The sequence below is a fragment of the Gigantopelta aegis genome, chromosome 3, assembly GCF_016097555.1.
Source record: "Gigantopelta aegis isolate Gae_Host chromosome 3, Gae_host_genome, whole genome shotgun sequence".
NCBI classification, from domain to species: domain Eukaryota; kingdom Metazoa; phylum Mollusca; class Gastropoda; order Neomphalida; family Peltospiridae; genus Gigantopelta; species Gigantopelta aegis.
Genome location: NC_054701.1, coordinates 29,977,458 through 30,049,546, shown reverse-complemented (window position 1 = coordinate 30,049,546; position 72,089 = coordinate 29,977,458). Strand labels below are relative to the sequence as shown.

Genomic DNA, 72,089 nt, shown 5'->3' with positions numbered 1-72,089 from the left:
GGTGGAGTGGAGATAGAGGGCACTGCTTTTACACATTTTATGGGGTGACATGCATTATAACAGTTTGTATTGTGAAAAAAGTGGTCCTCTTGTGCCCAATCCCTGGCTACCCGAATATGCCAGTGCATATATGTACAATTTAAAGTATATTAATCAATAGATTTTGGTGTCAACACAGGTACCTTTAGTAGTATTACTTGCATGGACAGTAGAATTGTGGTAATTATTTGCTTATGTCATATTATTTTAGTAAGTTTTAATCACATATAACTTTGTTTTAGTAACATGTGACCCATGTTGCATGCACAAACCTACGAAAATGCGCATTCTGCTAGGAATCATTACACGTTGATTGTAAATATATTTGTAATTTTATTCTCTCTAAATTGCTGTTTAAATCATTAAGTTGAAGAACATAATTTTGTTTTAGAACATGTCAAAACGTAGACACTTTAGAACGAGTGAAAACCTTTAAAGAAAAATGCCGAATATAGTTACTGGCCCTGTATTCATTTTGTTTCGTTAAATTACTGTGTATTAAAAATCATTAAACGTATTAACTTATCTTAACGGTTGATTATTAATTCAGTCAGTAGCTCAACACTATAGGTAGTGCAGTTTACTCTGATAGCTTACATTTCGTGTTTAATTAGTGTAATAAATATATCTGTTATAACTGGTTTTAAGGCTTTGCTTTGTTTGACAAATTGTTTTTCTAAAGTTGTTAAGAGCTTCTAACAACCTGCTACAATACCAGGGAGCACAATTTACCATCTCAGTGTAGGATAAGTTACTGTGCACACAGCTGGAAACACCCATGACCCTTTCCAGTGTCTGCCATCCAAAGATAATTTGTTATTGTTTACAATTACTTCCTGCCGCCAGTACATTTTCAAAGTATTAACAACACAGACCCAATTAGGTGTCTCAGAAGCTGCTGCGAAATTAAACGTTTACTGTATGCCACGTGGACTCACTGCAAGATAACATTATTCTTGACTTGAGATTTACACAATTTGTCACATATGCTGGACTGTAAGAAAAACTGTTTATAAAATAGCTTGCTCTGGCATGCTGGTTGGAGCTGTTTGTTTTCAAGTTCCAGGAGCCAGAATAAATTAAATAGTTCTTCATCTAATTACATCATGATTTATTATTATTAGCAGACAAAACTTTTAAGGTTTATACTAAAACAAATAACTGCTAACATCTAAAAGCAAACTATTTAGCAAAAGTTAAGTTTCCGATTTTTAAGTGCATTCCAAAGTTTTCAGTGCAGTTTTCTCAGATTGAAGTGGAAAGGAGATAAGTGGTTCTGGCACTAACCCCTCGATATATATATATATATATATATATATATATATATATATATATATATATATATATATATATATATATATATATATACATATGTATGTGTATATATATATGCATATATATATGTATATATATATATATATATATATATATACTTATACATTCACATTCATATGAATGGTTTGTTTATGTTTAACGACACCACTATAGCACATTGATTTATTAATTATCGGCTATTGGATGTCACACATTTGGCAATTTTGACGTCTAGTCTTAGAGAGGAAACCCGCTACATGTTTCCATTAGTAGCAAGGGATCTTGTATATGCACCATCCCAGACAGGATAGCACATACCACGATCTTTGATATACCAGTCGTAGTGCACTCGATGGAGCGAGAAATAACCGAATGGGCACACAGACGTGGATCGATCCCAGACCGACCGCGCATCAAGCGGGTGCACAGAAAGTCACCCTTCTTAAAAACATCATAGTTATGTGCCTAAAAAATATGGCACCATTTTACAGGCACGACGTAGCAGAGGAGCTGGGTCCTTTAGCCACACACCAAATATTTTAAATCAAAAACGTATTAATGGCATTTTTATTTGGCATAATGAATGTATCTTCAAGCATATAATTAAAAGAAATTCCCACGGTAGTCAATGGTCCCCTAAAATGTACGTAAACACGCTACCAAAATAGTCAAACCAGTTCAGTTCAATGTTTTACACATTGCAAAATGATATATTTTTGCTATTATAATTTGCACTCCCCTGGATTTGCACTCCCCAGTCAGGATTATACATAGAATAAGCACTCCCCAGTGCATATTATACGTGTAATATACACTCCCCCAGTCTATATTATATGTATAATATGCACTCCCTCTGAATAATATGCACTCCCTTAGTCTATATTACACGTAGGCTATGATAGTGTTTTAATCGCTCACATAATGATATTGTTTTAGTGGTTTTTTATGTTTGTATGGCCAGTGAACTTTGTAAAAGTTGATATAAATCTCAGTGGCAAATCTAGATGGGTATGTAAATCAGGGGCGGACCCACGGAGGTCAAAACGTTCCTGGATTCGCCGTTGTAAATTTGCAGAATAAAAATAATAACTCATTATGTGTGGTGATCAGATGGATCCCATAATCTCTTCACCCACCCTTTGCTTCGCTTACTTCCGATTAATATAACAGCAATTATGTGGAGATAACATTTCAAAGCTTGGTCTTAAACGGGTTCATATTTTAAAACCAAAACACATTACTTCAGACCCATCCTGCCCCAGTTAAGTGCCACATTATATACCCATTAACATTCCTGCATTCTTTGTTAATATCAGGAATCCGATATTGACAACCATTGTTTGTTTTAAAACATGTATAACTTTTTAAGTAAAGGAAGTTGTAGACGATCTGAAAGACAAAGGAAAAGCTAATTTTAGACGACCTAGCAAACGATTTTCCGTTCAAAATGGAAATTTATTATACTTAACAAAACAGAATAATAATAAAAAAGAAAGAAAGAAATATTTTATTTAACGACGCACTCAACACATTTTATCTACGGTTATATGGCGTCAGACATATGGTTAAGGACCACGCAGATTTTGAAATGAAACCCGCTGTCGCCACTACATGGGCTACTCTTTCCGATTAGCAGCAAGGGATCTTTTATTTGCGCTTCCCACAGGCAGGATATCACAAACCATGGCCTTTGTTGAACCAGTTATGGATCAATGGTCGGTGCAAGTGGTTTACACCTACCCACTGAGCCTTGCGGAGCACTCACTTAAGATTTGGAGTCGGTATCTGGATTAAAAATCCCATGCCTCGACTGGGATCCGAACCCAGTACCTACCAGCCTGCTGACCGATGGCCTAACCACGACGCCACCGAGGCCGGTCAGAATAATAATAATCAAATATCGGTAACTTAATTTTGGTGCATGTTAGTAACATATATGAATATCGGCGTATAAAACAGTAATATACACATGTCATAGTTGTAAGTAACGATACTAATCATGTATACAATTTACATTTATAACGTATACATTCATGATTATCTCGATGCACAAGGGGTTGAGCGTTCGTCTGATGCGCGGTCGGTCTAGGATCGATCCTCGTCGGTGGGCCCAATCGGCTATTTTTCGTTATAGCCAGTGCACCATAAAAATCTACTAATGGAAAAATGTAGCGGGTTTGCTAAATCTAAGACTTTCAAAATTACCAAATGTTCGACATCCTATATTCGATAATTAATACATCAGTGTGCTCTAGTGGTGTGGTGTCGTTAAACACTGTTTTTAAAAATTGCACAAGTCTAGGAACAGTGAGTGGATGCTACATGATTTATTAAGTTCAGTGCGTGATAATAAATATATCATATTATACACATAACCTGGAATTCACATTAATTGTTACACATCTATTAGTATAAAGTCATTATTTATGTTCAGTATTATACATATAATCTACATTACCCATTCATTATTATACACGTAATCTAAACCCCATATTCATTATTATACATGTAACCTACTCTCAACATTCATTATTATACATATAATCTGCACTTACCATTCATTATTATACACATAACCTACACTGTTCGTGCATTGCTATACACATCATCTGCACTCCCTATTCATTATTATACACATAATATCCACTTCACATTCATTATTATACAGATAACCTACACTACTCATTCATTGCTATACACATCATCTGCACTCCACATTCATTATTATAGTGTAATCCACTGTTATACACATAATCTACACTCTACATTCATTAATATAGATATATTCTACATCTATTATTATTATACATATTAATAATGTAATATACACTTCGCGTTCTTTATTATACATATAATCTCCACTCACCGCTCATTATTATAGATATAATCTATACTACCCATCCATTATAATATATATAATATCCACACCCCGTTCATTATTATAAATATAATCTATACTACCCATCCATTATAATAGATATAATATACACTCAGCATTCATTATTATACATATAATCTACACTACTTATTCACTGCTATACACGCCATACTATCCATTAATTATTATACGTATAATATACACACACCATTCAAATGCCTTACATATTTGGTTAGCGTAGATGCCATAAAAAAGTTAGATAGATGCCGGATTGTTTGCACTGAAACTCCGTCTGTTATTATCTTGTATAACCTTGAACTGAACGTTTTATGTTTTAATATTTGGTAACTGTTCGTATAGTGTCAAAGCAATGTGTTAGGAAGTTTTCGGTGATGCTTGTATTAGGGTTAAAATTGGTTCCATCACATGTGTATCTCTAAAAGCAATACTATTTATCAGCCCCAGTTCCTTTATATCTCGGTTGATATATCATCTCTAGATGTAAACAGTGTGAAAAAAATGGTATGATCGCACATATGACTTGGAACATAAATACAAATTGTGTTGCTAAAAATGTCAGGAGTGTAACGTGTGTGACATAGCAACCGAAAGTATATTTTCTAGTAATTACCATGTGAAAATAAGTTACAATACAATTTGGGGTTTTTTATTGATTTTTTTGTTTGTTTTTTGTTGTTTGTTTTTTGTTTGTTTTTTTGTGACAGTTTCTCTTCACACCTCTTACAAATTAAATGGATATATTGAATTTGGAAGATCGACAAACAGGTACTGAAAAACCTTTCTATTTACAATACAATACGGTATTGCATTAAAAAGGAAATTTGTCTTAAATCGATAGAGCATACGATACACACTGGGAAATTATACGAAACAGACAATACACTCACAACATACAAACAAAATAGGTGAAAATAACTATTAAACGCGCTCTGTCACGGATGGTTGACCTAATTATTGACCCAACTAAGTATTATATGACAATATATACATTTGATTTGTACCTAAAAGTACTTTATTGAACCATCTACATAACCACCATATCACACTTATTATTGATATTTTATCAAAATAATTGAATTATGGGTACGGTCCATAATTCTGAGAAAAATAACAGCTATTTGGGGAGCAGAGGTGTGACGTATTATTTTGAGTCACGTGACGGGCATTCCCCGAATAACCGCAGTGCCAAAACGATTTACCAAGCTCGTGTAACGAGAACGCTTTACCGTCCTCTGCGACGTAGGGTAAATAGAAAAAAATAAAAAAAAATAAAAATTAGTTATTAAAAATTAATAAAAACATATACTGAATGATATTAAGCTTATACATTAATTTATTTTAGTAACAGAAGCATGTTAAACGTCGACAATCCCGACTAGTTAGGCCTTTGCATCTATAGGTAAGTTTACCGGCATCGGTGGCGTCGTGGTAGGCCATCGGTCTACAGGCTGGTAGGTACTGGGTTCGGATCCCAGTCGAGGCATGGGATTTTTAATCCAGATAACGACTCAAAACCCTGAGTGAGTGCTTCGCAAGGCTCAATGGGTAGGTGTAAACTGGTTCAACAAAGGCCATGGTTTGTGCTATCCTGTCTGTGGGAAGCATTTTCACCCATTAAGTTTATGTGACCATGTGTCTACAATATACCGACGTAGAAGACTGACTTGACTGTATTTTACAGACAGCAAATAAAGTTAGGTTGGGTTTTTATTTTAGGGGGTTATTATTATTTTTATTTTTTATTTTTTTTTGTATTATTTTAATATTATACAAAGTTTGAATGTTCTCTTGCTCTACGTAACCAATATTTTAGCATACAGTCATTATTTGAGAGTACAAAATATAGTTACCACTTAGGGCCTAAAAATGTGTTTTCAAAATGTTACTGAAGCAACTGTAAATTTTGAATTAATGAATGTGGATACAGGTTTTCAGATAGATATCGATAGCATGTTTACTGATTTAATAAAAAATATTTCATGATACAACGGATTTTTTGTTTTAATGTAGACATGTAATTGTGTTCCCAATGTGAACAATATAAAAGCTAGAGCAACCGATATGGTTCAGTAATGAATGAGGGTTGTCTATACAACACATGCTTGGAGGTATCACGTGTTTTTAACTCTCAGAAATCTCTTGAGAATAGTAATAACTTGCACTTTTGTAAAAATGCTTATAAAAATTAGAAAAGGAATTCAGTTCGAATATTTGAGAATACATAATCCTAAAGAATGTTATCGTAATTTCTCCAAATCAAAAGCCTGATGTACATATGTGTAAAGATTTTTAAAATAAATTTTAAAGAAGTAGTTGAAAGCAGGCTAATCCAGATGAGGACTTTATAACTTATGAAAGCTTGTATGAACAATTTGATTGCAAAATAAATTATTATTAAATAACTGACCACCTAGTGTTGAAGCAAAGGACAAAAATGATAGAGATATTCGGGTAAAGTGTGCTAACCCGAGACCTTTTTACCATGTATTTCCATCATTCTACTTGAAAATTTAGTTGTAATCCATGTAAAAATATGCGTAGTGATTCCTTTAGTAGTAATGCTAATGTGAATAAATGCTGTCATCGTTTAATACGGTAAAAAAAAAAATATTAAAAGTCTAACCCCCTACAAAAATGGGAGCACGTACGCCTATGTTAACTGTTAGTTTGGTCTGATGAGTTTGGTGTTTTAAGTGACCCTCCAGTTTGGCTTTCGTTGAGGAATGAGGACAACATTCGTTTATTGTTTCGAGAACGCTTGCTGGTAAGGATAGGCTCTGAATGGTTGTTTCATTGACTATATAAAGACATTTGATTCTGTAAATAAATAAAACGTGTGGGTTAAGCTTTCTAAGATTGGTATTAGATGAAACCTTGTCAGTCATTAAAAGTATAGAAGTCTGTAATATCATGTTACCGTAAATGGATTTTCATTAAAAAAAAAAAATTATAACGATATCGATGCAGGGAGAAATTTTGTCCCCCATATTGTATTCTATTGTATTTATATGTTAATGATCTAGAAAATGAATTTATTTGTAGCTCGTGTTCTGATTATGAGCTAAACAATTTAATATATTTCCTATTATTATAGAGTATGTGCTGATCATGATGATATGGTTATTTTTGCTAAAAGTGTTAAAGTTTTCCGAAACATGTTAAATACTTTGCACGAATATAACACCAAATGGAGCCTCTATATCAGTATTGCAAAACATTATATATTGTAGTGTTCTGAAACGGTGGTATTATAAAATATTATGAGAGGTGGTATTACAGTGGTGTTTTTGCTTGATAGTGTAGACCAGTTCGCTAATTTAGGTTTAACTTTTAATTATAATTGTAAATTTACTCTTATTAAAATCATTACAGACCTAGAACCTTAAAAGAAATATAAAACATTTAATGTTGAATATAAGGATTTTGTATCTCGAGATCTTGATTTATGCCGAGCACTGGAATTCTGCATCAGGACTGTGTGGCCAAAAATACTTGATAATGACAGTTAATATGCTGAGCCTTCGACATAATAAATGGAGACCACATGATAACACATTCTGAGCACCGTTAAAATAAGGCATGTTCTCTACTGGGCCCAACATATTTTCGTATCTCCTAGGTTCAAGGGCCATAACTCTGCAAAAATGGGAATATCGCCATAAAATTCATATTTGATCTGCAATAGTACTTAATAACGCTATACAAAAAAGTCAGCTCAATTTTTCTTCTTCTTCTTCTTCTTCTTCTTCTTCTTCTTCTTCTTCTGCTTTCAATCTATAGTTGATCATGATTTAGATTTGGAGTCCGGTTGTAGTGATAAAAAAACGCTGTCTCTGTCAGGTCTTCTTTGGAACCCCAAAGCTTGACAGCCAGTGTTGCTCCATTCCGCCAGTGCTTTATCCTGAATTCATTGTAGAGGGAGCTGAATTGCAGGATGGGACTGTGGTCCTGTTTGACATGGACATTCATCAGTGTCTGCCAGTTTCAGGCGGTACATATGGGATCTGAGATGGCAGTGACCGGTTCTTAGTCTGAAAATGGTTGTCTCTTGGTATCTCTCCAGATGATGGATTGAATACTTGGTTGTAGCGTGGGGGCATCGGAACTTTCTCTTAAAGTTACATTCTCTGGTTACCATAGTATAACATCATGTACAAATGTGAAATACAAGCTCAAATGCACTTTTTAAAAAAGTTGTGTGTGTTCGCTATGAACGGATATCGTCAAACGTATAAGCTTGATTCGTCGCCTGTGCCGCCATAGTTCGGCAAAGCACAAACGACAGCCTGTTGTCAGTTTCAGTTAGCACGTGCGTTTGCCGATTTCAAATTGTAGGGTTCGTCTGAAAAAATTAAAAGAGAAATCTTGCGCTGTACGAAGAACGTTCGGTTGAGGATACGGTACTAGTCTTTAGTTAAAATCGGTTTGACCGTGACAACGTATTATCGACAGTCGTACCTTCCTATTTCAGAATTGATATTTTATAAAGTGTTAGTAGAACTTTCAAAGTTTAGTAACACATTAATCATGTATATATTTTTAAAATAAAATATACTAAAGTAGACAATGAACGTTTTCTTAATTTTACGTGTTAAAATCGACAAATTCAAATAAATATTATTTCGATTGGAAAGGGTATAGTTCAGGGAGATGGGGGGGGGGGGGGGGGGGGGTAACGACATCAAAGATAAAGCATATTGATTTAATAATCATCCGACCCCATACAACCGTAAATAAAATGTGTTGAGTGCGTCGTTAAATAAAACATCCTATCCTTATTTCCATCTGTTGTTGGATGTCTAACATTTGGTAATTTTGACATATAATCTTAGAGAGGAATCAGGTGCATGTTCAGGGTAAGGGTATTGGAGGTCGAAACCCTTACTTGCCCAAGCTTAAAAAAAAATTTGAAATGTATTTTATTGGGGAGCATAGCCCCATATAAACTTCGCTTAACAGTCTATAACCCCAACTCCGCTGAAATCCCTGCATACGCGCCTTGGAAACCCGCTACATTTTTTTTAACAAGGGATCGTTTATATGTACCATCCCACAGACAGGATATCACATACCATGGTCTTTTTGTATACCCGCCGATGGGGATCGATCCTAGACTGACCGCGCATTTCCAAAAAAAAATACCTTTTTAGGTCTAAGTACTGAATACAAATAACATATAGTCTTGAAAAATGTTACGTAAATCGAACACAGTACCCTCTTCCTCTACCCAGAGCGTTATTACGTAATCAGTACACCCCGTACTCACCGACCCCTGGAAAGGCGTTGTACCATACCTCTATGGATATAAATATGTTTTGGAGATATGAGACGACCCCTCAATCAAGACAGTTAAATTTGTTCAAAATTTGCGAAATCTCACGTGATCTCTTGTTGGGGAATTCTATACTTGTGATAAGCCAATGAAAACCGAGATCAGTACGAGCCCGTCAAAAGTGTTCCACTTTCAAAATCATGGCTGTTTTTGACCTGGATAAGCCAGCGTAGTGAAACCAATGCGGAGTGCGGCGTCATATATGCACCAAACGTAATTGGATTTTCTGTTCTATATGCTTAAATAATAAAAATATTCGAGGGAATGTAGTTTTAATTATGTTTTTTGTTTCTCTGAAGGAGATTGGATGATTTGGCTGTTCCATTGTGCTTCCCTCCTTTTTGCCAGCCTGTCAGCATGTTCATTCCCTGCAATACCACAATGTGCTGGAACCCACTGGACTACAACTTGCATGTGTAGAGAAAGGTCAGCCAGTCCCTGTTGAACTGTTATTACTAGGTTTTCTTCAGGTAAACTGTATGCTCTGAGTGAAGGATTTACAATCTGTCAGGAACACAACATGTTATGGAAGTGGATTCTCCAAATTGATGATTCTGGTGGCTTGAAGAAGGGCATTTGTTTCTGCTCTGAAGTTTGTTAACTGTTTTCCTGATGCGTATGATCTGGAAGTTACTCGTCCATCAGTAAATCTTTCGTGAACACCACTACCAGCTTTCTTCACTGCCTCTTCAGCTGACCAATCTGTGTAGACATGGGTCCACTGTGAGGTGTTTGTACTTGTCTTGAAGCATTTCCCTTGGTACGATATCAGAGTGTGTCTAAGCTATCTGGCAAGATGGTTTATGTTGCTTCGTTTTAAACGTTTTTTGTTCGCTCTTGGGAATTGCTGATGTGCTGGGCGAGATGAAAGCCTCTTTAGTTTCTCGGCTATGATTAAAGAGTTTCTCCTCTCTTCGTGTGTCTAGTGGCAGCAGTCCTGTTGTTTGTTCCAGTGCACTGATTGGAGTGGTTTTCATGCCACCTGTTATAAGGCACATTCCTGTGTTCTGTATCTTTGTCAGTCTGTTGGAGTTTGTCTTTGCAGCAGTTGCCCAGGCTGATGATCCGTACTCCATAGCAGGTCTTACAGCTCCTGTGTACACTTGTAGGATCTTGCCGTTTGCTCCCCATTTGGTGCCTGCCAACTTTTTCATGAGAGAGACTTTTCTTGTGGTTCTGTTCTCAACCTCTTTTATGTATGGGTTCCACGTTAACCGTTTGTCTAGCCTGATTCCGAGATAAGTCGGGGCATTCTCCTGGGGTAACTCTTTTCCACCGATAGTCAACTTGAAGGTTTCCTTTGTAGTAGAGAGAGAGAAACAGGTGGCTACAGTCTTTTGCTGTTTATAGTGACACACCAGTCTGATGCCCATTTGCGGATAGAATTCAAAGCATCTTGCATGCGGATTGTGGCAGTGTTGGCGTTTTCTGCTGCATTCCAGATTGCGAGATCATCAGCATGAAGTGCCCTAGAGACATGCTTGGACAGATTTTCAGTGATGTCATTGATGAAGACTGAAGAGAGTTGGAGATACGACACTACCTTGTGGTACACCTTGCTTGATCTTATGAGGTGGCTCAGACATCCATTCAGTTTTACTTTGGCTGTTCGGTGTTGCAGGCAACTCTTGATCCAGCTGTACATTTTGCTTACTATTCCTGCATTCAGCAGCTTCAGCAGGAGTGCATTCTTCCAGACCTTGTCAAAGGCCTTTGAGAGATCCATGAAGACTGCCATGACTTTTGTCAGCTCAATATCTTGAGGCATTCCGAAAAAAAAGTGTGTGGAAAAACAAATAAGGTGATAACTCGAGATAATACAAAGTTAATACAATTTTTGTTTAGGTTGTATTGAAACAAAATAAAACAAAACAAAAACAGTACTGACAGGTTATCAGACATTTCGGGGGGGGGGGGGGGGGGGGGGAGGGGGGGGGGGGGGGGGGGGGGGGGGGGGGGTGTGTGGGAGAGTGTTTCAGCAAAATGCTGGGGTTTGCTGGGGGGGGTTTTAAAAGTGGAATTCCTTTATTAATACATGCTTTCTATATAAAAATCATCATACTTTACAACACATTTCTTGTTCATACAAGTAGTTTACATCAAAGTTTGATGTGTCGGTCTGTTGATTTTTGCAGAATTATAAAAGTGATGTAGAATAAAATTGTTTAAATGTCATAGTCAAAACATCAACACTCAAAATGTTGGCAGAAAAAATGTCAATAGTCAAAATGTCAACTATTAAAGTGGTACCCAGGTAAAAATGTCAACTTTCAAATGAATAACATAAAACGTCTTTTTGTCTTTTTTTTTCCACTCATAAAAAGATGCAGTTTGGGACTTGGTGACAAACTAACTTCCACATACTTGCCAACAATGACAATAATGGCTAAAGATACTCTTTTTTTTTTTAACGACACCACTAGACCACATTGATTTATTAATCATTGCCTATTGGATGTCAAACAATTGGTAATCTTTACATATAGTGTTAGAGAGGAAACCTGCTACATTTTCCCATTAGTAGCAAGGTATCTTTTGTATGCACCATCCCATAGACAGGATAGCACATACCATGGCCTTTGATATACTAGTACTGGTGCACTGGCTGGAACGAGAATTAGCCCAATGGCCCCACAGACGGGGTGGCTAAATATACAGTAACCGTATCATTTTGGCTAAATATACAGTAACTGTATTATAGGAACCGAGGATTATCCTGTCATCATGTACCTATGTATCAGAAACATTCTACAGTTGCAGCAAACTTAGGACCATATCTTTAATGATTGTTGCAATTTGTAAGTACCCTCTACCTGTACATGTTAAAATACAAAAATATATATGTAAATTATATAAAATTTAATATATACAAGCTTGGTGTGGCAAATCAAGTTTATTACATGGCAATACATTTTTAACAACAGTGGTATAAAAAAATATACAATATATAATACAAACATTTTTATACAAATAATTTAACAAAATATAATTTACAGTGATCATGGCAACTGGACTATCCTTGAATTAAAAAGAGTATATTGGAAATATTTTATTTAACGACACACTCAACACATTTTATTTATGATTATATCGCGTCGGTAAAAGAATATATTGTGCAAATTTATTAAAGAAATTTGGTCACCATAGCAACTGGTAAATCTTTGAACTAAACTGCTATTACTTCAATGGGATATGAATTAAGAGGAGCTGAGCCATTGAAGAACATGGTTGGAAATTTAAAAAGGTCTGGATGTCCAAAACGAGGGAACTCTTCGACAGGGAAGTCTGTTTTACTCCACTGGAATGGCACCTGTTGGTCATAGGTTGGACTTAAAATAGCAATGAAAGACATCCCATTGTTGAACAGTTCGAAAGATGTTAACTGAAAAACAAAAATTAAATTGATTCAGCTTCACAGACATTTCATACCTTCAGCTGGTAAATCAATGAAGATTATGGTGTGTGTGTGTGTGTGTGTGTGTGTGTGTGTGCGTGCGTGTGCATGTGCACATGATGAATTGAAAGAAATTGTCCTTGAGTATTTGACCAAGCCAAATGTACTTTTCTTTCATTTCAATTTTGAGATGGAAATTTCATAGCTGAATGAAAAATATTCCAGATTTTATTTTTAGTGCTTTAGTATTGTATTATTTTATTTTAAATTTCTTTATAAACTTAAATAAGAATTTTAATATAAAATATACAAATACTAGTATTCATAAACATGAAACCTGCTGGATGTATCACAAATCAATTCTGCTGATTAAATAATTTCTCAGTTCCAAACTGAAAATCTTAACCACCTAAAATGGGAAGCAGTGGAGAATAAACCAAACTTCATCTAATTTGTTTGGTGCTTTTCATGTTGAAATGAAAAAATTCACGATTACATATTTTATAGTAGTTGACAATGAAAATAAGATTTCTGATAACACCATTGTCTTCATTATATTAATAAACAATAGTGGAGATTATCTTACAATGAGCTCCTGTCCTGGACAGAGGAGCCGGCGTAAGTCGACACATGTACCCAGGACAGGCGTGTGCTACAACAGCTCGCCCTGAATGAGCACGTTAAGCCCTATGACCTCACATGACCTGATCTACAATGAGTTGTTTTAAAACATATCTAACAAGCAAAAGCAAGTTAGATACATTTTTAAAGGAGTTGTAAGATAAATGGTATCTTAACAGACACATAATTATGTAGTACAAATCCTCAAAAAACAGGTTTAAAATAAATTTAAACGTCTTTTCGAACTCAAACTCATTTACGGCACTTGCACTTACATGTATGTGTCACAATGTAATCACTTTCAGGTTCCCTTATAAAGCTATCAATTTCTATCATGCCTATTTCACAGTACCTGTATTTGAATGGATGGTATGGCTGTAGTGACTGGATCATCACCTACGTGCAGCCAGTCTTTAAATCAGTAATACAATGAATGATGTTCTCACCAACGGGAGTGTAAGAAAAAATATTCTTGCCCACTGGACAGGGTTATCCAGCTTTTGCATGGTGCTAGAAAAATATGCCTGACTCTAGGGCTAGATAAATCTGTCCGACCCGAGGGCTAGACGATTTCTACATACGCGTGACATCATAACTCATGTTTTACGACGATTGATGTCATAACTCATGGTTTTCAAAATTCTGTTTCACGTTGTATCATTGTTTTAAAAATATTTAAACAAATTAATATTTTCAACTTTACATTTATTCATTATTGCATTTATTACAAGTTGTTGCATTTTTATGTTGTTGCATAAGATGGACTTTATTTTTCAGCGTATGATTAAATGAGTTTCATTGTTTGTAGGTGAAATCTTTACGAATTGTTAATCAATAAACAAACCGTACGTAGCTTACAAAATTAATATTTTGTTACTGTAATTAAACTTCGGCCCTCACAAAAAACATTTTGTCCTTCGGGTTGGAATTGCCATATCTATACCTCACAATGGTGATAGATTCTATTATTAACTAAAGTAGAAAGACAAGAGAAAATGTGTTGCCACGATACCTTCATGTCGGTCCCTCCATGTGCCCGATGTCCTAGAGCACCAAACGGGTACGTCCCACTGGCCGGGTTCAGATCACACCTAGCTGAGATTCCGTTCTCGCCACTGTAGGGTGGAGTACAGTTACACCGGGCAAGTGGATCATGCTGGAAGTCATTGTACCTGTTAATAAATAAAACAAGATGAAATTATTTAAAACACTGACAGTCAGTAGGGGACGTTACGTCTACAGACACCTGATGTTATAGTCAGTGGCCTACAGACTAGATGTAATGATAGTATGAGTGTGTGTGTCCGTGTGTGTGTGTGTGAGAGAGTGTGTGCATGTGCATGCGTGTGTGTGTGTGTGTGTGTGTGTATGTGCGTGCAGGTGTGCGTGCGTGCATGCATACCTATGTATGTATGTGGAGAGGCATTTACATAGGCCTACAGCTTGTTTGCCGATCCATTTCATTTATTTTAAATGAATAAATATTGTTTAAAAAAAAATAAACCATATGTATGTGTGTACATGTGTACACTTTAATGTTAAACACCTCAAGATGAAGGCTCCTTTTCTGTAGTCATTTTGATGATCTTTATTGGCAGGTTTAACTATAATCCTATTTTAAGCCAATTTATTCAATTTAGTTCAGATACATATCAGTAGGTTCAAAACATTTTAGAAAAAAAACCCCTCAACTTGCTTGAAGTAATTACTACCTCATTAGTTTCTGCATTGATTTGAGGTCCCCCACTTTGACATGGTCTCGTTTGAAGATCTTGGCACGTGGTGTTCCATCATACGAGAACCAGTCTCCATACTTCTTTACACTCTCAGGTCCTCCGCTGGCATTGAACACTTCAGGGAAATACCTGGTACAAAGAAATCACACTCAGAAATACATAAAACAAAATACACATCCATCATTATTAAGTTAGGGTGGAGTGATATCCTCTCAAGTCATTGCTAAGGTAGATTAATATTCAGGCCCATAGGAACAATGTCTGGAGTAGGGGCCACAGCCTCTAATGGAGGGGTGGGGGAGGGGGCACAAGACCTATTTTAATTTTGATTAATGTAGAGTAGGACCAAAAAACATCTATTTTTCGTTGTCAAAAGAGTAGGCCTGTGCCCCTATCCCCTCCCCCTGTTCCTACAGGCCTGATATTAAGGTGTGAGATTTTCAACAAAAACAACCAATTATGCACGGTTTCTAGAATGTTTATCAAATCCACTAGCCATGGGATCAGTGATTTTCAAAATGTACCAGCCACGATTAAAAATTCACTAATCATACTTTACTTTAAGTTAATACAATTTTACTAAATAATAGTAAAAATCGAATATGTCACCTAAAGAGAGAGATACATGTATATAGCAAAAAACACTAACTTTGGGAGGAGGGCTAGAGGTTGGGGGCAGGCATTCATATTTACAAAATAGACTTAACTGCAACATTTGACCAAAATATTTCACTAGCCATCGGGCATGGTAATGTTACTTATTTACAAGCCCAACATTGAATATTATTAGCCATGGGAGTGGGGCTACCATAATCTAGAAGCCCTGAATTATGGCTCAGTAAGCCTTCTCATAATATTTTATGTCTGTCCTAAACATATTGGTCTAAATAGTACAATCACACGGGTTGCTATTTAAACCATATAACCAGAACAGTTCTATGGGTTTGCACAAACCATCTTTTTTAGCATGTTATATTAAAATTTAAAATGAGTTCTTTGAATTACTGTTGTATTCACACATTATTCAACACTGAAACTGATAAGCAACTTGATTAATATGGAGATCTTTTAATATGAATATATTTTCTCAGGAAACAAGCATGCCTTTCAAAAATGCAACCCCCCCCCCCCCCTCAAAAAAAAAAAAAAAAAGTACACCAGGCAAAAACAATAATCCATGTAGCAAGTTATTTTCTATAAATAAAATTATTACTGTTTCAATAAACATAACAAATAAATAAACTTTCATTGCTGGGATTCGAACCAAAGACCCTCTGTATAAGAGTTCAGTGTTGAGCTAATGAGTTAATACAGAAACTTCCACTAGCTACTGCCAGTTAGAACACTTTATACAAACACTAAGTACCGGTACTACATTTATATTCAATTGCTTTGACCACAGTTTGAAAAAGAATATGATCTTACGCTACATTATAACTTGGAAAGTAGCCCTGCTGTACCAGCACAGATGTGGTATCCCTGAATACAATCAGCCCACTGAAAAATAAATCACACAATATTGTAAAATTATCTGTAAGATAAATTCAACTCTACATGTCTCACATTTCTTTTTAAAAGTTCTATAATAACAATTTAAAACTAAAGTACAATACTGAGTTTCTAGTCTATAATATACATGCAGAAAAGAAACAATTAAGTTTTGAATTTTTGTCAAAAGGTTAACTTCAAAACAAAAAAATCTGCAAAACATTTTGGTTATGGTGCCATACCCGTTTTACCCTGTGGCAGAAACCCTGAGCAGGGGTCTAAATTGGCTGAAATTCTTGCCGGACATTTGGTCCAAAAAGCAACAAATTCTGCCGGACTGAACGAAAGCCTGCTGGACTAAACATGATAATAAAGTATAAACATAAAATAATTAATTGATGGTCCAATGGGACAGCAGAAAAAATCCATTTCCTGGCCCATGGTGATGTTCACCAGCAAAAACCAGTCGGGCCGGCAATATTTCGACCACTGTATAGTATACTCTCATATATAAAATCAGCTATTTCGACCACTGTATAGTATACTCTCATATATAAAATTAGCTATTTCGACCACTGTATAGTATACTCTCATATATAAAATCAGCTATTTCGACCACTGTATAGTATACTCTCAAATATAAAATCAGCTATTTCGACCACTGTATAGTATATTCTCAAATATAAAATCAGCTATTTCGACCACTGTATAGTATACTCTCAAATATAAAATCAGCGTATATTTAATTTTAAGTCATTGAAGATGGGTGGATGGATGGATGGATGGTCCCATTGCATGGGTGTGTGTGGTGGGAGGGGTGATTATCATGCAATGAAAATTTAGTACAAATAATAAAGTAAACACACAATGATAAAAATGCTGGTGCAGAACATTTTTGTCACAGATTTTGTGGTGATAATTCTGAGTGTGTTGCTGCAAATTTCAAGGGATGTGAATGGATAAATTTTGCACAGAAAGAAATGTTTTATTTAACGACGCACTCAACACATTTTATTTACGGTTATATGGCGTCAGACATATGGTTAAGGACCACACAGATTTTGAGAGGAAACCCGCTGTCGCCATTACATGGGCTACTCTTCCAATTGGCAGCAAGGGATCTTTTATTTGTGCTTCCCACAGGCAGGATAGCACAAACCATGGCCTTTGTTGAACCAGTTATGGATCACTGGTCGATGCAAGTGGTTTACACCTACCCATTGAGCCTTGCGGAGCACTCACTCAGGGTCTGGTGTCGGTATCTGGATTAAAAATCCCATGCCTTGACTGGGATCCGAACCCAGTACCTACCAGCCTGTAGACCGATGGCCTGCCACGACGCCACCGATGTCGGTAATTTTGCACAGATGAAGGAAGGAACTGTTTTATTTAACAATGCACTCAACATATTTTATTTTCAGTTATATGGTATTGGACATATGGTTAAGGACCACACAGGTATTGAGAGAGGAGACCCACTGTCGCCACTGCATGGACTACTCTTTTCGATTAGCAGCAAGGGATCTTTTATATGCATCATCCCACAGACAAAATAGCACATACCACGACCTTTGATATACCAGTCGTGGTGCATTGGCTGGAATGAGAAATATCCCAATGGGCCCATCGACGGGGATTGATCCCAAACCGACTGCACATCAAGCGAACATTTTAGCACTGGGCTACATCCCGCCCTTGGACAGATGAATGGATGGATGAGTAGACGGATGGATAAGTGAATGAATGGATTCATGGATCGATGAATGCTTAGGTGGGTGTGTGTTGTGTTAGTAATAAATGTTCCACAACAACATACGGTATTTGTTCGAGCACTGTGAGTGTTCCTGGTTTCAGACTGTTCATGCCACGTTCAAACAGTTTGTAATCCACTATCAGCCACTCATTGTTGTAGCTGAAAGAAATCAAGTCAAATATTATTTACATAAAATACTGCAAAAAGGAAAGAGTGTCTAAATTTTGTTCAGTATCACATCAAGATTTGCTATGCAAGTTTCAGAGATCGCTACACAGTTTTAAGACATTGAACAGTAGCTGCAAATTAATTTTCAATTGCCTAGAAATATTGCTAATCAAGATTTTGAAAACAAAAATGTTCATTAGATTAATGTGCAACAAAGTCAATAAAATTTAAGCACAATTCAATATGATCAGTGTGAACTTGTCAAATGGAAATTCATCCAATCATTTCAACTCCATAGCAACATTACAACTTGTGCTGTGCAACAAAGCCACAAAATGTTTCAACAGAAGGAAGGAAGGAAGGAAATGTTTTATTTAATGACTCACTCAACACATTTTAATTACGGTTATATGGCGTCGGATATATGGTTAAGGACTACACAGATATTGAGGGAGGAAACCCGCTGTCATCACTTCATGACTATTCTTTTTGATTAGCAGCAAGGAATCTTTTATATGCACCATCCCACAGACAAGACAGCACATACCACTGCCTTTGATGTACCAGTCGTGGTGCACTGGCTGGAGCGAGTGTTTCAACAGTTTCACAATACAACTTTATCATACATGTAAGTTATCACATGTTACTGCAAGTTGTATTGTATGAATGTACCTTAAGCAGCACACTTACGTTCCACTGTTGAAGTTGGAGAATGTCGAGGCCCACTGTTCGCCTGTCACTGCCAGTCTGTTAGCCACCTGAGACCGAATTCCTTCAAGCACTGATTGAAACTGTACATACTTCCAACGGTCTGCATTACTGTTTCCTATTGTAGTTTCCAAGGAAACCTAAGGTGAATAAAAGATGAAATTTAAAGTAGTAGCAAAGTGTGTGTGAGAGAGAGAGAAAGAGACAGACAGAGACACACACACACACACACACAGCGAGAGAGAGATAGAGAGAGATGGAGACAGTGTAAATCAGTGAAAAAAGCTGATATATTATATTATATTATATTATATTATATTATATTATATTATTATTCTGATTATGTACACAACCCATTTTTACTCTTGGCATTTGCTGTAAATAAGGGACTTAGTAAAACAAAACAAAAAATTGCATTTTGTGTATTAAAATACATGTAGTTTAATTGTGACACCCTAAAAACATGAAAAACATAGACTAATCTCTATTGTTGCAACTGCTTACCAAGCCTGAGTCAATTTGATAAAAATCATCACCCGACATGAGTGTCCCAGGGTAAGATGAAAATGTCATCGTTGTACCTGGAACACGATCTAGAATGAATAATAAATAGGAGTTGAAATTATTGCTTCTATAGTGGCCAACACATAACTTTTTCTAAATGGCACTTTTAAAACATATGAGTTCCCTTCAATCCCTTGTTATACAATACAATACAATACAATACAATACAATACAATACAATAAAAATACAATACAAATACAAATACAATACAATCTTTAATGCAACCATTGTATGTTTACACTGGTTAAGGGGACAGATTCCCATTAAAAAAGGAAAAGCAAAAATATGAACTAAGGAAGGAAGGAAATGTTTTATTTAACGATGCACTCAACACATTTTATTTACGGTTATATGGCGTCAGACATATGGTTAAGGACCACAGGTATTGAAGGAGGAAACCCACTGTCGCCCCTTCATGGGCTACTCTTTTCGATTGGCAGCAAGGGATCTTTTATATGCACCATCCCATAGGCAGGATAGCACATACCACGGCCTTTGATGTACCAGTCGTGATGCACTGGCTGGAGTGAGAAATAGCCCAATGGGATCGATCCCAAACCGACCGTGCATCATGTGTGCACTTTACCACTGGGCTACGTCTCGCCCCAAAATATGAACTAGATATAATAACAACAGGATGTGGGATTTAGCTCAGTCGGTTGAGTACTCCCTTGAGGCACTTGCATTGCAGGATCGAACCACCTCGGTGCATCCATTCAACTGAATGGGGGTTTTCTCATCTTAACCAGTGCACCACAACTGCTCAAAGGTCAGGGTATGTGCTTTCCACTCTGTAGGAAAGTGCATATAAAAGATCCCTGGCTGCTAATGGAAATTGTAGCTGGTTTCCTCTGATGACTAAGTGTCAGAATTACCAAATGTTTGACATCCATTATCCGATGGTTAATTAATCAATGTGCTCTAGTTGTTTCATTAAACAATTACAAACTCTAACTTTGTTCAGACAGAAATAACATTAATATCTAACAATGAAGAACAAGAATACTGGATACCCTGTTACCAGCTGCCTTACAAGTTTTCTTTATAATCACTAAAAATACTAAATTTAAAACATGGTCCAGACACTTTGTTATTAACAAAATTCTAAGACTTTTTACAAGCATTTTTCAATACCGGACAAAGGCTTCACTAATAATTTGACAGGTTTCAATCCTATCCTATCCAATTATATTTATGTATAGTTAGGCACAAAAACCAGTCTAGCAAGCCACCGCGAGCACTCAGGCCTCCTGAACTTGCCTCTGGTGTAATATCAATACTGGATAGAGAACAGAGGAAAGAAATGTTTTATTTAATGACACACTCAACACATTTTATTTATGTTTATATGGCATCGGACATATGGTCATGGACCACACAGATATTGAGAGAGGAAACCTGCTGTCGCCACTTCATGGACTCCTCTTTTCGATTAGTAGCAAGGGATCTTTTATATGCACAATCCCACAGACAGGACAGCACATACCACAGCCTTTGATATACTGGTTGTGGTACACTGGCTGGAACGAGGATAGAGAACAGAGTAACCGAAAGCCAGACTGACTTAGTCTAATATTAAAAAACAAACAAGACAAATTGTCAAACAAAGACCTCTGGGACATACCTGAATTCTTGCCGTTAACTGTGTAAGGAAAGGTATATTTCTTGAGAATTCTTAACATAGAATTGTATGTGTCCCATGTGTCCTGTGAAACATACAAGTCCTTGTTGCCTGGCAACAGTTTAATGAGGGCTGAGCACGATCCTGAACCTCTGACACGTGTCGATGTTGGTTTATTCAGAGCTGGTTCCAAATCTTCCATGTCTCCGCCAATTTGAAAAACACTGAAATTCACAAAAGTAATATTTCAAGTGGTGTAAATGTCAATAAATACATTAGACATAAGTAACAACATGAAATAGAATAAATAGTATCTAGTATTATTCTTAGATCCATAGACTTGTACCCTCCCTTCCATTTCACGATCATAAATTTTTTAATCTTTTTTTGTTGTTCTATTATAATATTATATAAAAACAAAAATATCCTAAAAATAGGTGATAATTTTAATTAAAAAACATTGCTCTTTTCTTCTCCAGATGTTATCAAACTGTGATTCAGGATGTCCAGAGATAAAAAAAAAAATTAGACAGGGGGTTGGGTTGAGTGTGTGTGCCACAAACCCCACTTTAAATTTCATTCCTAAGCCCCTAATTTTTAAAACTAAATGTTTTAAATAATTAAACTAAAACTAATTTTCACTTATCATCTTTTGAAGAAAATGTAAATATATAATCTTATTTTTAAAGTGTATTTCTAGAGTGCAATTATTATTTGTAGCATTTTCAATTTGTTGTACACACACCCATTGTTATAAATTATCTCCTGTAAGTGTTTCATTGGTGCTTGGGTAAATGAATCTCAACAGATAAAACTTACTACAGTCCAAATATGTCAATGTCCATGTGCGGTGCCTTGGGGTTATTAAAATATCCATCTTGAAGTCCAGCCGTCTGCATGTAGAAAAGCTTCACCTGAAAAACAAACAGATCTTGCTAGAACATTTAATAAAATAATTAAAGTACTTATAATCAGATGATTCAAGTATTTTTTCAATTCAACAATAGAACCATATATCACAAATCACAAATTGGGTTTCTGCAATTCTGAAAGTTTAATAGATAATCTTGTAAAATGTTGTGCTCACCCACAGCATGTGTGTGACATCATTTGAACTTGAGTCTGTATGTGTGTGACATCATTTGAACTTGAGTCTGTATGTGTGTGACGTCATTTGAACTTGAGTCTGTATGTGTGTGACGTCATTTGAACAGAGTCTGTATGTGTGTGACGTCATTTGAACTTGAGTCTGTATGTGTGTGACGTCATTTGAACTTGAGTCTGGACTCTTAACAAGTTTTATAAGCACAGGCCCTGTACCGTATATCTTTATCAGTAAACAACAATGATACTGAATAAGATATCTGTTTTGTACAACAATGGTACTTAATGTGCACTAACATTTTAATACAACAATGGCACTAAATACCATACATTTTTTGTATAAAACAGTGCTATTATGTACCATAATGCAACAGGCCATAATAAAAAAAAATATATATGCTGATCCTAACCTGCTATATTTTTGTTTGTTTTTATTGGCCAAAACCCCCCCCAAATTTTGTCCTTTTGTCAAATATGGATAAAAAAAGAATAAAGACTCTACCTGTTCCCAATACTGGTCATTTTGATGTGCATCAATCTGTGATTTGACCCAGTTGAGGTTCTGTGTGAGAAAGTTGCGGAGTCTCTGACAGAACGGTGTGTAGGGTTCTGGACATGTGTACGCCGTGTTTCTCCAGTGTAGAGATATCAGCTCCTGGGTGAGCTGACCCTCGGCCAGACCCGCAGCATACGCCTGAACATCGTTATCCAGGGCAGGATTTGTCTCAATGTCAAGGTACGCCCAGCTAAAACAACAGCAAAATATTACACCGCAATAAATTACTTTAGTTTTCAAATATTTAAAATTTTGCTTAGGTGATTGTAATAGGCTGGAACAGAGCTGAGAAGGAGAACTCTATTAATGTGCCCATATACCACGAAGGTTTCAGGAACGTCCACCATCGGCCCAACCTCTGGGTATGCCAGTGACTGAATCCAGGGCACAAGAGGGGGAGGCGAAGTTTGAGGTGGGCGGAATTTGGAATACCAAGTTAGAAGTTAGGTCTACAACCTAAAACCAAAATAGAAACTGCATTCTACTCATCTGGAAAAATTAGGGCCCAAAATAAACTGATTGCTAGGCCGAAAACACTTCAAGTGATTGTGACAAACTAAAGTACCTCGGACTGTTTACAAAAAATAAACATAATTTCGATCGCAAGCCAAAAATTTAAAGTCCAACTAAGATGTTGTCTTGAAGTTGAAGAGGTTCCTCGATAAGTCTGAAAAAAGAGTTCACAAAGTGATGGTATTCATCCTCTCCAAGCATAATCCTTAGCATCCGGTGGAGTGTATGGTTTGACATGGTGTTGAGAGTTGAGAGCTACAAGTTTGCAACTTTTAGTGACAGTGTGAATATGTAGGGGTGGAGTGTTCTCGCTGGTCCATTTATGTGTATTGGAACCCATGCTTATGAGACTTTGGAATCTAAGAGTGTGAGAAAAATCATCTACAAAAGGATAAGTGCCCAAAGTATTTTATAGTTCACTCAGTTTTATCATTTTAGTACAATCATTTTAAAAATACAATTCACTGCATTTTATTTTTGTACCAACACGTCACTCCTATCAACTGATATATATTAAGTCACAAGAAGGAATGCATGCAGTGTTTTACATATTATTTCACACCAGTGTAAGATATTGCTCATGTCATAACAATCACTCAATATCTAACAAGTGTAATATTGGCGTGACGTAGATCACTTGCTGACCCAATTTATAGAAAAATAAATGTAGTAGGTATCGACATCTGCTTACTTCTGCATTGCAGCTTGTTTGCAGTTGGTTTGTAATAAATAAAATACTAAACTAGCTTGCCTGTCATACCATTTTTATGAAACTCATGAACAGTGTTGGTATCTGACGAGCGAAAGCGAGTCAGATACGAAACCTGTTCACTCATTTCAGAAAAATGGTACGACAGGCAAGCTTGTTTTGTATTCTATATTTATGTGATGGCAAAAATTACAGAATGACATAATGAACAGGTAGGGGCAGGATCAAGCTTAGTCAGTAGAGTGCTCGCCGGAGGTGCTCGAGTTGTTACAGGATCAAACCACCTCAGTGGACCCATTCTCTGATTGGTTTTTTTCCCATCCCAACCAGTGTCCTATGACTTGTATATCAAAGGCTAGACTAAATGTTTTATAAGTGCAGGGTCTGATAAGCTGTTATCTTGTGAGACCTCAATATTTCCAGCCTACAAATTATCCTATGATGAGGGAGGGATACAATGTTTCAGAAATGGTGCCCACAAAAAGTACATTAATTAACATTAACAATATGGCAATCTTTCCCTGAAATAACTAGACTGAATCTTTCTGTCTCTGTAAAGCTACATTTCATATTTTATATTGATTTTTTAATTATTTGTCTATTTTATATTTATATCTTATGTTACACTATTAGAGCAGTTTTTAATAAATGAAATCATACGTTACTTAGATTTTCTTGTTTAGATTATACAATTACGTACATCCAAAGTATTTCTGGTCATCCTGGTGTTTTTGATATCACAAAATGCAATTGTCCTATGAATTTTTAAAAACACATGTGTGTCTGAGAAGTAACAGTTATGGAGTAGAGTTTTAGTCTATTTTTAAGGTTATTTCACCGTTTTTCAACATCACAGACTCTTATTTCACTTTATTATAAGATTATCCAGATGTGTTACAGCTAGGTTTGTAGATTAACTAAACTTTGTGTCCATTTTTACTGATTGATACTAGAGTCTGACTCTGTAAAGCTACAAATCGTATATATATATTATTTGTCTATTTTATATCAATTTTTATTACCCACATAGTTCAGGATATTCAGGGAAATATAACCAGTGTCATAAGGATTTCATGTGCACAACGACTAACATAATTTTTGGAAGCGATGTCATAACTTAATGTGGCCTCCCCTGTCTTAGCTCTGTGTAAACACTTACTAAAATGCCGTCATTTCGGAAAATGCTGTCGTTTCATCATCTTTTTCTAGTTACGTTTGAAACGTTATGACATGGTCCTAGCTTGTTATTCATAAAAATAATATTATGGATAATATGGATAATAAAGAAATTAATACACTTGTATGAATCGTACTGATTTTACAAAACTTGTATCAGGATTAATGTATTACCCTCACTCTCGCTCGGGTAATACAAGAATCCTAAGTAGTAACACTTCAAGTCACTTGTTTTATAAAATCAGTATGATACACAAGCTTGTATAATAATCTCTGTATATCATATTTAACTTTATAAAATAAAATATAAATATAAAATAGGCAAATAAAAAAAAAAAAAAAAAATTTAATCAAGTTTATTTGTTTATTTTATATATTATGTTAAAAAAAAAAAAATGTTACAATATAAATATAAAATAGACAAATAATTTAAAAAATAAAGTTACAGACAGAAATATTTTATCTATGAAACGCCAAGCCAATAAAGTTCAACTGACAAAATCTATTCCTATGAATGATAAATAATGGATTTCTGCATCGATGTAAAGGTATTTGATGTCAAACATAGGATTGTTGTGGTATTAGAGCGGACATCTTTGCCAACATTTTGGTTGTCGGGAATTGTTAAAAAAATACATAGCTTGGTTTCTGACTGTAATGAGAGCGTAGGCAATTTATGTCCAAATGTCCGTCTAGCTCTCTTACAGTCAAGAGTACTCGGGCTAGTGTAAAGAAAGAAAAAGGGAAAAGAAAGAAACAAAACTAAAGCGGAACTACATGTATAAAAACTGTAGTGTAGTGTAGTGTAACCTTACGTGATACTTTAAAGTTTAAAATTAAAGCTGGCTTGAAACTATTTTTATAATATCGTCATAGCCGCGCCAGAAGCTTGAAAACATACCCAGTCTGGTTGATGTTATTGTTGAACGCCGCTTTTGCTGCCCAGTTCGAAACTGGATGATTAGTTAACTGAAATATCTGACGTTGTTCATCATATGCGACGGTAATTGTTTTCTCATTTGGCAAAGACACGACATAAGAAAATAAAAAGAACAGAACAATGATGACCGTCATTTTGAAATCATGTGACAATGTACGTATCACGTGTTAAACATTTTTTGACACTTACTAGACTTAGCTTTACACAAATACGAACTCGAGCATGTGTCAGTATTTTGGTAAATGAAACACGGACGATGTATTTAAAACTGCAGTAGACTGATAAAGTGATAAGACTTCATGTTCTGTCAAACATTAGCCACACTTAGGCCTATATAGAGGATAATAAACGAGTTACCAGTTATTATGAAATTTATTTCACGAGGGACATAAATTTCATAATAACTGGTACTGAGTTTGTTATTCTATTTATTACCCCATCTATTTGGGGTTTTTTTTTGGTTTTTTTAAAACCTTTATTTTCGATATAGCCTACATCGGCTACACGTCCATGTATATAGGCCTAGAAACAACGTAAACTACTTCACTGTTCTGGGTATTGCTTTAACTTTGTATTTTATTCACAGTTCACAGATAATTTTCAAAAGCCAAAGTTCTATATATTCTGTAAACAAAAAATATATAATGAATTGCATTAAACTACCATTTTATTACAAGTTTAACACTGGAACCAGAAAGACGCAAACGCTTTAAACTACCATTTTATTACAAGTTTAACACTAGAACCAGAAAGACGCAAACGCTTTAAACTACGTGACGTCATTGTGTGTGCTTTGCCAAATCGTGATGACGTCATATTTAGTACCGGCAAGGTGATTGGTTTGTTGTCGTCAAATCGTCCAATAGTAGTGTACGTTAAACCAATGCATGATAATTTCTTTTTTCCCCCCGTTATGAGTGCCTGCTTGGATAATAAATTAACTATTATATACCAACTGACTGGTGTTTATTATTTTGTTTATTTAAGGTAAACAGTGGCGGTTCTACGGGGCCCTGGGAACGTTCATACCTTTGGCGGCCCCTAAATATATTTTCTGGTTCCGTCACTGGTTAGGATTTACTTTGGGTGGGGTGGATCCGCCAATGGCGACGTCAAGAGGTTGAACCCGCCAGGATGGGCGTGCCTGAACCTTAAGTGGATAGGGGTACGTTAAGATTCCCACCACCACCACCATAAAATACATTTGTTAGTCACACGATCATTCTACCGAATATAGCATCTTTAAAACAAAACAAAATAACTACAAACACAGTTTTAACATATATGTTTATTTTTATTAATAATAATATACACATATTTTTTTACAATCCAATATACACAAAACAAAAACACTTGAAACATAAGAAGATTATAAGCACAGGATAGCTGCCATATATAACATATGGAGGTTAATACAATTAACAATGTTTGTCTACCCCAGTCCATTCCTTTAATGGAGTCTTCTAAGTTTCACTTTGATCTCACTAAATTATTTTCCCCCAACCTGATTGAAATCTGATCTTACTATCCACTTTTCATGTCTCTGTTGGTAGATCTGAAATAAACCCATGTATCAAGATGACATTCAGTAGTGAACAGTCATTTCAAATGTTTTAAGTTCATATCAGCAATGTTTTGATTGGTCAAATGAAAGGTCAACTGATAATAAGGTAACACTGTTTTTTCTTGGATCTAGTGCAGATAAGCACTATTTAAATAATACATCTGCCTTAAGATTGTCTAGTTTTGATATGTATACAAAATCTCATTTGTAAATAAGATATTGGAAAGTCTTCCTTGATGATCTATCATGCTTCTTTTAACATATTCAGAATTTTAGTTGGGTTGATTTTGGTAAACAATTAGTTTAAAAAGAAAATTACACATGATTAAGTCCAATTACTAACTTTTACCGTGTGAGGTTAAGTGAACTCAGGGATTTTGAATTCTAAACAAATACATTATCAAGTGGTCCATCAATGTTATGCTGCTGGAAAATGGTCCATTTCTAATCACCGGTACCATATATAGACAATACTACAAGAGTGGCCATTAGTCTTAGATACTAATAAGTTGCAGTGGTGGATCAAAAAAATCCATTTACAGGGGAAGGGGTGGGGGAAGGGGTGGGGGGAGGGAGTGACATGAGGTGGAAACTGTGGAATGCCAAGGGAACTTTGGGGGAGGTTTGGAGGGGGATCATAAAAATAAAAAAAAAATAATATATAATAAAATTATAACTATCAAAAAATTTAGGAGGGGATCCCCCCCCCCCCCCCCCCCCGATCTGCCTCTGAGTTGTTTTAAAACACATCTAAAGAGCAAAAGCAAGTTGGATACATTTTTAAATGAGTTGTAAGATAAATGATATCCAACAGTTATACCAGTTGTGAGACACTGGTTAGAACTGGAAATAATCCAGTGGGTTATATCCTATGAACCACAACATCTTGAAAGCTCAAGAAAGAGATATGTATTTCCTAATATCAGTGATGTAAAAATACATTTATTAATAAACAGTACAATAGTATTCCATATCCCCATGCTAAATATTTCCTTTTATAAACTTGGATCTTTGAGAAACTGCTAGAATGGTTTTAAATCCATTAGATGGATTATCAAAGTAACAATACCACTGATATGATAATCCACACACATACACACATGTAACAATCTGTATTTTTGGTCAACAGCTAGACTGGATTAATAAGACCACTTTTTTAAATTTTCTTTTCAAAATAATTTCTATACATAAAAATCCCAACACACATGGATTATTAAATTAATATTTTGCGACTGCTATAATACATTATGTACATATACACAACAACAGCTGGACTCCAAGTAAAGTGGGTAATTAAGGAAGCTTAAAATTAAAGATGCAATCTCTTTTCATATTTCAAAAAGAATGTCTCCATTTAAAATGTAAAATACAATCAAAACTAGTAGTAAAAGTTAGTTGTTTTTTTGCTCTCGGTGCAGGCTTTCTGTCAGAAACTAATTTTAGGGTAGGTAACAAAAACATAACAGATCATAAGTGCCCCTTACAGGTGGTTATGGAAATTTCAAAAAAAAAAATTCGACACTGCTTTTCATGTACTTTGACAGTTTTCTTACTATAATTAATACTTTAATTATAAAAATATATCCATTAATTTCCAAGATTTTACATACGCAATTTGACCCTTTGTACTTTGTCAGAAACCCTGTAATGTATATCGTATGGTGAAAGTCTTGACATGAAAAAGATGTCTTCCACCATGTTTTAATACACTGAAACATTTTGAGTGTTATGTGAGTTAAATAATTACATCTATAAGATGTATATTAAAAAAGGAGGCATTTCAAGGGAAGAAAAAAATTATGATCTATTTTTGATAGTTATTATAATAAACTACTGTAAACCATGACATATTTTGTGTTGTTAGCACTCAACATAAAGTTGCAAAATTTATGTGCACAAAAATTGATTAGCAACTACTGTTTAGTTTTAAAATTGTGTAGCGATCTCTGAAGCTTGCGTAGTGAATCGTGGCAATATATTGAACAAAATGTATCTCTAGTCAATTAAAAACGGACTAGCAACTACATTATGTTTTAAAATTGTGTAGTAATCTCTGAAGCTTGCGTAGTGAATCGTGGCAATATATTGAACAAAATGTATCTCTAGTCAATTAAAAACTGACTAGCAATTACATTATGTTTTAAAATTGTGTAGTAATCTCTGAAGCTTGCGTAAAGAATTGCGATGCAACACTGAACAAAATGTTGCCTGTTAACCATGCTTTAATAAAATAACATTTTGCAAGTGTATCCAAAATATTTACATCATATACCAGAATGATGTCTCTACACACGGGGACCAAAACATAAGTGGAAATGTGGTCATGGTATGCACTTTCAGATAACTTTAACCAAATTTTGACATCCGAAAATCATCATTCTAAAAACTAATTGTACACAATATTTTAATATGGTTATAAAAAGAACTAACTAAATAATGCATTTGTAGCTTCACTTTGTGGCTTGTGAAAATCCCATGATTTTAAAGTATGTATCATATAATATGGTAATGATTTGTTTACATATACAACCTGTCTTAACTAGATCATCTTGGGATCTCAACATTTATCTGGTTTAGAGAGAGATCTGGTATTCCAGTCACCATTTTAGACCATATTCATGTCGGGGGGGGAAAAAAGTCGGAAATTAGAACTGGTTGAATCATTCCGTTATATCCCAAAACAAGAACTTGTATTACACTAATAAACATATGCAAAATTTAAAGTCACTACATGTGTTGTTTGTATTGCATGTGTGTATATGTGCAATTTTGTGTTAGAATAATCAACTGTATATGATTACCTTATGGGGAGAAGGTGTGTGTGTGATAAATTATAAATTCATCTGGTTGTAAAAGTAATAAAACTGTTTTAATAAATTTTTATGGTGGCTTATTGAAAGTTAACTCTTTTTTTATAACTATCACACCACTATGAGAATACAATTGATAACAATGAAGCAATGCAAAATGTATTTTTAATTAATCTGTTGTTGTAAAGTGTGAGTCTTGATCACCAAAATTGCATCTATTCTCATGGTTCAATACCCAGTCATCATTATGACATGTTTATTCAGCTGAAGTTCACTTTTATTTATAGTAGTTCAGTTTTTTCCATGTTAGCTTATCAAGCATCTAACGTTCTCATCCAAAAAGTCCATCCGGTTTCTGGAATGGACATTTTCCAGTTTATTCAGAGTTTTACTACTAAATTGGGGCTTATTTTAACACAAATCCGGTTTATACTGCTTCCACAGTACATGTATTCATATATCCAAGCAGATAAATGTAATATTACTGCATACACCATACGCTCCATATCCTGCCTTTATACATAATGCAAAATAATCCATATACACATCAAATCGGTTTGAGTAATCTGTACAATCAAAACTTAGTTAACACAAAGACAATACTGTCAACAACAAAACAAACTATAACAAAAAACAACAAAATAATTTTTTTTTTTTAAAAACCCCGACTTCTTAAATTACTTCCAAACAAAAATCAGGTAATAGGTAACAACAATATTAGAAAATAATACAAACCCCTCACTTCCAAAATGAAATACACCCTCCCTCACCTCCCACCCCTACCCCACCCCAGTAAATGTACCTTGAGGAAGAAATGGTTAATGACACATCAATCTACTACAGCAAAATAGTCGAACCCTTGATAACGAATATGCATAAATAATATTTGTTACAATCCCAACATTCTGACATAATCTCTTTTCAATTTTTTTTATCCTACCGGTATTTGATTTAAAACATCAGTCTAAAAACACTCAAACATGGCAAATGTTTCTCTTTGATTCAGTTTTTATTTCAGAAGGGTTGAAGTTTAATATCAAGCAAAAGCTATAAATTTGACCAAACAATGGCAAAAATACGAGGTAGCACTATAGTAAATATCAGTGGGTACATGCAAAGCAAGCTTTGAAAATAGAGATTCAAATATGCAATGCCAAAAAACTGTTGGAATTCAATTTAACTACTGTAAAAAAGTTGGTTCACAAACATAAACATTAAATTTCAAACTGACAAAAACATTCAATTATTCAGGCACAAGATTAACATAAGTAAAATTAAAAAGAAATGATAGAGTGCACTATTATGTACACATATAATTAGTGTTCAAATGGAATTAATCTTTAAAAGAATGGTTTACAATATCAGACATTTGACAGAGATTTTAAATCTGGACAGGACACTCTTTGAATACAATCTGCTAATACATATGGCACAAAAATAATACATTAAATTTCATCTTTAAAAAATACATGTTGGCTGCACTTTTAGTTTTAAAACATATTTTGAAAGAGAATTTGAAAAATTAATTTCTTGGATTATTTCAACACTAATGTTTGCTCTTATCTATCTGGCTAACAAATATCTGTATAAAATAAACTGGTATTGTATAAAATATTCTGAGACATTGGAAAAGACACTATCAAAATAGCACAATAACACTGATTAAGCAACCAGCCACATTTATACAGCTGGTTGAAAATTAAAACCTGTCAAATCATTTCAAATTCATATTGCAATAAATACTGCTACTAAGGGGAAATTGTCTGAAATGTCTGAATTGTCTGAAATGTCCATAAAATCTGAAGTAGTTTGACTAGAAGCATTGAAAAAAACAGAAGAAGAAAAATTTGACACGGATGAACATTGTTTAACAAATACTAAATATTACTACAGTACATTGAAAAAGTTGGGTAGCATTAATTTTTAACAAATCAATAAAACAAAATGAGTAACAGGGTAACAACAATTTTTTTTTACACTTTCATAATTAAAATGATATCCCAGTACCAAGTAATCACATACATAATACATGTATAATCAAACTGTTTGATCAAATACTAAAATGTTTGATTCAATACTAAAGGAAAATATAGCTCATTTAAAAAAAAAGGTGTTTTAAGGACTCCCTGAATATAAAAAATATCTCAATGAGCTTTCATAATTTAAAGCTATAAGGGTGCTCTTTCTACAAAGACAAAAACTGAGTTTCCTTCTTGAAATATAAACTCGTTATTTATTTCACATTGCATTATCACTTTAAAATTTGTCGATTCCCCAACACAAAATTATCTGATCTAACTGGAAATATTTTAATGATTCAACGGGATGCAGTTTTAAAATGCAGTTACAAAAACACAATATCACAATATTGCAATTATAACACACATAATGGTCAAAATAAAACTTTTGATAAAGATTGGAACAACCATAAGCACACCAGATGTACAAAAATACATAATCCAAGCATAAACATCCAAGTCTGACTATGAATTTTTATCATGGAGTGTATAATCACTTCTTCATCCAAGGACATGTTGCTTTGTTATAAATGAATAAGTCACATTTTCAATTCTTTAAGGATTTATATTTCTCTTGGTTCTGAAATAAATTTAGCAACTTCGTTCTCGGAGATGAAAAATTAACTTGTCCCTCTAGAATGGGGTGACATTTCTCTCTAGGAAGGAACAACTTCTTTAGGATATAGAAGGAACTTGTTGAATGGAGGAGCAGCTTATTCCTTTAGGATGACAAAGCAACTTCAACATCAAGGTTTAGTGCTTATAAAACTTTTAGAGTTTAGACTCAAGACTAATAAGAGTCTGAGACTAACACCATGGCAATGCCAGACAAATTGTTTGGGTGTCACATCAATAGAGATTAGTCAAGACTCAACACCATGGCAACGGGATGGACCAAGGACTCAAAGCTTTTGACTCTCTATATGATAAAAAGAGTCTAAAGGATAAAAAAAAAAACACACCACAAAATGACATTCATATACAAGTCAAAGCAAGTTAAAACAATTGCATCTATTTATATAGTTTCTTTTTCTAGGAAATCCTGCTTATGTAACACTGCTTACAGATGATGCATTGTAACTATGATTACATAATTGTATAAAATGTTCATAATAGGTGGAGAAAAATCCCTCAAGCAAAGCAACCTGGACTTTTTAAATTTTTGTCGAAAAGGCGAGCAAAAATTTATAGAACAAACAATTATACTTGGTGTTGCCTAATAAAAAATGTAAAAAAACAACAGCAACAATGCTTGTGCAGGCTTTTAGAAAAATATGTGCATCTTTTTTAAGGACAAGTGAAATTTCTAATTGTATCCAAGTCCATTTAATATTTACAAACACGAGTATTTCTTCAAATGTCCCAAATGGGCTGTGGATTATGATGAAGCCTTGTGTCTCCCCCGGCAACTAGGTCACAGTAGAGTTCTTCTTCAGGTCTTTGTACTTGAGAAACTCCTTCATACGCAGTGGAATATTAAGGTAATCGACAAGCTGTGTGGTCAGATGTTTACGGATGTTTGTTCGACAGAGATGCTGTAAGCTGTTTATGGTTGTCGGACTCGAGTAGAAATCAACAGTTCCATCTCGACCGCTGAAAGGCAGATAAACAAATGCAAGAATTTTGACAATAATTATTTAAGGGACAAAGTATTGCATGTGACTTTATTTTATATAGAACATATAAAATATAGATGCAGCAACACACATATAATATGGAACAAAATGTAATGAATTAATAAATTAATAAACTAATTTAATTAATTATACTAGTAGCTTGTTTAACTTTGTATGAAATTAATTTTGTTAGTAACATCAACACTAAGACTAACTACAAGTAATTTTTTTTTTAATTATGATTTTATCGAATTCAATTTAATGATTTTTTTTTCTCTATATGATATCAGTTTAAGCCATTCATACTGTATTTAGATTCATTGTTTGACGTTCCTGAACGACTGATATAATAAGTTTAATTTTAAAGTCACAGACCCTACTTTCTTAAAAAGAAGTTGTAAGCAATATGTAACTGATAAAAAAGCTGTAACCATGAAAACTATCTTCACTGTTACGTCTCTTTAGATTTTTCAACAGAATCAAAATTAATTCTGTACAAGAGATCAAGCATTGTTTTTTACTCACCCTACTGCAATCATAGCGCCATCTGGTGAGTACTTGCAGCAAAGGGCATTGTGATTTTCAGCTATCGATTCCGGATCACCGTCATGCCAGAGACTCCAAAATCTCACATACCTAGACAGAATAAATAAAATAACAATTGCATTTATTTTCAATACATGTAATCTAAATTTGCTACATGTAAAAGCAGTATAATGTCAATTCAAGGCAAGACTATGTAGTAAGTGCCAGTATTAAAACTCAAGTTAGGCTGACCCATTACAGTAGCTTGGCACTACTGGTACAAGTTCCCACACAGGTCCCTTTTGTGCAATCCATATACAGCTTGATTTAGAGTATGGGACTTCCTACGGCTTATTTGATTGGCTAAACATACCAACAGTATCAGAAGTTCTATTCCTAACTTTATCTGTGTGCTTGGTCCACTTGTGTATTTAACATTTCTTTAAATTTATATAGCTTCAGCATAACTCTGAATTAAAAATGAACATGTGATGTTTTTTTAAACAATTTTTTAAAATTATTAATATACTTTAATGCATTATACTTAATAAACAAGGTGAAGCCACTCCTACATATTACTGTAACTTAGTTCAGGATATAAGACTTTTATTCAAATCAATAAATAAATAACATAAACAGAAAGGACATCTGGGCATGTGTCTAGATCCAATGCTTTAATAAAAAAAATTGGCCAAAATAAATAACACAGCATTCACTTCTAATAAATACGAAGCCTGGTCTAAACAAAATTTATTAAGCAAGGATTATAAAAATAATCAACCCCATCATTTGTACTGATATTTGAACATACCCATCATCAGCCACAGTGACAACATGAGTTGTGTTACAACTAAACGAAACACTCCGCACGAAGTGGTCATTCGCTCCACTTGCATAGATCAGTCGGGGTGGAGGGAATAAATGGCTGAAAGAAAAGACCACAAGCATTAGAAAAATTCAACTAGATAACACATACCCAATTACTGTTAATGAATATTTAATAGTAAAACATAGCATATGAATTTTGGAAAAGCAAAATTGCTTTTTGTTTGTTACTTCTAAATTGTGCACCAGTAATGAATGGCAACACTCAACCTAAAATGACCACAGCAACGTTTTATTACTGATGGACATGAAAAAACATATTGTGATTTTCTATCATATATTTAGTATTGTGCAGACATCTGTGTAATTTGTATTGTAATTCCTGACACAAATACACTTCTTCTTTTCTTTTTTTTAAAGTTCAATGGATATGACCAAAAATGGCTACTCTTAACAAACTGTAGAACCAGGGCTGGCTCTGCCACTCGCCAAATTCGCCAATTGCAAATTTTAGGAACAACTGGCCAACTATTTTCATTTGGTGAAAAAAATTCATGTAATAATTGGTCTTTTGTTGGAAAATAACTCTGGGTTTTGCATTTTTCAAGATAATTTGGTGAAATGTTTTGCTCACCCAGAGCTAGCCCTGAGAACATTGACTAGAAAAAGAAGCAAAGAGTACATGAGTAGGTCGCAGTGACCTAGTTATGCTAAGCAACATAAATCCATCCCAAGTTGTACTTTCATGCAAGGTTTTATGATCCTATATGAATTGCAAAGAAAAATATGCTCTGGAAACAAAAACTTTACAGACGGATGCATGGACAGACAGGTGAATGAATGTATGGATGGACAGCAATCCTGTCCTGGACGGAGGAGCCGCCCGAGGCTGGCACCTATGCCCATGACATGCATGCGCTAAAAAAGCTTGCTCTGAATGTGCACGTTAATCCCTATACCATACCATACAACTAACAGCAATTAATCCTATATCGCTTGTCCATCAGGCAAGTGCTTTACCAATAGGCCCTTCAATATTGGTTGGACAGCCCATTGTTCCACCAAGGGGAATCAACCCTACAATCCATCACACTTCTGGTGAGTGCTCTACCATGTATAGTCCATCCCACAGGGAACGCCTTTTTTCATACTATGGAATTTACTACAAATTATTTATTTATGAGCCTATAGATTGGTAAATTGCACATAAAAATAGTGGGTTTTTTTTGTTATTTTCAGAACACTTTTACTTTTCTTCTTACATCGAACTAAACTGATTTTTTTTTTTTTCAAAAACATTTTTATAGAATGATGGGATGGACTATAGCTATCTCTCACACCATCTAATAACATGACTTGTAATAAAGAACACACACTTACTGTAAATCACAAATAGCATCACCGGTATCCGTGTCCCAAATTATCACCCTGGTGTCATACGAGGCTGTGGCTAGCAGCGCCCCATCTTTGGAGAAATCACAGCTCACAACATTATGATGATGGCCCACCAGCTTGCGTGGTTCATTTGAAAAACTCTCAACATCCTTTGCATCATACAGCATTACCTGAAACATAAGAAAACCACATTAAGAAGTCCAATGAGATGAGTATGATATAAGTTTTTTGATAATGAAAAGGTACTTGTTATTTTGCTAATTAAGACACAAGTTTTAAAAGCACTGTAATTTTCCTCAAGACCAATTTGGGACCTTCATGAAAAACAAACTGTTGAATGCAGTGAAGGATTCTTGTAAAATAGATGTTGTTTTATTAGTGTTAACAACTTCCCCTAAAATGTGTTTTTATAACTGTTACAGCAATCAACAATTTGCACTACTGTTTTATTAAAAAATCTCACAAAAATAAAGTTACAAAAACCCCACCAAAAAGCTAAAAACAACAACACAAATAGTTATTTCAAAATACATCTTGTTTGTAAAATTAGAAATGATGCTTTAATTTGATTTTTATTTTTGACCAAATTCAATTCAATTTGCCTAGATATATTTTTAAACAATATTTACAAAACAGCTAAAATTCAGTCTAAATCTACAATGGGATATTAAATATTTAAACATTAACATATGCAAACTTAAAATAATATTGGCCCCCCCCCCCCCCCCCCCCCCAAATATATAGTAAACAAAATTTTAATGGTAAAATTCACATCTTTAAACCTGGAAAAATCACTTTTTAAATATCGTAATTTTTTTGGTCAGTATTTATGTTTATTGCATTTCTTGTTACTATTTGCTATTCAGCAGTGATGTTTTGCAAATTTTTTCAATTTATTACAAATACAAATAATTTTTACTAAGTTAAAACTCAACTCCATTACACTCACAACATTGATAATGTGGAAGATGTACATAATAATTAGATATATTTCAATTTATAGTCTAAATACAGTTTATTTAATAAACTTAAAAGTAACTATTAAAATTTAATGGTGTGCTTATTCGCACTGAAATTTACTAATTAAGTCCGAGTTCAAATATGTAGCAGGTGTTGTTCATTTCCTTTTGAATGTTATTCCATTAAGTGTCAATTTTGAATTAAAAATATTATTATTGGGAAGCATATCAAACAATTATGACCACTGAATGTCATGTTTTATTATTATATTCAAATAATTAGTACATTGTGATATTTATGAAACTGTACTGGTATTATGAGCAGATAATTCATAATAGTATTGACTGAATAATTTATTTTCTTATTTGTATAATAAGATGTGTTTATACACATACACCAGGTTACCATTTACTACCCCAAGTACAAATTACAAACAGTACTTAGAACGGCTGTGTCTACAGTATCTAACAGGCTATTAATAGCACATGTTTAAGCCTACAGTATCCAAGGTTCCCACTAAGTGAGCTCTGTGCAGAGCTATTAATAACTCATCCCTGGGACATCTTAGTGGAGCCTGTATCACGATTGGTTGCCAGTCACGTGACTGGGCAGTTTCATGGTTTTCTAAGGGTCGGTGCTTGTTACTTTGGGCGTTGTTTTGGAAATCCACCATCCTCCCCAACCAGCCTCCCAATAAACAGTAGTTGTGGTTACTTCTTTGTAAATTATAGTCAATGCAGGTTCCTATGTATTAGATATTGTTCTTACTATATATTCATGTTCATATTTTAGTTTTATGACTGGAGTTATGTCAGCATTGGGTCATCAAGGTGTTGTAGTATAAAAGTATAATTATTGTGGCTAGATCTTAGCCTATCTTTCACATACTTAAAAATATTGTGTTTTACCACCAAGATTCAGTCACATATACAATGTATATATTATTGCGGGTTTATATACTCTTCAAAAAAAGAAACGCAAAAGGGTACAAATGGGTTATAACTCCGATTTTATGTTTCCTACCGGTTCATGCTTTGTGAATATAAGGTCATTGCATGTCCCAAACACATTCCCACGGTTACATTCGATAAAACGCAGCTACTGTAAAATAAAGTTTCAAAATGTGAATATTCGCAAAAACGCAGCCACGTGCAAACCATGTCACCACTGCACGTGCGTTGTCTGCACATGCAACATGAACACTGACAGTATAAAAGTGCAGGGTGTTCGCTTGCCTGGCCTCTGTATCTGGCCGACAGTTGACAGTCCAGGACATGCCACGTCTCAGTGAACCGCAGAGAAACAATGCCATCGGCCGACTAGACGCAGGCGAATCCAGAACGGCCGTTGCCAGGGCATTCCATGTGTCCCCAAGCACCATCTCCAGACTGTGGGACCGTTACCAGCAACATGGATCAACACGTGACCTCCCTAGATCCGGTCGACCACGGGTCACTACCCCCGGGCAGGACCGTTACATCCGGGTACGCCACCTTCGGGAACGATTGACTACTGCCACCTCCACAGCCGCAGCAATACCAGGTTTGCGCAGGATATCCGACCAGACCGTACGGAACCGCCTACGTGAGGTAGGAATTCGTGCCAGACGTCCAGTTCGAGGTGTCATCTTAACACCACAACACCGTCGACTCCGACTGCAGTGGTGCCAGATTCATCGACAATGGCCTCAACTGCGATGGAGACAGGTGTGGTTCAGTGACGAGTCCCGATTTCTGCTCCGACGTCATGATGGAAGATGTCGCGTGTATAGGCGTCGTGGTGAACGTTATGCGGCAAACTGCGTGCAGGAAGTGGACAGATTCGGCGGGGGTAGTGTCATGGTGTGGGCAGCCATCTCACACACTGGCAGAACTGACCTGGTCCACGTGCAGGGCAACCTGAATGCACAGGGCTACATTGACCAGATCCTCCGGCCACACATCGTTCCAGTTATGGCCAACGCCAACGCAGTGTTCCAACATGACAACGCCAGGCCTCACACAGCACGTCTCACAACGGCTTTCCTACAGAACAACAACATTAATGTCCTTCCTTGGCCATCGATATCACCGGATTTGAACCCAATTGAGCATCTATGGGACGAGTTGGACCGACGCCTCCGACAGCGACAACCACAGCCCCAGACCCTGCCCGAGCTGGCAGCAGCCTTGCAGGCCGAGTGGGCCACCATCCCCCGGGACGTCATCCGTACTCTGGTTGCTTCAATGGGCAGGCGGTGCCAGGCAGTTGTCAACACACGCGGAGGCCACACCCGGTATCGACTCCAGATGACCTTGACCTTGGTGGTGTGTCCTATCACTTACTCACAATGGACTAGAGTGAATTGTGAACAATCCTGCAACATTTGGTAATTATCGGACTCACCATTCAATAATTAAATCAATTCTCCAAATGTTACGACAATGTGGTTTTGCGTTTCTTCTTTTGAAGAGTATACATCTATCGTTATCAACCGTCAGTGTTCATGCAGGGGAATCTCCTTAATGTGTACGCTAACATGAAGCTTGCAGCCCGGTAGTGTAGCACTACCTACTACAGGTAGTCACAGGCAACTATCAATGTAGTGCACACCTACTGCTGTGGGCTTGTTGGTTTTTGTCACGGGTACAAATTTTATGTCACATATTTAATCAATATTTCAGGCAATATACAATGTAGGTGCTACTGTTGAGGTTCACACCAATCTGTAGTATATGCAGGTACGTCTTGTCAATAACAAGTAAACTAGTATGGGGGTGCTACTGCTGAAGCTAGCTGAACCTCAAGCCACAGCTGCCGCTGAGGTCATACCAATCCGTAGCTGAAGGCTGCTGCTGAAGCTCTGGCTGAACCGTAGCATTTTCACACCTTGCTAGTCACATTATACTTCCACAGGCACCTGTCACTGTACTTTATTCCACATACAGTACACGTGATGGAAATGATGTACTTAGTGCTGACTGACCCCCAAGGCCAAATGTTAGGTATTTTATGTTATGTATATTGATAGTATTATGTTCATGTGTAGTTTTTATAGTCATAATAGTATTGTTTTCATATAATGTATAGATACTATGTTGTAGTACTTTTAATTATAGTCAGTGGACAATTTCATTCATCCCGAGTTGGTGTTGTGTATAAAATACTTTATTATTCAACCTCGTGTAAGTGTGATCTGTGAGTTAATTACAGGTGTGATATCAATTTATATTTGACAAGTATGACATATTTTTAACTAAGTGAACAGAGTTGAGGATAATTAAACCTACTCACTACCTGAGGCATCTTGCCAATTAATTTGTTTGTTTTTTGTTCCAAACTGTGGCACTTTTTTCTGTTATGAAAACTTTCCCATCAAAAGGTTTCCTACAGCAGAATAAAATTTCCTAGATTTGCCTGTGTTTTGTTTATTTAATGTGTGACTGAGTTGAATCAGTAATAAGGGACACCAACAAAAGTTGACTGTTAACATAATTTCAGAGTCAGCTTGCATAAGCATGTCACTGATCATAAATAGTAACATTTGAGCTTTCAAACAAGCTGTAAATATGTACTGTGTATTCATATCATTACTTCAACTGAAGTTGTGACGTCATGAATCCATTACTGGGACATTGTCTTATGACCAAAAAGTACATGGGATAAAAAAAAAAAATCTGAATTTAAATTTAGAAAAAACAAACAAAGTGTAATTGTGAATTAAAGTATTACCTTATTTTCACAGTCATTTTTGTGATATTGTATATTATTAAAATATATAATACAAAAAACTGTCTCATTTGACTATTCAACTTTTTTCAACCCAGTGCTTACACATTTGGAATCTCCCACACAGGCCAGATGTTTTCTTTTATAGGACCAGTGACAACCGTAAACCACATGGCACTTTGGTCGTATTGTATGATACATGTTGCCATCCATATGCATGTCCCACAGCTTGATGGACCCATCCTGAGAGGCACTAGCAAGGTGGAGATCACCACTGACAGTGAAATCCAAGTCACGCACGACATCTTTGTGGTCTAGCAACTCCATCAACAACTGACCTAAAATTACAATTTTAATTACAATCACAAATTAATATGTACTTAACGCAAGCTGTATTGCTGCTAAAACAAACATTACTGTATATCAATTTTAAAGTAAAGTTTGTTTTTTGTTTTTGTTAACGACACTACTAGAGCACATTGATTCATTAATCATCGACTACTGGATGTCAAACATTTGGTAATTTTTACATATAGTTTTAGAGAGAAAACCCACTACTTTTTCTCCATTAGTAGCAAGGGATCTTTTATCTGCACCATCCCACAGACAGAATAGCACATACCACGGCCTTTAGTATACCAGTCGTGGTGAACTTGCTGGAACGAGAAATAGCCCACCGACAGGGATCTATCCCAAACTGACCATGCACCAAGCGGATGCTTTACCACTGGGCTATGGCCCGCTCCCAATTTCAAAGTAGCATTCTTAGATTACTGCTATGCTGCTATACTGCTACTGTCCCATGCCAGGCCTAACAAATTTTGTTATCTCCTAAGTTCAAGGTCAATAACTTCATCAAACATGGGCAAAATCCATGACAATAGAATTTTATCTGTAACTCCACATGATAAAGCTATTCACAAAATATCAGCTCAATATCTGATAGGGACTGGTTGGGATTAATAATGATAATACACATTTTTAAAACATATATAAATTTTATTGGAACTTTTTCACTTCTAGTCTAGTAGTCATGATAATTTATTTCTGAGTATATGGAGTTTATTAACCAATTATCTTACTCTTTCAACTAACAATCCTAAAATAAAATGATCTGTAATTAAAAGAGCTAATTCAATTTGTGCACCAACTGAATTTCTTGGCATTTGGACCCCCCCCCCACACACACACAAACTTGAAATCCCCAAATTCCTCCATAATTTGGACTCCTGATATGAACCATTTATGAGATCAGGGGTGAAACTAGGTCCAGTTTGAAAGGCGAAGTCATTTCTCCCTCTGAGCTTGAGATTGACAACTTTTCAACAGAAGAGAGACATGATTTTTCTTTGCAATAATCAAATCATACTAAAAATTATGCTTCAAGACAATATCACATTTCACTTTTAGCCTCAGACACTGGTGTGGGTCTGGGCTAGACCTATTTTTGACCCTGTTGCATGCTTTTGTGGTGCTAGAGTTTCACTTCAAAGATGCACACAAGTGACACTGAATTATTATTTATGAAAAGGTGTTCGCACCTAGCTTTCTTCATATCTGCGTATACGTCTAAACCAAGTGGATCCTACTATATTTACAAGATGACACTGATTTTGCCTCAGGAATATGTTGGGTGAAATTAGGCTATGTTTTTTTCATGCTGTTCACCTGATGCCTATATGAGACTGTTTATCACAAAATTTAATTTTATATTTATCTATTATCTAAATTCTCAAAGTTGTTATGTCAAAAGAAAAGTGCCCAACTCACCTGTAGAACAGTTCCATAACTTGATTTTACCAGACTGAAGTCCAGTGGCCAGTATCAGACCTCCATTGAAATTGAATCGTGTCCACACTTTGACAGACTTGTGTGCCTTCTGCTGGTTCTTGCTGGCACCGAACGCCAGGGCAAACACATGTTCTCCACAATCAAGTAATCGAGGCTGCTGACATGTGTCCTCATCCTTTTCATTGATATTGTTACTGTTTTCAAAAAAAAAAAGACTTCAGTTCATGGTCACTATAACATATTAAAAAAAAAAAAAAAAAAAAAAAAAAAAAAAAAAAAAAATTAATCATGAACTTTATGACCTTTTTTTTTTTAATTTAATTAAAATATATCTTTAATAAAATAAATGTTTGGCAGGTTGTTTTTGCTTTTTTACACAATGTTAAGCACCTTTATGGAAAGTTTATGAAAAGTTAAGTTTGTTTTCCTTAATGACACCACTAGAGCACACTGATTAATTAATTGACTATTACATGTCAAAGATTTGGTAATTTTTTACTGGAAGTCTCAGAGGAAACCTGCTACATTTTTCCATTAGCAGCAAGGGATCTTTTATATGCACTTTCCACTGATATACCAGCTGTAGTGGACTGGATGGAAGGGAACAAAAACCCAATTAGATAATAATGGTAGACATTGGGTCTACTGAGACAAATTTAATTCCACAGAATGCTTGTTGTCACTATTAAAATAAATTTTACAAATATTACAAAGATATGGGGATGGGGGACAAATGATATTGCTTAGGGCCCTTTCTAAAAACACCCATTATATTGAAACTCTTAAAGGGACATTCCTGAGTTTCCTGCATTGTAAGATGTTTCCACCTAAAAAAATCTTTTAACGTTTAAAAATACAAATCAGATATATTTTCTTGTTTAGAATATCAGTGTCTAATTCAATGTGTTTCTGGTCGTCTTAATATTTGTAAGATGCCCTGGATTTTGTCTTCAAAAATATATTTGAGGAAATTGAATTAAATTTAACCTAGTACAAATATTAGAACGATCAGAAACACGTTTACTATGCAGCCACTAATATATTATGCAGAAAAATATATTTCATATGTAATTACAATCGTTGAAAAGTCTCTGTTAGTCGATAACATCTTAAAAATTGATGCAAACTCAGGAATGTCTCTTTAAGTGTTGTATGCTTTCATAATACATGCAATTAATAGTCAATTCTTGCACAAAAATCTTGAAAATGTCTGTCAATCAGTCAATTTAAAGGACACCAACATCATGTGACCACATGAATAAAAGCCAGTACTTGGAAGGTTTTGTGCTTGTCTTCCAGGGCACAAGCTGCACCTTGCGGTTACCACACGACCACGCGAAGTAGGAGTAGTCGGGGGCCCATGCTATGGCCCGGGTCTCGAGGGTGGAGGTCAAATTAGCCTGGCCGCTGTAAGGAGACTGAAGATGGTCGAGAACATTGGCACTCTCTGTAAGGAAAAATACTAAACATTTACCTTTTGGGGTATTTTTCTGCAAATAATAACACTAATAATAATAATAATAATAATAATAATCATAATCATAATCATAATCATAATCATAGTACATGTAGCAATAAAAAAAAAATATACATTTAATAATAATATGTTTAATAATAGTAATACATTTAACAATAATACATTTAACTCTGGTTGAGATGTCTGTGTAGTTATACATGTGTTTAAGTGCACTATTTGTATGAGTGTCATTAAATATGTACGTGCATGCATGTATGCTTGAATGTACATAAGTATTATGTATGTATGTATATATGTATGTAATGTATGTAATGTAATGTATGTAATGTATGTAATGTATGTATGTAATGTATGTATGTATGTAATGTATGTATGTATGTATGTATGTAATGTATGTATGTAATGTATGTATGTAATGTATGTATGTAATGTATGTATGTATGTAATGTAATGTATGTAATGCATGTAATGTATGTAATGTAATGTATGTAATGCATGTAATGCATGTAATGTATGTATGTATGTATGTATGTATGTATGTATGTAATGTATGTAATGTATGTAATGTATGTATGTATGTATGCTATGTAATGTATGTATGCAATGTATGTATGTATGTATGTATGTACGCAGGGCTAGCTCTGGCACTCGCCAAATCCGCCAATTGCGAATTTCAAAAACAATTGGCGAATTTTATTTTAATTTGGCGAAATAATGTTATGTAATAATTGATATTTTGATACAAAATAACTGGGTTTTCCTATTTTTGCAGTTTAACAGATAATTTGGCGAAACAATTTTATGTAATAATTGATATTTTGATACAAAATAACTGGGTTTTCCTATTTTTGCAGTTTAACAGATAATTTGGCGAAACAATTTTATGTAATAATTGATATTTTGATACAAAATAACTGGGTTTTCCTATTTTTGCAGTTTAACAGATAATTTGGCGAAACAATTTTATGTAATAATTGATATTTTGATACAAAATAACTGGGGTTTTCCTATTTTTGCAGTTTAACAGATAATTTGGCGAAACAATTTTATGTAATAATTGATATTTTGATACAAAATAACTGGGGTTTTCCTATTTTTGCAGTTTAACAGATAATTTGGCGAAACAATTTTATGTAATAATTGATATTTTGATACAAAATAACTGGGGTTTTCCTATTTTTGCAGTTTAACAAATAATTTGGCGAAATGTTTAGCTGACCCAGAGCTAGCCTTGGTATGTATGTACTGATGTATGAATATCTATATATTGTATGTATGTCGATGTTGACTGTTACATACATAGATATTAACGCACTGGCGCAGGGGATAATTAAATCCTTTCTGGCCTCACAAATTGTCCCATGCCGTTGCTGGGACTCGAACCTGTGGCACCGATTCGCCCGCAAATTGCAAGACTAACCACGATATGTAGGTATGTGGATAGGTAGGCAGGTATGTGGGTATGTATGTAGATATGTGGGCATGTATGCAGGTATGTGTATATTATTTATGTAAGAATGTAATTATCTACATATGTGTAGGGTATATTTATGTATATGTGTGTATATCTATGTTTGTGTAGAGGTATCTATATATTTAGGTGCATGATTATTTGTGTATGTATGTATGTATGTATGTATGTATGTATGTATGTATGTATGTATGTATACATGTGAATGTGTATGTATATTGATCTACATATTTTTGTCAATGGTAAGCTGTTCCACGCTTTTGTCAGCAACAGAGGTAGTATCATGACCTTTTTATACTTTCTTTTTTTCTAATTTATTTACATTTTTCACTAATAAGTTTCTTTTATTCCTCATCCGATATAAGCGAACCGCAAGTTGTGTATTTTAGGTTGGTCTGCATATATGTATTGTTTACTTTATCTATAGAAAAATGTCTGGTATACAGATTATAACAGCTGACTGTCAGGGATTGGGTGATCCGAAAAAAAGAAAAGACGTATTAAATTACTTGAAACAAAAGAACTTAAACATATAGGGCCGATTTCATATGTCTGGGTTATCGGTGGGTTTTGGAAACATATGGGTTAAACCTAGGTTAAACCCTGGGTCATGTTTTCTGTGCATTTCACATGTCTGGTTTTCAATAACCCTAGTTTAACACTGGGTTACAATTGTATTGCTTGTTTAAACCTGCCCTTGAGGTAGTTTTTCACTGGGTTTGCTCAAAGTAACTTTTGTTCAAAGATAATTTCGCCAGCAAAATTGTGATTTACATCAGTATCGCAAAGCCATTAAATGTAAACATATTTTTAGAGACCATTTTAACCCACTACAGTAGCAGATAAAGGGTGGGGGATCAGGGGGTTCGACCCCCCCCCCCCTTTTTTTTTTTTTTTTTAGACAAGATGCCCTTTTTTCTTTCTTTTTTTTTCTTTTAGCACGACTGTATATAGAGAATAATACATGAGTGGCCGTTATATACCATTTATCTTACAACAAGTTGTTTTAAAATGTATCTTACGAGCGAAAGCGAGTTTGATACATTTTTAATCAGCAAGTTGTAAGATAATTGGTATCTAACGGACACGAATGCATTACCGGTATTTGATTTCTTACATATCCTAAAAAATCAGGTTTTAAGCAAATTTTAACATCTTTTTCGACTAAAAGTTATTTACAGCCCTTCCGCTTGTAGCTAAGTTACGTGTCACTGACAAATGATTGTCAGGTTAACTATACATTACAGTTTAATCAATTTTGATTGTGCCGGTTTTCCATTGGATGCATGGCATTGGTGACCTAAACATCACTTAGGCGTAGCCAGTCATATGTCTTGAAATTGTTGACACACGTACATGTTAACAAGTATGTGTTATCAAAAATAACAAATGATGTTCTCACCAATGGGTGTGTAAGACAATTAGATCCACCATTTCACACAATAATTATTCACCATGTTCGTGGCGAACACACAACAAAGCGTCTGAGATATATAGATAATAATAAACAAGATACTAGTTGTTTGTTTTTTTAAAATCATGAGTGAAATAATGTTTAGTTGTGATGAACTTTAGCGAGGGACCTAAATTTCATAATAACTGGCATCTCGTTTATTATTCTATTTATTACCCCAGCTATTTTTTCTTTAAACGCCTTTATTTTAGATGCACATACATGTATAAAAATGATATAAACCACTTTACACACTGTTCGAGTATTGCTATTGCTTTGTATTTTAAGAGAAATCAATTAATAGAAATAAGAAGAAAAAGGTTAAAGGGCACTCATTCGATCTAGAGCAAAATGGATAGAAGATGAAAATTGTACATATAATTATAAGATAGCTTCAGGATGTATTGCTAACAGAATTAAAAAGGTAGTAGATAAAATTATAGTTAAGGATCAAACCGGTTTTATTAAAGGCAGGTACACAGGTGAAAATATACAATTAATATATAATATAATGTATTATACCGAGGTACAAAAAATACCAGGAATGCTGGTATTAATTGATTTCGAAAAAGCATTTGACATTAAAAGTTCAATTAAAAATTGGATCAGAACTTTTCATAATAATTCAGTGTCGCGAATATTACAAAATGTTTTTTTGTCCGAGTTTTAAATTGGACAAAAAGAAATGTTTTATTTAACAACGCACTCAACACATTTTGTTTATAGTTATATGGCCTCAGACATATGGTTAAGGACCACACATATATTGAGAGAGGAAACCCGCTGTCGCCACTTCATGGGCTACTCTTTTCGATTAGCAGCAAGGGTTCTTTTATATGCACCATCTCACAGACAGGGTAGTACATACCACGACCTTTGATATACCAGTCGTGATGCACTGGCTGGATCCAGCAAAGTGGAAGCTAGCTTGGGGTTCACGTTATTAGGGGTAACATTTATGCTGAATATGGAACAGATTGTTGCTCAAAATTATGAATCTAAAATTTTGGAAATGAAATTTTTTATAAATCAAGGTTTAACACAGAAGATAAGTTTATGGTAGAATCACTGTAGTGAAAACATTAGTAATCCCCAAAATCACTCATTTATTAATTTCACTAACCCCCCCCACCCCCCCACCCCCCACAAGTTATTAAAACAAATAAATACTATATTTTTCAATTTTATATGGCAAAACAAACCAGCTAGAATTAAAAGAGCAGTTTTAGTGCAAGATTATAAATATGGATGTATCAAAATGGTAGATATTACCAATTTTGCAACAGCATTAAAACTAACCTGGATTAGAAGACTTTTTATATCGAATTCAAAATGGGCAACTCTCTTCTATTCTTTGACTGGTTTAACAATGAAAGATTTAATAATTTATGGGGATCGCTTTATTAAGTTAAAGACAAGACAAATAAAAAAACTTATTTTGGAAAGATGTACTAAAAAAATGGATTTTATTGCAACGTAAACAAACATTTGTCAATACAGAAGACATTCTATGTTCAAACATTTGGTATAATAACAATATTGTTATAGATAAAAAGCCTGCCGTATGTAGAAATTACATCGAAAAAGGGATTTTATTTATACAAGACTTACTTAATAACCAAGGACAGTTTATAGATTATGACACATTCAGCTTAAAGTATAACATAAAATCAAAATTTCTAGAATTTGCTTCTTTATTAAAGGCTATACAAGTTTTTATACGCAAGAAAACTACTTTAAACATCCAAACAGTTGGTGTTCCAAAGCATCCCATTTTATTGTTAAAATAAAACCCTTTTTGAAAAATAAATCTGGAAGTAAAGAAATCTACAAACTACTCAACGACACGAATATACTTCTTACTTCGCAGATTAAATACTCTGCTGAAGGATTTGCTTTTTCCCATTCAGAGTGGGCAAAGTATTAAAGCCTGCCATTTAAGATTTTGAAAGACAGAACACTTCATGTTATGGTTCCAATATCAAATCCTATATAGAATTACAGCAACGAATACTTTCTTATATAAAATAAAATATGTTAATTCAAACTCTGTAATTTCTGCCATTGCCAGTCAGAAACATCGGATCACTTGTTTTACGCTTGCCCCAAAGTCACCAAACTCTGGAATCTTATAGAACAATGATTGCAACAAACATGTTGGCTTTGGCTTTAATAATTTTACATGCTCCTATACCACAGAGGTTTCAAGCATGTCCATCCCGGGACCCATTCAAGGAAACAAAAAAACAAAAACAAAACCCAAACAAACAGGTGAAGAATTCCAGTTTGACAAAACTATGATTTTATTTGATGATATAAATAAGGAAAACAATTTTGTAAATTATTTAATTATAAATGTAAAGTATTATACATATAAAACAAAATTACAGAACACCACACTCAATAAAACTGGGTTCAAACATTATATCGAAGATAAGCTATTATTAGAAAAATATATGTATTACAAGAATTGTTTACAAAAAGAATTCTACGAAAACTGGGAATGTTGGTTAAGATATTTGGAAAATATTTAAACGACCAGCCTGATTTTTTATATTAAAAAAGACCATGGTTGTTTGTTTTACAATGTTGCTGGTTTGGAGGAAATACTTATTTCAGCTTTCTTCCTTCTCTTTCTCTCCTCGCGCCATGGCATATTCTGTGTATAATTGCTATGTACAGTAATGATTCAGGCCCCAATCCTATTTTTTCTAGGGCAATAAAAAATTTTTTTTTTTAAATATTCATTTAATGTAATAAAAAGACACGGTTTAGGTCATGGTAATCTTTCATAGTGCCCTCAAGAAATATACCCAACCAAATTAATCAAGGCCCAGAAGATATTTTTAGCATTTTGTTTAAATAAGGTTTTTTAAAAAGAAAAAGAAAAAAAAGTGTCTTCCATTTTAATGTTTTTAAACTTAATATTTTAAACAACAATGTAGTGAACAAACAACATCAGGTATTTTAATGCATAAAAAAAACATCGTATGCAAGATTTTTGCATACATGTATCACGGGTCAATTTAAATTAGCAAAATTTCTACTGACCCTTAAATAATTTTAAAGTATATGATCTCTTAAATATATATATTTTTAAAAGTATTTTGTCAACTTCGGAACAGCCCCAAAAAAGGTATACATTTTTTGAGAAACCCCCCCACCAATATGTATAGTCACTGACACACACCATACCATGATCTACATGTATGTTGATTAAAACAGCCTTCATTAGACATAATTTTTGTTTGTTTGATAGAACTTTATTCAGAACATAATTTATATTTTGATCTTCTCTAGGGATAAATACTTTAATGTAACACAAATCTCAGGTTATATTCTAGTTTCAAACTAAGTGGGAATAGGTCTCCATAAATCATGGGTGACTACTTATAGTTTTTCAATTAAGCATAACTCTTATTACCTACCAAAACCAGATCACCTTAGGTCTCTAACATTTATCCGGTTTAGACAGGGATTTGGTATATCCAAGGTTTACATTTTGGTCCTCATTTTTCTAAAGTTATATTTCTGCCAAAAAACTCAAAATCAGAATTAGTTGAATATCTCAGTTTTTAGTGGTTACATATGGTAATCTCTATTATGCCACTACATGTTTAACATAACAAGTGACTAACTAAATTGGATCCCAAATTACTAAAGTACGTGTGTTCAGTGGCCACAGAAAATGTTTACTGTTCTATAAAAGAGGATCATTTTAAACAAAAGCTACCTTTGTCTGGTGACGACTGTAAGCAATCTTCGAACCTTCACAGATACTTAGTACCCATTCAGTCTCACATTATCTCCACCGTGTATCAGTTACGAAATTGTTATTGACATGCATATAATTGCCTCCAGGAAGCTAAGCTTGACATTTTGACATGTCGATGCATCTACCATGATGAGTAGTAACCGGACAAGAATCAATAATTACAGGATGAGAGAAAACCAACCCAGGCTACAAATTCAGCATGATTCCAAGCTTTCACAGATCCCAGATTTTAAGTTAGGACTTGAACTTAACTCTTTTACCATGCCCGTAAACGACTAAGGTTTCAGGCATGTCCATCCCGGGTATCTAGATACCCAGGGACTTGACCCAGGACTTAAGTTAGAAGGAGAGATGAAATTCCAAAATATCTGTATTAAATAATTTTTACAATTCTGGCAGAATGCTACTAGGTAATCCTTAAATTCAATGCCTGCAAAATGGTGAAAGAATGAATTCCAAACTGTCAAGTTACCAGTACATTTTATTATTTCTGAAGAAGGCAACATGTCACAGCCATAGAGCACATATTCATTACTTAGCAGTATAGACGATTAAAAAAAAGAAAAGAAAAGGAAAACAATAACAAACATCATTAAAGACTGTAAAAATGGCATCTGTATTCAGCAGCCACCTGTTTTAAGTGGCCATTTTTGGTTTGACTGTACCTTTAAATGATCTGGCAAATACAACTGGCACAGCACCAATGAACTGACACAAGTAGTCATTAAGCAACTATATTATACATATTTTCATAATGTCCTAATAGCAACAAAATCATAACAGATGACAAAATGGACATGTGGAAAGAGTTTGTGAAGACTATAAGCTAGCCATCTTTTGAAATATTGCCACTGTTATGACAGAATGAATAATAACTTTGAACAATCCAAAACCTAACACTTCAAACTAAACCATTTAAAACAAAACTCAAATTACATATTTTGTACCCATGATTTCACATTATGCCCATTTGGCACAAGCTATTTTCAGTGTTATATTTAATGTCTGATGCATGTTGAAAAATATCATTTAACACCAACATACCCAAACCATCATTTTTTAATAACACATACCCTTCTTCCTTTATTTATATAGAGGCTAACAATTATCAGGTCACAGTTATTATCAAGTTTACGTTTTGAGTGAAATATAAATTTTCATTTTACTGTATTCTTTTTTGGGAAAAATGAAAAAACACTTTCAAATATGCATGTGCATGATCCTATTCATGTATATCAAGTTGTATAAAAACAGGATGAGAAATGAAGTCATAAAAATTGGATCAGAAATGAGGTTACTTGATTAGTGATGTCACACTTCTAGTTTTAGTAATATTTACCTTGACCTTTGACACTGAGAGGTAAAACACGAACTCGTTCAGATGTCATAATCTTATATATGAAGTTTCGTAAAAATTGGATGCAAAATAAAGTTTCTAGAGCAGTGATGTCATATTTCAATTTTTAGTAATAACACTGGCGTAGGAAGTGGGGCAAAAGTCCCCCCCCCCCCCACTTTGTAGCAACAGCAATGGTTTATATAATAGTTATTTATATATATATATATATATATATATATGTGTGTGTGTGTGTGTGTGTATGTGTGAAACATTTTGGCACCTTCCTATGCCCATGTAAAAGTGACCTTGGTTTTTAATACAGAGAGGTGAAACACAAATTCGTTGAAGACATCATCATCCTATTCCTGTATTTGATGTTTTATGAATATCGAACAAAAAAAATTTAAATTTAAAACGCTAGAACAGTGGTGTATTTCTATTTATAGTAAAAGTGACCTTAAAGCATGTTAAACCTTATCAGGCAGATTGAAATGCATAAAGTCTATTTGGTATAGATTTTGAAGGGTGACAGTTATAATCGGCCTACAAGTCTCGAATTTAATGGTGACACTGGTTTTTTATTTTATTTTTTATTTGTTGCAAACCATACTAGTTTAAAATTGCTGTAGGCAGGCTCAAAATTGACGTATTAAACAAACTATAATATGTTCTATGTTTATGTTCCAAGAGAAAAAATTTCAATATAACTTTCACATAAAATGGAGTTTTTACTACCCAAGAGGGAAGTTTGTCAAAAATTTGGCTTGGTAAACTTATATTTTACAGATTGGAGATAAAGTAAATGACATCATAAGATGATGATAACTAACCAGATGGGGACTGTTTGTGTTTTAAATACATTAAAGACTTTCTGAACATCATAATGCAATTAACAGCTGCAGATATTAATGCATTTTGATATTTCTGTGGTTATGTGCTTAACTGTTTTAGGGACTATGCTCAAATATAATAATTTCCACATGTGTACAAGGCATGCACCTCCTAAAAGCAAGCATAAAAATGTTGATTTTACAAGGGTTTTTTTTTTTTTAATTAACACCTAGGTCTGTGCTTATAAAACTTTAAAGTGTAGACTCAAATCTCTAATGATTCCACATATACAATTTGTATTGCATTGCCATGGTGCTGAACTTGAATTCTCAGATACTATTAGAGTCTATTTGGTCTATTTCAACATTAAAAAAACAGGGGAGAAGTGTAGTAATAAACTCTGGATTGTATACTAGTACAAACAGATTTTATGGCTATACCATCACGGTGGGGGGTTTTCATCTTGAAACAAATTTTATATTGAAATTAGTTTCCCGCAGACTTGTAATTCACCCAAATCATTTTGAATACCCTTGGCATAATCCCGAATGTTTTCAAATTCTTTTCAAATCACTGGCATGATTTTGCAAGTAAGGTTTTGATTGGTCGAATGAAAGGTCAACTGGACATGAGCTCCAACGGGGTGCTTTTAGATCCACAGGTAATTAACCAGTGGAGCTAATTTTAATTAGATTGAGCACAGGGCCATATTTAATACACAGCATTCACACTAAAAACACTTGTTTGTTAGTCGTCACAAGCGAAAATCTGCTCCGACTTGCAAAATGTACACCAAAGCTTATCAAGTGGAAATTTAAAAATGTACTAGTGGAAAAGTGAAAATATTGGCAACAAGAAGATTTATAGATGAACATTTCCAGTGGACTAGTGAAAAATTCTGCTTATTTCTTTCAATGCTGTACATGGTATATATGGTCATGAAAATATTGATTTTTGTAAATGGTCCCTTATAGTACTTAGTAGACATGTTTATCCTTAATTTGGCAATGGCTTTTTTTTTTTGGGGGGGGGGGGGGAGGTTGTGGAGGGTATAATGTTTGATGTTTATCACCCTGACTTTGATGCAAGTAATACAATTAAAATCGTGTTGAAATCATGCAGGCTATTAACAAACAGGTCTTGTAAAATCCATCCACTAATGGATATGGAGACAACACACCAACGATGAGCTAACCTGCTCCATCATACTACAATGTCTGTATCCCCAGGTGACCCGGAGACCGACACTGGTGACTGCCTTGACAATGCATGCCCAACTTTCACTTTCACTTTCACAAAACTGGCTGACAGCAAATACTGAAATCAAATAAATTGAGCCACACAAAAAGAACACACTTGTACATGTCTCCAAAAGTATATTAAAAGTAAACAATCTCTGTTCAGCATATTTACCTCTAAGCTGCTTTCTACTGTTGAAATTACTCTTAAAAGTGAAACACAAGAATGCTGCAGAATTATATATGTCTTGCTTACCATAAACTGATATGGTCGATAAAGAAATAATTTGTGATGTAACATTTAATCTAGGCTAAGATAAATATATAATAATATATATATCAGGGTTTCTGCCAGAGGGTAAAATGGGTATGGTGCCATGGCATACCCAAATTAATTTCTCTTATCATTACTGTACATGATATTCTTAACCCTAACCCTAAACTTACCCAATTGTATTTTTCTGAGGGAGGTCTCCTGTGGTTGAATTCAATTTCATAGTGTCATACCCAAAAATTTGTTTCTGGCAGAAACACTGTGTGTATGTGTGTATATATATATATTATTATATATATATATATACATATACATATATATATATAATAATATATATATACTCGCGGAAAAACGTTCCTGTGCATCAAATGATTGCAAATAGAATATAATTTACTTGAAATCTGGTTATAAAAATTTCAGTAACTGAACGTGTAATCACTCCCGTCGATATACCAGCAGTGTCCTGTCAATTGCACGAACTATTCATACTTTGTGATAACACGTTACATTACTAGCATTCTTGGTCACGTGCTCCTGTCTGACATCATTTTTCTTATCATTGGACTTTAAAACTATTGTATGGATTCTCATCACTCAGAAAAATATTTTTGTTGGTATCTGATTGTCATCAGTGTGATACCACGCCTCCCAGAAAATGGACTCTTTCGAAAGATGGGTATGACTGAGGTTAGAATGGCACAAACGCTGTTGCTAGTAATTTTTTTATTCATTGGTGTTCATCAGAACACTATGCAATATCTGCGGAGATGTTCTCGACAGTTTAGGGGTACTAGGGATCTTCTATGTTTAGGGAGTCGACACATGACGCCACATCAGCAAATTGTCAGTATTAAGCGGGTGCACATATGGAATCATTTGGAAATGATATGTTTAACATCCTAATGCATTTCTAAGTTAAGGCCAATCAGTGGAAGAACTGAACGCAACCGATTAGGTGATAACAAATTACGACCATGACCGTACATCAGTACGTTGTTCTGTTACATCAACACCGACGGCGCACCAAACATTGTGTAGACAGTACTTCAGGTTCAGAAGGCAGGAGAGGATCACCGTACTTTTAACAGATAAATAGTACATCTATGTAAATCACAATATTTTTAAATTTTAAAAATATATGTCCTACTGAAATTTTAATGATGCACTGGAACTTTTTTTCCGTGAGTATATATTAAAACTAACAGTAAAATTGCATTGATTTAAAAATACAGAGATGCAATTAACTATAAGTCATGTTTCACTGATCAAGGATTCACAATTTGTGACAACTGGCATTAAATTACAGTTTGTTTTGTTTAACAACACCACTAAAGCACACTGATTTATTAATCATTGGCTATTGGGTGTCAAACATCTTTTATATAAACACAAACTTTGATATCATCACAAATGTAATGCCTGTATCTTGTCTTTTGTCTTTATTAAGTCACATGCTTTTCCACTGAAACTTGGTTAATAGTTGCATCTATGGATATTTATGTCAATCTATCTTAAACATTTTTATAATGATATTCAATTTAATCTTTATTTAAAATTATTTGCACTTTAGCTCAATGTAACTTTTCGTATTTAACTCCATTTCTACTATCTATACATCCTAGATAGTAAAACTTGGTTTATATTTGCCATTAATAATAATTATAGATGTTCATTACAATGCCTGTTAATTTTTATAATGTATTAAAAAAACAAATATTTAAGTAATTATAAATTGCAAAATAAATATAATATTTTTTTTTTATATAAGGAATTCAAAATAGAATGTGTAATAACTTTTTAACATGCATATTAGGTGTGCAAGTATGTGTGACAGTAAAACAACTTACAGTAGGCAAAACAATTTTCTGGAATTCTTGTTTTTATCATAAATGGAAACTATTTACTGTGTGTGTAAAGTTATGAGAATTGTTTGTAATCTACACATTACTTTCATTATCTTTCCCAAAATTTATTTTCAGGCGATCTGTCAAATAAATGGCCTGATTTTCCAGTCAGTTTGTAAAATGACTGAAATATTTTGGCAATTTGTAAACTGCCTGACTAACTGAATCACTTTACAAATTGTCTCAAAATTCCACTCATTTGATTTTTTTTTACAAAATGCCTGATTTTAGACACCAACTGTAACATATACACATCTCTGGATTGTACCTGGTACTGGGGTGGACACACAACATCTCCCAGTTTTATGGTCAATGACTTGACTAAAACAAAGAAATGTTTTATTTAACGATGCACTCAACACATTTTATTTACAGTTATATGGTGTCAGACATATGGTTAAGGACCACACAGATTTTGAGAGGAAACCCGCTGTCACCACTACATGGGCTACTCTTCCGATTAGCAGCAAGGGATCTTTTATTTGCGCTTCCCAGGCAGGATAGCACAAACCATGGCCTTTGTTGAACCAGTTATGGATCACTGGTCGTGCAAGTGGTTTACACCTACCCATTGAGCCTTGCGGAGCACTCACTCAGGGTTTGGAGTCGGTCTCTGGATTAAAAATCCCATGCCTCAACTGGGATCCGAACCCAGTACCTACCAGCCTGTAGACCGATGGCCTGCCACGACGCCACAGAGGCCGGTATGACTCAACTACTACGCCACTAGATACTGAATGCTTAACACTCATAACCACTGGACCATGAAGATCAGAGTGTATTGTAATACTACTAACCCAGATCTATGTCTGCGATGTACACCCAATGAATGGAACAAAACCGGGTTTCAGTGACCCAGGCACTCATGCATTACAAAAATATATAGAACATTTGAAAAGAATCTTTTAGATCTAGCTCAAGTGTTTTTCTAAAGCCATGTTATTATGGATTTATGTTGTGCCTCTTAAGAATTTGAGAAAAACAGGTAAATAATTTTCTATCAAGCCTGGATTAATATGTTTCACAACTCTGTGATGACTAAACATCAGATATGAATGCCATGATGTATTAAATATTGAAAAGATTTATCAATGAATATAAAATTTTATATTAACATAAAGCTAGAACCGACACGTCCGAACAAATATATTAATTATGTATAAAGAATGTTGTCATAAAATAATGTGTAGACACCAAATACACAACAAATTTATCAAAATACATATATATATATATATATCATGTTTTTATAAATATGGTATTACATCTAATAAAAATATATAATTATAGCAAACAAATAGAAAAATGTAATATATTAAAGCAAAAGAATTCTCAAGACAATGTTACATAAATTTCAATACAGTAAAACACCTCTAAACTGGACACTCAGTGGACCAAATAAAATGTCTGCTTCAGAGAAGTTCTATTCCATACTGATATTTAAAAAGGGACTGTGAAAACATCCTGTTTTGAGGGAAATCTGGTTCAATTATTGAGGGTCCGGTTTTTAGGGGTTTCAGTGTACTTCATGAAAAATAGAAAATAAACTATGTGTAGGGTATTGGAATGTCTTAAATTTATGGATGTAAATATTACAATTAATTATTTTCATAAAATAAAGTCTCTCTTAAACTACAACTAGTTTCTCGATGTTTCACCAGGAGATATCTGAATATAAAAATTAGAATGGCAAGCCTCTGAATCTCCCACTATCATATTTCCTAGTTCACCAATTCAATCACTACTGAAAAACAGTTCTTGATGATAAAAGGACATGAAAGTGGAACTAAAAACGTGTTTCCTATCAAATTTAAAAACTAAAAAACCAGAAGTAAAATTGTTCAAAACATTAATTACTGGTATTGAATTTTAAGTGTCTGTAAAAAAAAAAAAGAAAGCTAATTATAATATATATATATGCATGATACTTCAAAAGAGCTAGTTTATCTGCCCGTTTTCTGCAACAAACTAATTATTATCTGCATTTTAACATATATATTTTAATAACAAATATTTTAGCCAGTGTCTTACATGGAATATTTTATTCAGTATTGCACCGCGATTCGCTAGGCAAGTTTCAGAAATTGCTAAACAATTTTAAAACATTAAACAGTAGTTGCTAATCAATTTTCTATTGACTAGAAATATTGTTAATCAAGATTTTGAAAACAAAATGTTCCGTGTCTTATACAGATAATCATACACAGCATAAAGATGGTTGTGTTGAAGAGAATGCATCAGTCAACCACTCCAGTCTTGACATCTTCCTGCATCCCCATCAACTGTTCAAGCATGCCAGTCTTGGGCACACCATCCTAGTTGTAAACCAAGAACGATCTGTCCAAGAATGATCCTACATTCTTTAAAAGTATCCTTACTAGTTAGTGAGCACATGGTCAATGTAAGATCATTTTACTGTAACTGTACTTAAAAAGAAACTTCACACTATGTGTATTTTACTTGGGAAAAAAATTAAGAGCATCATTAGGTACATAAATTAAAGAGTTGCACAGCCATCATTATCAGATAAATTTTTAAGCTAACCTTAAGGATATATGTACCGTAAACTTTTCAGACATAATTTGTTTTAATGTGAAAAAGGATTTTAAATTTGTTTACAAAGAGATGAAGAGAGTTACATTAGAGTATTAAACATATTTTTTTTACAAAAACAAAAAGTGTTACATCAGAGTTTTTATTGTACTTATATATACCTTATAATGTTGTTGAAATTATTTTTTAAATGATTATAACTTTGGCATGAGAGCTGTTAGGCTTCACAGTCCATTGAGGTAATCTCTGGTGGAAATCCTCAATGTGGTTTTAACTAATCAGCCAGAGACTATCATTGTATCAACACAAAGAGTTAGGTAACTAATATTGTATCTTCCCAAACCTGTGCTAATCTGCAACAGTGGCAAGTACACAATACACGTTTCTCGGTCAAAACTGGTGTATAAATCTAATAAATCATCTAAGTAGATCCTCCCGCCCCGGAGTCAGTCATTGGCGAAGTCAGGGGCTGAATCCGGGGTGGGCGTGCCTGAACCCTAGTGGATAGGGGCACGTAAAAAGAGTTGTCTGTCTGTCTAAGTAGATATAAATATTGACATGTAAATGACCTTCAAGGTACATGTTCAAGGGTTTGGGCATCTTTTTTAATGTACTTTCTGGGGAAGCATAATGCTACCTTCCTAAAAATGTACTTGTCACGGTCTAGACCTCCGGCATAATTTATGTTTCTTTATCCAAAAATCAAATTGACAAAATTAAAATAAGTCATGTTATATGAACATACTGGGTTTAAGCTTTATTCATAATTATTAGCAAATTTAAAACAAAATTCGGTACATTTAATGCAAAATTTGGTACCTGGTATTTTATACTTTCTCAGCTCCACCCACGTGTAAAATGATAAAACCACTCCTAATCTAAAACAGCATAAGGCTACTCACACTTTCCTTGTCAATATGACATAATTTGAACAATATATTAATGATATTGGATTTTCTGTCTGTACATTTGTTTAGGTTGGCAATTCATTTTATACGCATCTATTTTGAACATAAACTTCAACCCATCATCCCTTCAGTGGCTTCACATGCTTCAGCAAGTACAGGCTCCCGCTATCAAATTGCTGAATCATGAATGATTTCAATATTTATTAATATTTCTTTTTACGTAAATGATGTTATCAAAATAAATATATCATAAAACCAAATGTAACACCTACTAAAACCTATTTAACATGGAATTAAATATTTAGCAAATCGAACGATCAACGTGTACATGGAAGTGAAAGATTCAAAGATGCAATTTGGCACAAACCCAAGTTCCCTAAATTAGCGAATTTAATATTCTAAATTCATGCTAAGATGCTTACCTATTTCTTCAGGCCTCAGATAACAAAAGCTGGGTGATTGAGCTTGACCTCTCATTTAATTTCACTTGCTAGATCAGTAACAATTCCAAATTATTGCTAAAACAACCTGGCACCGTCCAACAACAACAAACGAGCTTTTTTCCACGCACGCGAGATAAGACGTCTCACATACCAGTTATTATTTCCCCTATTGCCAACTTAATTACTTTAAACAACACAGGCCTACAGGCTAGAGATTACATAAAAATTGATCCGTTAGTGGTACAATAGTAAACCAATCTGTCAGACGAGTGAATTGATCTCGGACAAAAGTAGCTTGTAGTAGACTCAATTTGTTTATGGCCGTGACACGTTGACCTAATTAATATATTCTACAGCCCGATATACGGAAACAGCCGAATAGCAACATGCCATCCCATTGGATAATTTTGTCACACCTTCGCACACACCTCCCAGAAAAATAGATCCTTCCAGGAAAAATGTATTAGCCATACTAGAGACATTCAGATGGCTTACGTCTAGCCTGTCACCTACGTGTACGACAATGCGTACACGTCATGTACTGTGCTAGGAATGTCGGCCTATAGGCCCAAGTCCGTCCGACAAGGAACGCCTATTTTATACGTCTATCTGTGGGTCGTATTATGGTATAGCGTTGTCCGTCCGTCTGTTAACTTTTTCATTTCCGGACCACATGCATACAGGACCATCAAACCTCACATGTAAAAACAACTTAGGATGGTGTTGTGTCATGTACTATTACTAGGTCACTATGACCTACTTTTCACAGTCTACTGCACATAACAGGAAATCCTTGTCTGGACTATATCGTGCATACAGATGCATACAGGACAATCAAACCTCACATATAGCAACAACTTGGGATGGTGGTGTGTTGCGTACTATTACTAGGTGTACTGCACATAACGGGAAATCCTTGTCTGGACCATACCCTGCATACAGATGCATACAAATAAGGAATGTCTTTTTCAAACCTCAAGATCGATCCCCGTCGGTGGGCCCATTGGGCTATTTCTCGTCACAGCCAGTGCACCATGACTATTTTATACGTCCATCTGTGGGTCGTTTATTTATTATACATTTTTCGACAAAACAGAAAATATCTTGACCAAAAGACCAGATTAATATTCTACAGCTCTTACATATTACCTCACTTAGACTATTGCTCCACAATTTGGGGAACCTGTTCAAAACATTCTATAGGAAAACTTCAAAAAATCCAAAATCAAGCTGCAAGACTTGTTACTGAAAAAAGCAAAGAAATGTCCACTGCAGAAATAATTAGCTCTCTCAAATGGCTTAAAATCAAAGAGAGAATTGACTTTAGAACCTGCCAGTTTGTCTACAAAGTCCTCAACAAACTATCTCCATCATATCTAGAAACAATGTTTCAAACAACTTCAGAAATTCACTCCTTAAATCTGAGGTCAACTCAACATAATCATCTTTATGAATTAAAACCAAGAACAGAATTTTATCGCCATAGTTTTTCATGCAGGGGAGCTAAACTGTGGAACACACTACCTTCAAAGATAAAATATTCTCAATCCCTCGCCTCATTCAAATCCAGTTATTTTAAGCACTATTCAAAAATAATCAATTTTAAGATATACCTTTGTTGTTGATTTTGTGTTTGTTAAAATAATTATGATGTATCTAGTTATCACTGACTCAAGTTTCTTAACAAATTGATTTAAATATTATTTATATATTCATAATATGTGCTATTGTTCCTCATGCTATACATATTACATGTATGTTGATGGGGTTTTTTTGGGTTTTTTTTTTTAATGTATGTATGTATAATATCATGTATAGATTAGAGAGGGCCTCATGGGAGACCAGTCACCTTGTACTGAATGTGTTTACCCTCTGAAAATAAAGAATTTTATTATTATTATTATTATTATTATTATTATTATGACTGGTATATCAACGGCCGTGGTATGTGCTATCCTGTCTGTGGGATGGTGCATATAAAAGATCCCTAGCTGCTAATCGGAAAGAGTAGCCCATGAAGTGGTGACAGCGGGTTTCCTCTCTCAATATCTGTGTGGTCCTTAACCATATGCCTGACACCATATAACCGTAAATAAAATGTGTTGAGTGCGTCATTAAATAAAACATTTCTTTCTTTCTTTCTAGGAACAACTTGGGATGGTGGTTGGTCCAAAACAAACTGTTCATCCATCCCACTGCAAAACTTTTACGTAATTATAATTGAATCATACCTGTAACATATTCATTAATATAGATATGGTTTTCAATAAAACACCTGATGGCCATATCATATGTATCTCACTGGTACTCTTGTTTTATACTATTAAATTTACTGTAAGTTATTTATTTCTGTGCGGATTGATTTGTAAATGGCACACAAAAATAGTATTATTTTGTTATTTCCAAAACACTTTTACGTTTCTTTTTACGTCAAACCAAACTGAAATTATTTACAAAAAAACAGGTGTATAGAATGATGGTACGGACTATAGAGTACACAGTTACTTAATTTTAATTTTTGTCACTAAAAGATGACTCAAATATTCAATGTTATTTTTTAAAATTAAATTTACAAATTCTACTTTCCAAATGTCTTCCATAATTTAATTTGTGACTGCCCCTAAAAATACTGAGTTTCAGACCAATCCAATCAAAATTCTGGACGGTAAATTTTTAAAATGTTAAATTTCTATTGAATAACTTTTTAAAATTGTATAAAAGTTAAAACATTCAAACATATTTTTCTTAGTTTGTGAAAATTGCCTTTGAGAATCATGGTACCAAGTTTTAGAATATTTAGTCAAAACTCAAGAAAATAGACTTTAATATTTTTAATTTTTAATTTGTATTTAACTTTTCAAACCTTAATACTCATTTTAAAATAAAAATATTTCTGAAATCTCTCTCTATTAGTGTGTAGACTGTCTAAAAGTATCACTGTACCAAATTTCTGAACAATTCAATAAAAACTCTTGGGGAAGATAAATATCAATGGAAAAATTAACAGATCGTGGATAGAAAACAGACAGATTGCAGAAAAATTGTTATTAGAAAACAAAACAAAACAAAACAACCAACAATAACTATTCAATTAAAATTTTATTTCAATTTAATTTGCAGTGTTATTGACTTTTTAATAGTACATGTATATATAATTTGTTTTATATAATGTAATCACTATTTCTCTCAAACCAATTTCTGCATTTTAAACACGTACAATGAGATAATGATTATAATAATATATGACATGCATTATATATATACTAGTACACAATACAGTAGGCCTATATTGCATATTCATTATTAATGCAAGCAACCATCACAAAATGTGCTAGAAAGCATAATGTGCAAGTTGGGAATAACAAAAGCTTGTTTTATAGAATACATGTGTCTACATGAAATCAACATTAAAATCAACTTTTTAAATTCCAAAATACTACTTAAACATTATATAAAAGTTCAATTGAGTTTTTTTAAAATCTATATAATAGTGTGTATACAAGGTAATGCAAAACCCAAATAAAGGTACATAGAAAATATGACATGGGTGTGACAATATTTATTTGTCAGTGCTTAAAGGGACAGACCCTAGTTTTTAAACACTTAGGCATATTTGTCACTATTGAAGTCGTTTATGATCACTGAAATCAAACATTAATTATATTTTATATTATTCATTTATGTAAAACTGAAATGTTTCTGGTCATCCTGGTGTTTCTAATACCACAAAATGCATTTTTTATATTTTTGTAAAAATGCACATGTGTCTGAGAAGTAGCGGTTATGGATTTGCGTTTTAGTCAATTTTTAAGGGTATTTCAACATCACAGACTCTTGTTTCACTCTGTTGTATCCAAATTTGTTACAGGTTTGTAAATTAACCAAACTTAGTGTCCATTTTTACGGGATGAAATCAGACTGAGAGTCTAGGTAAAAAAAGATGCCTTAGAATTTAAAAACTAGGGTCTGTGCCTTTAAAATTAACTAGTCGTATTACAGGGTATAACTGAACACAAAGGATATATATATATATATATATATATACAGTACATGTATATGCAGTTTCGCTGAAATACATGGCTACAAATAAGTTACAGGGTTTTAAAATAATACATTTTGTTTTCTGCAATTATAATGTTTGCTTTTCAGTACTATTTCCATTGTTTAATGATCCAGATCACTGCCATGGTAATTAATTTTAATTATTGAAGAGACCAAATCAATGAGTGGTTGTTAAGTGTGAAACGAATGATCAGGTTCATGTTGTGTAGAATACATATCAGAAGTGTGCTGGATCATACTATACATCTGAAGAGAACTAATGTTTGGTGTCTTCCTTACCAACTTGGTACCAAATTTTTAGACATGATCCAGTGTTTGGTCTCTTTTTGAATTTAGACAATTTTGGACCATGAAACATTGTTGGTTTTGACAGGATTTTGGGGTTTTCAGGGTTCGGTTTAGACAGGTTTCACTGTATTTATATACATTTCAAACTCACAATAATAATAAGGATTGGGGGTTTTTTGGCCACGGATTTAGTATCCAAGTTTTGAACATAACCATAAATTGATGACTTAAAAACTATTGTTGTAGTACAAATTGTAAAAATAATAGTTCCAAATAATATAATGTACAGGGATGTGAGAGCTATGCGGAAACACGTAAATGCACTTTTCCATTTCGTCTAAAAAAACAAAAACATGATGTTCAGTACTGTTGACCACACAAGGTTCATTTGCATGTTTTCACGGTTTCAAGTTTATGATGTGTGCCTTATATTATAAGTTATAACCAGTTTAGGTTTGTTAGCATTGAATGCAATTTTTGGCAGTTCCAAGGGTTGCAAACAATTGTTCTGCCTTGAGCAGCCCCTGGACCCCGGCCGCAGTAAGCTTTCATTTGTCCTTACTGTGACCCATCTTCCACACTGACATAATTTACTGCTTGAAACAGATTTTTTTTAAATAGTTATTTATATACAACTACTAACCTTAAATGTAAAATTATATTAGTTTATTAATTTGGCTGCTTGGCTATAAACCTGGTATGTTATGATTTTGGTTTATACTGACAGGTCAGACCATGCAAGATACCTGGCAGCAATTCAGTATGAATTGCATGTGTGACAATGAGGGTTTCCTCTCTCAAACCCTAGACTAAGTGTTGCAATGTCTACATGTTGGATGCCAGATAACCACAGTTTGAAAGTGTTTATGTGTTACTACACTAATGTTCTTTCTTCCTCCTTCCTTTGCTGGATGAAGAAAGATCTGTAGGTATGTAAAATCTAGATACAAGTTTAAATTTAAGATTCTGATTGGTGAAAATCCCAGTCAATGGGCTTGATGTTTTTCAGTCTTGAACAGAATGTTAATCTAGCAATCTCTGATGTTCTGACAGTGACAGCAAACACTATGTGACACCTTAGATGGACTGAACACATTAAAATGTAATGATGATTAAAAAATTTAAGTTTCAAATAAAATATTTGAGGCTATGAGTCTTATTTGTTTTAGAAATGATTCAGTTTGATGAAGATCAACATTATGACTTGAATATGGATCTAAAACATTCAATGTGGGTAGTGGATAAAATTAAAACATGAATCTTGTAAAGTAAACATGATATATGTCTTAATCATTTGTATTACAATCCAGTACAAGACTGAACCAACCAGCCTTTCTTCCTAATCATTCAAAACAAATTAAAAACCCCACTAAATTCTTTACATCTGGAGAATATACAATCAAAATTTATATATATTGTTAATGAAAATTCAATAAAATGACTAGGAATCATTTGTAGCCAACACTACTGCACATCTTCTTTCTTGATTTTGTTTAATTAAGTCTACTGTTGCTCTATCAGATTGTCTATGTTACAACAAAGTTGAGATAATTTTGCTCTGGTAATAGTGAATAAAATACTAGTAGAAATATTTATAAAAGGCACTTGAACAAAATATCATGCGACTGGCCTCTAAGGTAATGGTTAAGCCATCAGACTTAAGGCTGGTTTCACAATCTGATTAAAATTAGCTCTACTGGTCTACTAGTAGATCTAACAGCGTGGACTCCCATAATAACAATTTTAAATATCAATCAATTACACTTCGCCTTTTATAGCATTATTCGGAGCATACAAACTAAAAAAATATCGGGCGAGACTATTTATGCAATAGACAAACTTGTTGGTCTTTTTCAACATTAAAAAACGGGGAAAAGTGCAGTAATAAACTCTGGATTGTATACTAGTATAAACAGATTTTATGGCTATACCATCACAGGTTTTTTCCCCCCCCCCCATCTTGAAACGAATTTTATATAAAATTTTATACTGAAATTAGTTTCCAGCATACTTCGTAATTCACCCAAATCATTTCGTATACCCTCGGCATAATCCTGAATGTTTTCAAATTCTTTTCAAATCACTGGCATGACTTTGTAAGTAAGGTTTTGATTGATCAAATGAAAGGTCAACTGCACATGAGCTCCAACGGGGTGCTGTTAGATCCACAGGTAATAGTACTTAACTAGTGGAGCTAAATATTTTAATTAGATTGGCTGGTTTCACAACCCGGAATCAGCTCCTATTTAGAGTGAGTTGTATTGGCTGAGCAGCGGCCACTACACCAATTTCTCTCTCACTAACCACAGTCCTGGTCAGACACCAATGATAGCTGAGGACAGCAAGCTGGAACCTTTATTGAATATAAGCACGAATAAAGATAAAAATATAAATGTCATGGTTAAAAATGTAACCGTATGTTTTAACTCCTTCAAAGCTTTTCATGCAGGTTTGATTATGAAGTTCTCAACTCTTTTAATGTCATATTAAACCCAGGGAAGGTTAAGATTCTGCACCCATCAGAATAAGCAAAAAAAGCCTAATACTGATATAGATATAGTGATTGTCGAACACTTCTGTCCATACACAACTGTCCAGCCACTGTTGATTCCAATCTTGAATCAAAAAAAGTATTACCGCACATATTGTTCCCAACTCCATATTTTAAGCTGTTTTTTTTAATGTCAAAATATATCAAATGACTATTGAAGATGATGATGTCCCTGAATAAAATGTATTATATCGCAGAAAAAAAATCATAAATAAGATAAAGGTAAGGTGATCATACACTGTAGTAATTACATAGATGCATATCAAATACTTACGTTATATTATGACATCATATAGAGCTATCGATAGAATCAATAGAGAAGACGGGACATAAGAAATAAAAACAATCCCTACCCCAAAACAGAAATATTAATAAAAGTTATTAGTACTATAGTTGCTAATAATAACAATAACTATTTTTTCATTCAAAATTTAATATTTTAATAACAAACACATGCAACATTAAAATTAACATCATACTGTGAAATAAAGTGAATCACGAAATAAAAAACATAAAAACCCAGTACAGTAGACACTCTTGGTTTAAAAATTAATAATTTCAATACTTTCCAACCTCCCTCATACAATAATTGTTCTTACAGAATATTTTTCATAATTCTGATCATTTCGGTTTGTACAACAGCTTGGTTATTATTATTATTATTATCGTACTTGTTTTATGAGTGAACTAATATGCTTGAGTAAAGCTAGCAAAGAAACAGTGGTATATCAACCATGTTAAATCAACTTTTAATCTCCACTGAAGTGGGAAGCAGGGGGGGGGGGGGGGGGCAAGAGGGACATGTGCATCCCCCACTTTTCAGATATTTTGCTTTATATTTGCTTTATAATAGTGTAAAAGTGTAAATATAAAAGCGTGCCCCACCCCACCCCCAACTTTTTGGCACCTTCCTATGCCACTGATCTCCTAGGCATGTAGGCCCTAAACTCCACTTGGTTACAGGTATTTTGTTTTCTCTTTTCTTATGTTTTGTTTTATTTTATATTTAATTTTATTGTTTGTTTTGTTTTGTTTAGGTGTTTTCTTAAAGTTGAAATTAAACATGAAGAACAAACAACAAGATTAAACAATTTTAAAATGTCTTACTGGTTTATCATTAATTTGTTTTCTTTTGTTTCTAAACTTAAAATAACTGAAGCAAATTTTACATTATTTATTTACAATTATAAAACAAAAACATAGTTTCATTCATAACATTGTTAAGTATATGTAGTTAATATTGTAACCACAATTATCAATGAAAAAAGCAACAAGTTTACCTCTTACCATTTGTAATACAGATCATTAATTTAAAAAATGTAGTCTTTAGTTTTGTCAAAAAGCACATTACATTTTATTTCATATCCTCTAAACAAAGGAAGAAACAAACAAAAAAGGCACAAACAAATTCCAACCATTATACTAATAGCGCATGTACATGTGTATATTTTTGGTACACCATATTTTTAAATCTATTACTAACAAGTAAACCTTTCACCAAAACATGATTACAATTAGCTGCAGGAACTAACTTTTCTCTTTGTAAGCAATAATCAAAGAATTGTTACATGGAATTCATAGTCAAAAAACATTAAAATGCAAATTGAATTTACTTGATGTTCAAATATCAAAAGTAATTTAAGAATAGTTCATGATGTTTCTTTAATTTCATTAAAAGATACCAATATTCAGATTACTGTTATTTAAAGGGACTGTTGTGAGATTGTAGCCATTAAAATACACTAACTTATTGTATTCACTTAATGGGTAATAAAGCCTATAAAAAAATACAATACAAAGCATTATATTAATAAATACATCTGTTATTCTGTCTGACCAACCTATTTAAAACTATTTTAACCAAGTGTGTGTTTATGTATGTTTTATGTAAGTAATAAACTGAGATGTACAAAATTACTGGAGACAAAATCATTATTGAGCTACTACAAATAGTATGATGACAATAAATGTATTTAAATACAAATATTATATTCTAAGCAATAAAATGTAAAAATAATATTGTAATTTTAATAATTAAAAATGGCTTTATTTTAACAAATTTATGTTACAATGGCTACAGTTCGGAATATATCCCTTTAAATAAAATTTCCAAGTTGGAATGTTCTATGTAAAATTAAATAATGACGTATCTAGTCATATTTCTGTTACTGGCATTTCTGTTCACATAAATGGATTGATAAAAAATACAAATAATAAATGCACATCTGTTTAAAATCCTTTAAAGATAAATATGTACCAAATTGTAATCATATATTCTAAAACAGTCTTGAAACCAAAAAATATATATATATATATATCTATCAAATTAAAATAAAATGATATAAAAATACAACATTCTATTCAACTAGCAATGAGTTTTCAATAAAATATGGTTTTGTTCTGGTTATCTTTTCAGGGTTTGGTTTGTTTTTATTTGGAGAAGATGTATTTATGCATACAAAACACCACTTATAACTATTGTGGCATTATTCATTACACATGCATCTTATTTGACAATTTTTATAATTAAACATCATTCTAGACAATGAAAACAGTTCAAATTTTAAATTTGTTAAATTAATGAACTTCATTTGCATAATGCCTATCAAATTGTGTTTCACAACAATACAACATTCGTTTATCTTCAATAACAAATTAATATTCATATATTTAAAAAAAATTTCAACTGTTCTAAATATGCATCTGAACAAATCTTAATTGCATATATACATATATCTTTAAAAAACAAACAAAAAACAAACAAACAAACAAACAAAAAACCCATCAATTAAAAAATCTGATATAAACTGTAAACTTTAAAATACAGATCTATCTAAAGTAACATCCAATTAATATTTATTATTGACTACTTCTGAATATTAAACAATATTAAAGAGCTGAAGAGTAATGAGACAGTTTCCGACACACAGACACACATGCCACCATGACAGAACCATGTGTTACCCAGACCAGAGAATGACCAACTCATGATGCAGGGATATATCACAATATCAAGAATCACATGTTGCTCAAACCAGATGACGAGATATTGACATATCTGCTGAAAGCCCATAAATTACAATCTTGCACAGTTAGACCTCTCGTTAGTTACTCCTAGCGACGAACCCATTCACGTCATTATGCAGCTACCTTTCTTTTTTCGGCTGCAAATATAAATAAGAAATGGCAAATCTTATCGTTTGAGTTATGTATATTTATGGCCTTTAAAATTCACATTAAAAAGGAAATTGTTAATAAATTTGCAGCCAGTAATGCTTATCAGAATATTCAAAATCATTTATCTACAAGAAATCCCATTCAGTAACATTTATTTACATTTTAACCATTAATTGCAAATAGATACATTTTAGCTACAAATAAAACATAAACATATTTTGTTAGGTGAATAGTAAATTATGACTATATTGCTCTGTTGAAAGCATGATTACTCTTGTATACCTAATATAATAAATATTTGTTTAACAACACCTCAGCACATTTAAAACTATGGCAATTTGCTATGTAATGGTTTATGTTGACACTCGGTCACTTATACAATGTACCCAGATAATAAAGGCAATTTATGAAGACAAACCCCCTCCACCTAATATGCATCTTTCTTTGTGCCATTTTCCACTTCTTTATTACATTATACAAAATTATTATTCTTTTAT

At 34.0% G+C, this 72,089-nt stretch overlaps 3 protein-coding genes across 4 annotated transcripts in view; all 3 read right to left on the bottom strand.

Moving 5' to 3' along the window:
• Positions 1-12,458: 12,458 nt before the first annotated feature.
• LOC121367858 (putative phospholipase B-like 2) lies at positions 12,459-26,803 on the bottom strand. The gene is made up of 11 exons (XM_041492284.1): positions 26,598-26,803; positions 23,245-23,488; positions 22,458-22,552; positions 21,642-21,862; positions 19,957-20,045; positions 19,435-19,592; positions 18,640-18,735; positions 16,761-16,832; positions 15,312-15,464; positions 14,612-14,771; positions 12,459-12,966 (listed from the first exon to the last, which is right to left on the bottom strand). Exons 1-11 carry the CDS (start codon positions 26,768-26,770, stop codon positions 12,751-12,753), a joined length of 1,677 nt encoding a protein of 558 aa, XP_041348218.1. The 5' UTR covers positions 26,771-26,803; the 3' UTR covers positions 12,459-12,750.
• Positions 26,804-29,741: 2,938 nt separating this feature from the next.
• Positions 29,742-63,017, bottom strand: LOC121367857 (WD repeat and SOCS box-containing protein 1-like). Its single transcript, XM_041492282.1, has 8 exons — positions 61,494-63,017; positions 45,121-45,295; positions 43,828-44,042; positions 42,163-42,395; positions 37,375-37,559; positions 35,981-36,094; positions 35,170-35,280; positions 29,742-34,621 (listed from the first exon to the last, which is right to left on the bottom strand). The coding sequence occupies exons 1-8, from the start codon at positions 61,546-61,548 to the stop codon at positions 34,438-34,440; spliced, it is 1,272 nt and encodes a 423-aa protein (XP_041348216.1). The 5' UTR covers positions 61,549-63,017; the 3' UTR covers positions 29,742-34,437.
• Positions 63,018-68,830: 5,813 nt separating this feature from the next.
• The window catches only part of LOC121367855 (ribosomal protein S6 kinase beta-1-like), a 47,981-nt gene continuing 44,722 nt past the window's right edge, over positions 68,831-72,089 (bottom strand). Inside the window, exon 17 of one of the 2 annotated variants that reach the window (XM_041492281.1) lies at positions 68,831-72,089. This exon is cut by the window's right edge and continues 3,140 nt beyond it. Coding sequence is in view for 1 of the 2 variants with exons in the window: in XM_041492280.1 (XP_041348214.1) it covers positions 71,546-71,579 (34 nt within the window). In the remaining variant the exon portion in view is untranslated. The other variant, XM_041492280.1, reaches the window with a different exon arrangement.

Coding starts and splice junctions, on each gene's coding strand:
- LOC121367857 (XM_041492282.1), bottom strand. CDS start 61,548: ATGAGAGGTCAAGCTCAATCACCCAGCTTTTGTTATCTGAGGCCTGAA. Junction 45,296..61,493: donor TCTGAGGCCTGAAGAAATAG/GTAAGCATCTTA, acceptor TTTTCCTTACAG/AGAGTGCCAATGTTCTCGAC. Junction 37,560..42,162: donor GTGTGGGAGATTCCAAATGT/GTAAGCACTGGG, acceptor CTTATGTTTCAG/GTAATGCTGTATGATGCAAA.
- LOC121367858 (XM_041492284.1), bottom strand. CDS start 26,770: ATGACGGTCATCATTGTTCTGTTCTTTTTATTTTCTTATGTCGTGTCT. Junction 23,489..26,597: donor AATAACATCAACCAGACTGG/GTATGTTTTCAA, acceptor CTGTTGTTTTAG/CTGGGCGTACCTTGACATTG. Junction 22,553..23,244: donor ATGACCAGTATTGGGAACAG/GTAGAGTCTTTA, acceptor TTTGTTTTTCAG/GTGAAGCTTTTCTACATGCA.